The sequence below is a fragment of the Oryza glaberrima genome, chromosome 7 (assembly GCF_000147395.1).
Source record: "Oryza glaberrima chromosome 7, OglaRS2, whole genome shotgun sequence".
NCBI lineage: Eukaryota > Viridiplantae > Streptophyta > Magnoliopsida > Poales > Poaceae > Oryza > Oryza glaberrima.
In genome coordinates, this window is record NC_068332.1 from 25,885,288 (window position 1) to 25,955,102 (window position 69,815).

At 45.9% G+C, this 69,815-nt stretch overlaps 6 protein-coding genes, 1 long non-coding RNA gene and 1 pseudogene across 7 annotated transcripts; 5 read left to right on the forward strand and 3 right to left on the reverse strand.

Moving 5' to 3' along the window:
- Positions 1-932: 932 nt before the first annotated feature.
- Positions 933-4,911, reverse strand: LOC127779807 (uncharacterized protein At5g39570-like). The gene is made up of 6 exons (XM_052306709.1): positions 4,080-4,911; positions 3,802-3,981; positions 3,305-3,448; positions 2,974-3,159; positions 2,503-2,667; positions 933-1,195 (listed from the first exon to the last, which is right to left on the reverse strand). Exons 1-6 carry the CDS (start codon positions 4,734-4,736, stop codon positions 1,136-1,138), a joined length of 1,392 nt encoding a protein of 463 aa, XP_052162669.1. The 5' UTR covers positions 4,737-4,911; the 3' UTR covers positions 933-1,135.
- A 2,050-nt stretch (positions 4,912-6,961) lies between these two features.
- LOC127779871 (probable apyrase 2) lies at positions 6,962-11,254 on the forward strand. The gene is made up of 9 exons (XM_052306793.1): positions 6,962-7,727; positions 7,829-7,957; positions 8,040-8,096; positions 8,197-8,289; positions 8,825-9,030; positions 9,510-9,604; positions 10,233-10,447; positions 10,530-10,719; positions 10,812-11,254. The coding sequence occupies exons 1-9, from the start codon at positions 7,416-7,418 to the stop codon at positions 10,916-10,918; spliced, it is 1,404 nt and encodes a 467-aa protein (XP_052162753.1). The 5' UTR covers positions 6,962-7,415; the 3' UTR covers positions 10,919-11,254.
- Positions 11,255-25,305: 14,051 nt separating this feature from the next.
- Positions 25,306-27,400, forward strand: LOC127778510 (NAC domain-containing protein 58-like). The gene is made up of 3 exons (XM_052305130.1): positions 25,306-25,542; positions 25,623-25,942; positions 26,445-27,400. Exons 1-3 carry the CDS (start codon positions 25,368-25,370, stop codon positions 26,988-26,990), a joined length of 1,041 nt encoding a protein of 346 aa, XP_052161090.1. The 5' UTR covers positions 25,306-25,367; the 3' UTR covers positions 26,991-27,400.
- A 5,890-nt stretch (positions 27,401-33,290) lies between these two features.
- Positions 33,291-35,468, forward strand: LOC127779047 (ricin B-like lectin R40C1). The gene is made up of 6 exons (XM_052305724.1): positions 33,291-33,517; positions 33,617-33,739; positions 33,839-34,396; positions 34,503-34,625; positions 34,815-35,043; positions 35,126-35,468. Coding segments are annotated over exons 1-6 (1,203 nt in total). The 5' UTR covers positions 33,291-33,349; the 3' UTR covers positions 35,128-35,468.
- Positions 35,469-44,505: 9,037 nt separating this feature from the next.
- Positions 44,506-50,239, forward strand: LOC127780349 (ricin B-like lectin R40G2). Its single transcript, XM_052307246.1, has 8 exons — positions 44,506-44,753; positions 44,846-44,968; positions 45,076-45,471; positions 45,550-45,672; positions 45,763-45,991; positions 49,138-49,211; positions 49,290-49,691; positions 49,774-50,239. The coding sequence occupies exons 1-8, from the start codon at positions 44,595-44,597 to the stop codon at positions 50,005-50,007; spliced, it is 1,740 nt and encodes a 579-aa protein (XP_052163206.1). The 5' UTR covers positions 44,506-44,594; the 3' UTR covers positions 50,008-50,239.
- A 2,044-nt stretch (positions 50,240-52,283) lies between these two features.
- Positions 52,284-53,875, reverse strand: LOC127778473 (thioredoxin-like 1-1, chloroplastic). The gene is made up of 4 exons (XM_052305077.1): positions 53,501-53,875; positions 53,130-53,306; positions 52,864-53,028; positions 52,284-52,767 (listed from the first exon to the last, which is right to left on the reverse strand). The coding sequence occupies exons 1-4, from the start codon at positions 53,723-53,725 to the stop codon at positions 52,522-52,524; spliced, it is 813 nt and encodes a 270-aa protein (XP_052161037.1). The 5' UTR covers positions 53,726-53,875; the 3' UTR covers positions 52,284-52,521.
- Positions 53,876-58,219: 4,344 nt separating this feature from the next.
- LOC127778236 (uncharacterized) lies at positions 58,220-59,942 on the reverse strand. The gene is made up of 3 exons (XR_008018477.1): positions 59,798-59,942; positions 59,246-59,319; positions 58,220-58,668 (listed from the first exon to the last, which is right to left on the reverse strand). It is a non-coding gene; the product is annotated as an uncharacterized LOC127778236 (long non-coding RNA).
- A 1,512-nt stretch (positions 59,943-61,454) lies between these two features.
- LOC127779801 (vegetative cell wall protein gp1-like) lies at positions 61,455-64,545 on the forward strand (annotated as a pseudogene).
- The last annotated feature ends 5,270 nt before the right edge of the window (positions 64,546-69,815 follow it).

Sequence of the window (69,815 nt, forward strand, 5' to 3'; positions counted from 1 at the left end):
CAGGTTCCCGTTGAAGGCCCTGACAGGAGGACCTAATTGGGCCAGGTCCAGGAGAGTTGCAAAGATTTGACCTGAAAATAGCAACCAACGAACACTAGAGTTAACGACAATAGATCTCCTATTTGACAGCAGCAACCTATGGGCCTAGCAGATACCAAAAGAGATAGCATAACTATCATTAGATTGTGCTTGGAAAAGGGAAGTCGTCTTCATAAGTTACAGCTTACAACAGGACGTAGCTGTCTACTTCCAAATCCCTTTTTTTGTTGCTTCACGATCAAGCCTTCATGATGGTACAAAACCTTGAAAATAGTACTGTATAGAGTGCTGGTATGATTGATTGACGAGTTAAGAACATACAGTTTCTAGATAGCCAACTTGTACCAGATATCATACCCAGGATTTGTGTTCACACAAATCTGCATAATCTTGAAAACCAAACTAAAGTAGTAAACCAAATATGCTCATCCCGTCCAAATTGGCGACAAAGGAAATAAATTGGGAAAAAAAGTTCTACTGACAAAGGATTATACTGAGTAGGACTTGCTGTAAGGAAGATGGGAAAAAGGCGCTCATCAATCATAATGATTCAACTGACATAAGAAACTAAAACAGGACAGGAATGCCATAATGTACCAATTATCAAATGATACGCAGAGCAAGCTATGTTCTGTGAAGATCCTGAAAAGCTCATTTGGTTCTGAAATGCAATACGCTAATTCCTTCAGCCAGGACTCAAAGAAAACTGAAACAGCATAACAGTAGGTATCAGCTTATATATTCAAGCAAGTCAAACATGTAGTGCCAAATAATTGCGGTGCAGATAAGAGGAACCTGAAATGGGTAAAACAGTCTTAGGCTCAGGAATACAAGAATATGATAATATATTCAGAGGTATGGTTGAATGTAAATAATAGTGGTATGGTCTCAGGTTAAAAAGAAACTGGATATCACTATAAAAAGAAGTAATTATGGTCAACAACAGCGTCAATGATCTTACATTATATGCTGAACCTACATACATTGGTGCATAACCTCTTATATATTTTTTTTCATTTACATTTGGCCGGGTAAATTTAAATGAAATGTACATAAAAAAGATAAGAGTGAAATTACAACAATATAGACTGTGGTATTATGCTGAATGATCTCCAAACGGCCAGAAGGAGCCATTCATATGGTTGGAATCGTAACCCTGCAAATAAAAATGGAGAAATATTTCAGTTCAAAAGACAACATGGAGACATCGCATGCACAGTTGCACACTCATGTTTCAACCATAAAAATGTGATGCGGGCACCACACAAGATTGTTTCAGTTGAAATCTAGCAACAATACCAGCAAAGCACAAACAACCAAACTATTAACACTCATTAAAATCGTCTAGCAAGGGTACTGAGATTGCTGATTTGTTAAGAAAACTATACCATAAAGACAGAGTTAACCTCACTTATCTGCTGGAGTCTGAGAATTATTCTTTTGGCAAGTAAATCCCAATTACTACTAACACTGGCAAGTGTGGTAGATCATGAATGTGGATAAAAGTTACACTAACATCAGAATATATGGAACAAAGAGCAACCAAGTATTAACTAAATCTGAAAGAGATATATTGGGCTTGTTTGGCTGTCATTTTTGTGGCTGCGTCTGCTGCTAGTAGCCACGGCTGTGCACCACAGCCACAGACATTATGCACAGCTGCAGCCACAAAAAATCGCAGCCAAGCAGTGCCATTTTGAACTTCAGCAAATGAGTTCATGTGATGGCCATTCTTGAGCAACAAAACAAATTGTGTCATGGATTGCATATTAAATAGCAAAAATAAATATTTCAGAAGAATGTGAAAGGATACACGGGACATACTATAAAGGTCCAGACATTTTAAATTTACAGCATCCAAAACGAAAACAGATACTAATTCATAATTCTATCATTTGCAAGGGGAAAAAAGCATCACTCACAGACATGTCTGAAGTTTTCATTGATCGTCATCAGCCACCCATGAGGCCAAGAACAATATAATATATTCGGGCGTTAGGGAGTGATCTAATAAGATAGGAGTGGGAAGTAGCTAGATAGGTTAACAGTCTTACTACCCATGGTTGAATGAGATGGCACCAGGCAGCACCAAAAAAGGGGAGAGGCAGAGAGAACAGGGGATGAGAGAGTAGACTTGTAATTTGCTCTTAATTTCAAAGATAATGCCAAGCTCTCTTAAATAAAGCCAGCCCCTAACAAACCTAAAAAGTTTAACAAATCTCAACCTAAACAAATTGAATCAAACAACTAAGGAGGTACGATAGGTGCGGCAAATGCATTGATGGTCTATCTGCTGCCGCTTGGTTCTGCCCCCTGTGCGCCATCCTTAGCACTTCAACTATATGTGTACCGACCATGACACACATTCAACAGTATACAAATAGGAGTAAAATGGAGCGATAAAAATAAGAGTATAGGGTATTAAAAAAGCACGTTCACAGACATAGACACCGTTACGCTTACCGATTGGAAATCATTTTCAGAAACCACATTCCAGTTGCACTGCCAATTTTGCTGCAAGGAAACATTCTCATCTCCATGACACTCATAAATTTGTGTTTGTTGAGGGTAGAAGGAAGTTGCAAATAAGCTTGCAATACCACCGAATTCACTGGAGCTTAAAGTATGCTGCAAGTCAAAGTAACGAATTAGTAAAGGAAAACATAAGTAGCTATAGTCCAATAAAAAAGTTCATGGTCCGATAAAATGTAGCACTCAAGGAGTTTAAAGAAAAAATAATATTGCCTCAGGAAGGTATCAGTAGCACAACATATGTGATAACGATAGCTTCCACTGAAAATTTCAATAATACAATTACTTTGATCTTGAAGCAGCAAGGTATCACCATATCGGTATAACATCAAATGTGAAAAAGATAGTCTCAGTTGGATTTTTTTTTTACAACATAATTCCTGAAATAACTACCTAACTTACATTTTCGAATTCAGCAGATGCCCCATCTGTGCAGGACTGATAGTATCCCGAATGCATAGCCCAAGAAGGCTTAATTGGTTCAAATGGTTCATCTGGCACATGTTCATCGGGCAGCTGTATGTCATATGAATGTCCCAACATATCTGAATCATCGTTGCTGTTATGGTGGTTGTATGTTGAGAAGCTCTGCACAAATTATTTAATTGACAATCACAAGACTACATAAAAAAAAAGTGTTCTCCCTTGAGATTGATGAACTCAACCTGAACAAGCAAATGCATAATTACCAAATGAAGACACTGTAAACAGCATTTGTAGATGACAGACAAACCTCATAGTACTCCAACTTCTGAGAATAAACTGTTTCTGGGGGCTCAACAAGAACATGTAGTGGTTGTTCACTAAACTGCTGGTTGTAACAATAAATAGGCTGAGCTGAAATCTTACTTTCTGCACAAGAGCTGGACAAGATTTCCTGCACGCAAATTTAATATTAAGCAGGGATTAGAAGCGAAGATAGCAGGCAGGATCTGTTGAATGCTACACAAGAGTAATGTGTCATTGATTTTTTTCGCGAATGCTAATGTGTCATTGATTAAACTGTCTAGTCACAGAAAGCGACTCCCTCAAAATAAACAATCCTTTTCGTTCCATTTTGTGTCATTTTACATGTCAAATATGTCCACTGACAAGATTAGCTAGCACATTCTCAGAAAAATGAATCAAACATAACTAAATTACAGTAAGATTGCATGCAATTGAGCTAAATACTCAGGCTGACGACTAATTGACCTCATTCTTCTTGATCAGTGATAAGTTAATTAGTACCTGATACTGAGATTCCTCCTCTTTGTACACGTGCTGGTAGTTCTGATTAGGAAACCAAGTAGTTTCATCGGAAACGGCATCAAGACTGTAAGACTGATCATAAGAGCGATCATACGAACTGTAATTGTGCTGCACATATGCATATGTTTCATCTTTGGCATTGTCATCCCAAGATATGCGCTGGCTCAACATGCAAGACAGCAGACGTAGCAAGTGAACAACAATAGCAAGTCAGAAGTGAAGTGAAAAATCCCGAGTGGTATGGTGCATTCGCTCACATTGCCGTTGTTGTAGTTGTACTCCGGGTCGTCGGCGGCGTGGTGCCACTCTACAGTCCCGGTGGCCGGCGGCTCCACTTGTATGACGACGGCTTCCTCGACGCCTCCCTTCCTGTTGGCATAGACGGGGACGCCGTGGTAGTCCACCCCAATACGGCGCTCCCCGTAGCCATCGGCGTGGCCGAAGAGGTAATCCAGCCCCCGCATGAACTGCCTCCAGTAGTCGCGGCCGCCGCACCGCGAGTGGCAGCGCGCCCCCGCGAAGAAGGGCCAGCCCCGGAAGACCTCCGGCGTGGCGTACGCCGGCTGCTCGCGCGGCGCATCCCCGTAGTCGTAGGGCTTGGGCCAGTAGTACGGCTCCGCCACGGGCGGCGGCGAAACCGGCCGAGGCTGCTGCTGCTGCGGCGGCGGAGAAGGCGGCCGCGTTTGCGGGGGAGTGGGCGCAGGCGGTGGAGAAGCCGGAGGCGGAGTAGGCGACGGCTTAGGCGGCGGGGCCGTAGGAGCAGCGGAGGAGACGGGGTAGCAGGTGGTGGGGGAGGGCGGAATCGGGGAGCCGTAGGTGGCGAAGATGTCGTAGCCGCCGCCGTAGGGGTGGGGGTTGTAGTCGTCGTACTCGTCGTCGTCGTCGCCGTAGTAGTCGTCCGCCGGGGCCGCCATGGCGAGGAATGGTGGTTAGGGAACGGAGTAGTGATGAGGCGAAGTGGGAGAGGGAGAGGATATGGCTGCGATGGTGAGATGCGACGACGGCTGCACGCGCGCGGCTGGTGGTATGTTGATTTCGAGTTGACCGCGACGGGCGCCGATGTGATGGAGGCGTCGGTGGGAAGCGACCGCATGCATAGGAGGTTGGCAAGGAGACGCAACGCTATTAATGCAGATCGCACTTTGCATCGATCGACGAGGTGCGTTCAAAGCTGTACTAGTACGTATCACGTCACGTTTGTATACAGCGGCGCCAGCGAAGCGGCCCATATTACTAAGCACTCGATATTGATGGGCCTTAAGGCCCAACCCAAGCGAGCCGTTTCATACAGTCCTCGCATCACGTACGTTGCAGCTCTTTTTTTTTCTTTTCGCATCACGTTGCAGACTTGCAGTTCAATAGATGGCTGATACGCAAAGAAAAGGTATAGCACCGCAATATACTATTCATACTTGTACGAGTCAAAAAGGGAACACATGCGTGGATTATATGAAACGTTGCACGTGCGTGCCACGTGAATACATGGTGCATACAGCGAAGAGACGAGAAAATGGCACGAGACAAGTCAACGAGAAGAGAATCGAGTGAGATCGCGGTCAAAAGCAAGCCCAGCGTGTTGTTCAAGCATGGGCCTGTGATGGCGTCGCGACAACACGGCCCAGCCTTCCTCCCAGACCCGGCGCTTGCAGGCTTCCAGCCCACAGACTCCCAGAGCGCGCTTTACGTCGCAGTCCAAGCCTCCTTTACTTCTTGCGCGGCTGGCCGATTACGGCCCAACTTTTGCCCTCGGCCTAGTAACTCCTTTGACTCGGTGGGCTATGGAATTTTGTCAAATCTCTTTTTTGTTTTTTTTTCTTTCAGGAGGTTTTATCTTGTTTTTTTTTCCCATTTTGCAAACAAAACGTATTTCAAACTTTTCTATCACGATACCTGGGCTATGGAATTTTGTCAAATCTCTTTTTTGTTTTTTTCTTTCAGGAGGTTTTATCTTATTTTTTTCCCATTTTGCAAACAAAGTCATTGTCGACATCTACTCATCTGCCCGGGAATATAGGGGATTATTTCTCCTTCATTTGTCCAAGAATATAGACGATTTTTGTTATACTGAGGCAACAAGGGCAGCAACAAACTGATTTCAGCATATAAGGCTCTCACAAACTCATTAATACTAATATATAGTGCATTTTAAAATTCATTCACTCCTACCAAACTTTAGTAGTTTTTTTTTTAAAGATGTACTCTATGCACATCATTCAACGTGTTAACTATATATGTCTTTTCACACAATCAGATTTGGTGTATACTTTCTTCCTTAATTTGTACCCAATTGGGAATAATCCCATATATTTCTGGATGGAGGTATTATTAAAAAGGGAAGGAGTACTATAACTTGAATACAATACATAGGAACGCATAAATGTCAATAGCGATGATACTACACTAGCCACTGGAGTTGTTCGTCGTATAATCATCTACTATCTATACGCCTAAAATAGACAAACAACATAATGTCCGCCTATAAATGGTACCTCATGCATTAGAGGAGAGAATATGCTCTTCGGTAGACATGTTAGGTTACATATGTTATCTTATATGTAGATGGGACAAGAAAAAATCATGAGAAAAGCGTTTGTTATTCATGATAGATAAGCAAGATATCCCTCAAGAGAAGCTAACCTCGTGCATAAGAGGAGAGGACAAAGAATACAACAAGAGTGTACTGCTTATATGCTCAATTATAGCAAGCGAATTATTGAATATTCCAATAATTGCGTGTCGAAAGATTATATATTCAGGGTCGTTTGTCTCTTACATTAACCCCTCTTAAAGAAAAAGCAGTAAAAATCAAATTATATAATTCTGGAATAAATAATATTCATCAACACTTTAATTTTGTAAAAGAGAAAAAAAGCATAAGCCGTAGAGGCAAGCCTTGTAAAGGAATGAAAATAAAAGCATTCTGGATATATAAACAAACCACAAAAGATCGATCGCATTCGCATCTTGATGTATACACATGGTCAAATCCAATGAACATGTCGTGCCCGATCGTACCAAACCAAGTCACGGTACACGCGTGGACCGCGCACAGATTAGCCAAACTCTGAAAGCAACACGCACGGCAAACGGGCAAAGCCGGTGGACCGGGGGACGCGCGATCGATCGATCGAGCCGGCGCGCGCACGAAGCAAACCGCACCGCATCCGCATCGTCGTCGGCAAGAGCAAACCTGTCGCGTCCCCATTCCAAGCCCGCCACTTTGTCCTCCTCCTCTGGCGCTCGGCTCGCCGGGGAGCAGAGCAGCAGCAGCGAACCCCTCTCTCGCCGCAGATCCCAACGCCGCACACACACGCACACGCACCCGCACGCGCACGCATTTCCAGCTCGCGACGACGCCCATCTCGACGCGACGCGATCCCCGCCAAGTCAAACCCCACCCGTTATACTCTCCACTGCGATCTCAGAGGCAGAGGCAGAGCCCACGCCGCGCAGATCCATCTCTCTCCGCCCTGGATCCCGCGGAGCAGGAGGCGGTCAAGCCGTCGCCGCCGCCGCCGGGCCGCATCCGCTACCGCACGCCCTCCTCCCCGGACCTCCTCCTAGCCCCGCCCTCCGACGCCGACGCCAAGAACATGCGCCGCTACTCCGCGCTGCCCGGCGGCGGCGCCCGCCCCGACACGCTCGCCGACCGCCTCCACCGCTACCGCGGCGTCCTCCTCGTCATCCTCGCCCCGCTCGCCCTCGTCTCCCTCGTCCTCCTCCTCATGCCGCGCTCTCCCGCCTCCTCCTCCGCCGCCGCCGGCAGGAGGTGGGGCCCCCTCGACGCCAACAAGTACGCCGTCATTTTCGACGCCGGGAGCTCCGGGAGTCGCGTCCACGTCTTCCGCTTCGACGCCAACCTCGATCTACTCCACATTGGCGACCAGATCGAGCTCTTCGTCCAGGTGATCCATCCACCCAATTGGATTTGGATCTGGATCTGCTAGGGATCCTTTCATCTCTCAATCCATTTTTACTTAATTTCCCCCCACTTCCCCTTTTGCAGAAAAAGCCGGGGCTTAGCAAGTATGCCAATAACCCGCAGGAGGCTGCCAAATCGCTCGTCTCTCTCCTTGAGGATGCCAAACGAGTGGTTCCCGCGGAATTGCGCGGCCAGACTCCTGTTAGAGTTGGGGTGAGTTCTTGTACGATACCAGTAGAGCTTCCTATCGCTGCTTGGTCATCTTCTAATAATAAGCTTTATAATTCACACACAGGCCACCGCCGGGCTAAGAGCGTTGGGAGCAGAAAAATCAGAGGAGATTTTGCAAGCGGTAAATTTTGCTTTTATTCACCTTTGATTAATTGTTGTTTGATCGATCACTGAATTATATTGGTTGTCCCTAATATTGAATACACTCACAATTTTTGCAGGTCAGGGATCTTCTTCGCGAAAAGAGTTCGTTCAAGACCCAACCGGATTGGGTTACAGTTCTTGATGGACCTCAGGAAGGCGCATATGAATGGGTACAAAACTGGCCTGATTTATTCATATGGTTCAGAACATTACTTTGTGCTCCTGATTATTAGAAATGCCTCACATTTGTCAGATTGACAATATAAGTTCTTTTTGTTTAGAAAAAACTATTTTGTTCAGCAACAAATCTGCCAATTCTCTTAGAGCTGACATCTGCCAGCTTCAAAGATATAAGTTTTAAAGGACATGATAAAAAAAGAGAAATTTTCGCTTTCACAAGTGAATTAGGCAAAATAACTATTTTCATTTTTGAAAAACAAAATTTGGGCACCAGAAACAAATGCCGAAACAAAATCCAAATGACGAAACAAAATCCAAATGACGAAAGCTAAACATTGAAAGTAAGGGCACCAGAAACAACATTTTCCCTGAAAATAGATGCAGATCATCTGAATCCATGTGGTGCACTGTTCTGACAGTTAATTCACCTTTTGAGTGTTTAGGATCTGTTCACAACTAGTGATTCTATGTCTAGCTTTTAGTCCATTAACTGATAACAAGTGTTGCTCTTCTCTATCCTTATAGGTTACCATCAATTATCTGCTGGGGAAATTGGGAAAGACTTACGCAGACACAGTTGGAGTGGTTGATCTTGGAGGTGGATCTGTGCAGATGGCATATGCAATTGCAGAGAAGGATGCAGTGAAGGCTCCTAAACCATCAGAGGATGAAGATTCATATGTGAAGAAACTGTTTCTTAAAGGAACAACATATTATCTTTATGTTCACAGGTTAGTATGAAATACCGTTGAGCTTTTGGCTGCTGCTACATTGTCAAGAAAAAAGTTATTCAGTTGTGATACGGTAACAATCTTCAAAATCCATTTAAGCATCTGATGGCATATTGTCATGCCTATTTCTGATGTCTGCCTATGCCAATTCATAGGTTATATTCTTTGCAAAGCAGACAGCTGTTGTAATCCTCTAAGATACTATCTCGTATTGATAAAAATGCAAGAATAGCGTATTAATGCAAATTTGAGAAACTTAAGTCCAAACCAAACATAAGGGTACTTTTATGTGTAAAGATTCTACCTAAATATCACGTGGTATTCTATGTAATGTTCTACAGCAAACACTTAATCTGACATAGCCACAATCTTAATACTCCTTACTTTTTTATTATCTGCTGTATAAGATGACATCACATGACCTGTTTTTAGTCTGGAGTCTTTGAACCACATATATAACTGTACACATTTCTTCACAGCTATTTGCATTATGGGTTGCTGGCTGCTAGAGCAGAGATCTTAAAAGCCGGCAATGGCAAAGGTTACAGCTACTGTACATTGGAGGGGCATCAAGGTACTAGTAACATACTTCTACCATATTCTTCTGCTATCATTTAACTCCCTGCCAAGTAGCTTATGTTTGTTCCTAAAATTTCAATTGTTGTTACCCTTATGCATATTTTGGTCAAGGGAGGAATGTAATGCTTAGGCTGCATTCCGAGGTGGAGGTTGGGAACTTCACCTCGCCACACGCAAAACAAAGCGACCCATTAGCGCATGATTAATTAAGCATGAGCTAAAATAAACTTGAAAAAAATGGATTGATATAATTTTGTAAAACAACTTACATATAGAATTTTTTTTGCAAAAAAAAAAAAAACACCATTTAGCAGTTTGGCAAACGTGTGCGTGGAAAACGAGAAATAGAAGTTGGGAAGAGGTGGTAAGGAACACACCCTTATAGTGGATCGTAACCTGGTTTTAATGAGGTTACCCTCAAATTCTCTATGAAACAAATACCTTACTGGTTTCCTTGATATTCTTTCCAACCATCAGTCTGCAGTTAGAAGTATTTATAGTGATGTGTATAAATCTAAATCCTCATCAACACAAATGACCAATCTGTGACAATAGTTGGAGATGCAATTTTATCTTTTCTATGTTAGTAAGATAGTTTTGTTCTAATTGCATTGTGATTGTAGGGCAATACAAATATGGCAATGGCAAATTTGAAGCGTCGGCTTCACCATCTGGTGCTAGTTATTCAAAATGCAGGGATGATGTAGTGAAAGCTCTTAAAGTTGACCAAGCATGCACTCACATGAAATGTTCTTTTGGTGGCATTTGGAATGGTGGTGGTGGCGCTGGACAGAAGAATTTGTTTGTGGCATCATTTTTCTTCGACAGGGCAGCTGAGGTAAGGTGGTTGAACTACTGAAGATGTTTGCTTTTGTTGCCATGATGATACACCAGTAAACAATTTTCCGGTCTCTGCTCAGGCTGGATTTGTGAATCCCAAGGCACCTGTGGCTAAGGTTAAACCTTCAGATTTTGAAAAGGCTGCCAAGCGTGCATGTAAGTTAAACTTGAAGGACGCCGAAGCTGCCTACCCTGGTGTCCAAAAGGATAACATTCCATATATCTGCATGGATCTCGTTTACCAGTACACCTTACTTGTGGATGGATTTGGTATGTCTCGTTAAAACTAAATATAATCAAGACCGCATTACAGATTTTGCACAAATTTATCACTAATTTGTTTTGCTCTTGCACTCTCGCAGGTGTTGGTTCTCACCAAGAGATGACCTTGGTAAAGAAAGTCCCTTACAGCAACGCGTTTGTGGAAGCAGCATGGCCACTGGGAAGTGCCATTGAGGTTGCATCTTGATAGACAGACAGCAGAAAGTTCAGCAAGGGAGCTACGATCAGAGGGCGTCATCGCCGTAAAGTTTTGGATCTGGAGGGTGTTCGCTTGCTCGGCGCTGCGCACGCCCCAAGTGACCATTTTGTTACTGAAATCGATTGATTTAACCTGCTTCTATACAGTAGCCTGATAATGAGTGATACACAAGGACCCGCCAGCTTGCATAGTTGCATACTTGCATGCAAGGGGTATATACATTTTTTTTTGTACCATTGAAAGTAAGACGAGCCTGTCATTCTTTTCTTGATCTATACTACTCCAGTTCTGTACCTCTGTTAGGGGCAGTACAGTAGAGAAGAAGATTGACCATGTGTCCATGTGGTGATCCCACATGCCAGCATGACTCAGCTGATATGTGGGTCCCACACTTTGTCTCTGCTGCCATGTCAGCTCCTTTTGTTGTTCTCCGGATTAAATTGTCATGTAAGCGTCACGTCAATTCCACGTAGCATGAAGCAGCCCAGTCAAAAGAGCTATGTAGGAACCTTATTTGTATAGGTTTTGTAAGTTGAGGGATTGTATTTTTGGTTAAGGACGAAAATCTGGCGACAAATTGAGACTTTGAGGGAATAAGTTCATCCAAGGTCCCTTAATTTGTCAACGAATCCAATTTTCATCCCTTAACAACAAAACCAGATACAACGGGTCCCTCAACTATCAAAACTGGTGCAATATAGGTCCAATGGTGGTTTGGACGGTGGTTTTGGCTTACGTGGCGCCTATGTGTCTAAATTGACCTGGTCTTCATCTGACGTGGCAATTTGATTTGGAAATTAATAAAAAGAGTAACCCCACATGTCAGCTACACCAAAAGAATTAATTAAAAATGGTGTGGTCCACATGGGCCCCACTTGTCATTCACTCTCCTCATCTTCTTCCTTCTCTCTCCCCTCTCCTCTCTCCAGGAGCTGGCGGTTCAGTGACGCGGCAGGCCGGCCGGCGGCGGCGGAGCCAGGGATGACCTCGGAGACGAGGACGCCGGGGAGCTACGCCTGGACGGGGACGCCGACGGTGAGCGCCTGGGTGTAGACGATGAGGAAGGCGAAGAGGAGGTTGGCGGCGACGCCGGCGGAGACGACGAGGAGCCGGTCGGGGACGGGGCGGTTGCGCAGGAGGTTCGGGTCGTCGGGCGAGAAGCCGGAGTCCGGTTCGTCGTCGGGGAAAGCCGACGGAGAACTTGGAGACGTGGATGCCGCGGGAGGTGGCGGAGGCGACCGACTCGACGCTGGCGAGGAGGTCAGACGGGGGGTCGCCGCGGCGTCGCCGGCCGCCGAACCTCCCTTGACGCCGCATCGCCGAAAGGGAAAAAGAAGAGATAAATAAAAACAACATATTTTGATCTGATCTGATATGATCAAATGCACCTCAAGCTTGATCCCATCAGCAGCAATGGCGATATCGTTGATTTTCACGACCTGCTCGCTGAGGAATGGAGGTCCAGTTGCCGGTGCCATGGGTGGAGGTGTACGCTAGCAGTTTGGCGCGCGTCCTCCTCCGCCGTCCATGGCCCCTTCTTCACGTTTGCCTTGTCGCAGCACGGCGGCCGCCCCATCTCTCCCTCTCCCCCTCTCAGCTCCTACCACGGTGAGCTCAACAACAACAACACCAACTCTAAGTCCAGTAACAACAATCACCGCCGGCGTCCCCGTCCAGGCGCAGCTCCCCGGCGTCCTCGTCTCTGAGGTCATCCCTGGCTCCGCCGCCACCGGCCGGCCGCGTCGCCGAACCGCCAGCTCCTGGAGAGAGGAGAGGGGAGATGGGGAGAGAGAGAGGAGGAAGAAGATTAGGGGAGTGAATGACAAGTGGAGCCCACGTGGGCTCCACCATTTTTAATTAATTCTTTCGGTGTAGCTGACATGTGGGGTCACTCTTTTTATTAATTTCCAAATCAAATTGCCACGTCAGATGAAGACCGGGTCAATTTAGCCACATAGACGCCACGTAAGCCAATACCGCCTTCCAAATCACCATGGGACTTATATTGCACCGGTTTTGATAATTGAGGGATCCGTTGTATCTGGTTTTGTGGTTGAAGGATGAAAATCGAATTCGTTGACAAGTTAAGAGACCTTGGATGCACTTATTCTGACTTTGAGCGCAAGTTGCTATGGTGTATCGGCCCATCAAGGCCCAAGCTAGTGTCGTATGGGCTTGAGATACACCTGGGCCATCAAACAGTCTGAACGGGAGTGAGACCCAAGTGTTTACGGCCCAATGGGCTGTATATCTGACTGAGTGAAGTATGCCCTTGTCAGTTGTCACTGCAGCTATGCTAATTAGTGGTTTAGCTTTATCAACAATTTATCATTGGAAGGTCCTTTTCCACAAAAAAGAAAGCACGTTTTTACGTAGACATAGACACACGCACACACGGGTGAAAGAAACATCAATCGAATAATAGGCAGTAGCTAAGCTAGCTAGCTGGGTACGTACGAAAGGAATACGTAGATCTTTAGTACTCACCGTATTGGACTCGGAAGAGGGGCGTATCTTACGGTTTTTAACCGTCTCTTCCACAACCAGCCTACACGTGTCCCGTCGGCAGTAACTAGTGTGATCTGCTCCACGCCAATGTCGACACCTGTTAGATCCCAAATCTAGAAACTCACCAAATTAATCTTCATCTCTCTCTCTCTTTTTTACCAGCTGTGATCAACACGATTTATTACATCGATCACGTTGGTAATTACCGGAGCCAACCATTCAAAACCATGTGTCTGGCTGGCCATCTTTTTCTTAGGAAGCCAGGTTGTACTACACTACTGCTAGCTCGTGATGCTTAACTGACCTTGCTTCCTGCTAGCTTAGTGCTTAGCCTTAGTATCTCAAGATGGATGCACTTACAGAACTTCCCTATCTAACTTGGACCCTCTAGTTAGGTTCAAAAGATAGTTATCTTTAAAAGAAAAGTTAGGTTCAGAACATGCGTTCGTTATCAGCTGTTAATTCGTAGAAAAGTTCAGTTTAATTTGTTTACCGTTTCCAGAACAAGTTAATTTGTCAGATCCGTGTAAACATGCAAACACTCATCGATCATGCTCGTAAATTAAATCAAATTGTTCCATATGAAAAGCTTGCAAAATGAATGACTTTCAAGCATGCCCTAGCTAGTAAACTAAATTACACAACACCTGCCCTTATATGAAGGTATTTTTCTTGATTGAAAATAAGAACAGTAAATGGGAGAGTTGGCTCAAGTTGGTTTAAGGATCTTTACAGGTACATTGAAGCTTCCTCTACACGACATTATATATATTATGCGCATATATATATGCAGGCCTTGAATTCTTCATGTCACAATCTAAACTGGACGCAGCAAACAGTAAGGGAATGGCTGTATTCATCATTGAGCACAATTAATCTAACCGTACGTCCTTTTACCTTGGAAGACCATAACTGTACTAATCGACATTAGCGATGCTTCAACGGAACGTCGGACTCTGGTGTCCAGCTGATCTATCTATCTCAGCACTATTATTACCAAATCAATTATCAGCTAGAGATTAATCCGAACACGTACGTGGCGCCCGATCTAGAGCCGTATATATACGTACGCTAATAATTAGCTGGCCAATGAGAGAAAATAATATATATGGTCAATATATAGGAGAGGATAAACATCACGTTGTTATCTCCCATGAAAGTTTTCTTCTTATTCTCGTCTATCTTCTTGAGATGAACTACTTATTCAGAGTGTACAGCTAGTTCACTACTTTGTCTGCAGCTAGCTTTCCTAAGAGATCAAAAGGGTTTCCAAGTGCATGTCACGATAATTAAAAGGTGGCCACCATGCATGGTTCATCTTTCGATCGAGATCGAGTTCTATAAATTGACCTGTCAATGGTATGTCTGCCAGTAGCTAGCTCGAGGTTAATCTATTCGATACATACTCCATCCGTCCCTAAATATTTGACACAGTTGATTTTTTAAACATATTTGACCGTTCATCTTATTTAAAAATTTAAATATTTATTAATTCTTTTCCTATTTGATTCATTGTTAAATAATATACCTTTTATGTATACATATAGTTTTACATATTTCACAAAAGTTTTTGAATAAGATGAACAGTTAAATATGTTTAAAAAAGTCAACGGCGTCAAATATTTAGGAAAGGGGAGTATATATTTTATTTGAAACACATGTTAATTGTTTTGTCGTACGTCCTCTCTCAACGTATTACTACTGGTCAGTTGGTTTGTTCTTATCGTCTAATTTTAGATCGAACCGGCCGGGTAGTCTGTCCTTTAACGGCAGTCATTTGGTCAAGTCATCCGTGTACATGCATATATGTCGTCGCAGCCGATCAAAGCTAGAACGCCACATAATAAAATCATAATCAACTATATATATGGTGGTTAATCATATATACACGTGGATTTTCCTTGTTTAATTGTCGTCTTGTGCAAAGTGCAATGGGCTATCAGCAAGTTGCTTTTTTTTTATGGGCAGATGATTGCAATATGGCAGCACATATACATAAATGATAAGCAAAACCTGCAGGGTGTGGAAGACAATCATTTGGAGCATAAACAATAAGTACGTATATAATTATAAATATTTAAATACATGCATATTATTGCTGGAGAAGAGAAACGGTCTTTATATCAACGTCTACTTTGATGAAGAGACTCTAGGATTGTTTAATTATTCCATGGAAAAAATAAAGGGGGAAAAAGAAATGGCTAGCTAGACCGGTCGTTCCATGCATGTAGAGCTGCATGAATTGTGAGATGGATGATCATGATCGTGGTGACGACGACAAATTAAGCCATCAAAATCTTCTCTTTCCGTTGAGTGCAACAGCACTTCACTTGGGAGTATATAGCTAGCGTGCCGTGGTCGCAAGCTACGATCGAGTCGAGTATATATGAAGCTACCAGAGCTGCACTGCTGGTGGTCAAAGGCACCCGGCCGCCTCGTTCCTTAACTCTTGCATGCATCTATATATGCATGACTGCATACAGAAATATGGTGGATTAATTCCTGAAATTCTCCATAGAAAAGAGAGGCAGATCGATGTTAATAAGATAATTAATCAACACGTACAAACTTAGCTTGTCTCGTAACTTAATTTGTTCTCTTGTATATTAATTTCTCTCATCAGCTGATTGATCGATGGTTCTGAATTTCCTTTTTGATCGATCAATATTGTTAATATTTTCTCTCAAAGTTTTTCATAACTATTCAAGTGACACACAAACAATGAGAGAGGACATTTCTTCGAAAGTTTAAAATATTTTCCCTATTTCTTCAGACAACCAAACAGGTCGATCGTCCTACATAAACTCTCGATCGCTAGTCGCTATGCATTTCTTCAGAGTATATTCGATCGAGCAGGGAGGAGCCGTACGATAAGGGGCAAGGAGAGATCGATAGGAGGGTAGGAAGCATGCATGTACCGGACTTGCTTGCACGTGGGGAGAAGAAGGCCACGTACGTACCACACGCGCGTACGCACGTACGCACGAATATAATTAATGTAGTAATGTATAATCACACATACAATTAATTAAGCAGGGGCCCGTACGTACGTGTGCTCCTCCTTAATCTGCATCTCCTATATATGCATGTCTCCTTCTTCTTCGATCGAATTAGCTACGTACTGCTGGTAGCTTAATTAGCTAACTGCTTAATTGTCCTGATCAATCGAATTGCAGTCGTTATGCAGCTTCTCTCTTTCTCCAAGCTAGCTTACACCATTGGCCGGCTCCAACCTTACTTACTTCCTTTGACCCAATGCAAGTCGATTTCTGCATGCACGGGCGCGTGTGTACAGATGCTGCGTACTACAGCTTCAATATTCAGTGGCCGAAAAGAAGAAATATGTACATGGAGAGTGAAAGTATGCGTATTCATGCGTGGTCACTTATTCCTTCCAAACTCAACGACCCAATTAAGGACGACGCATGGCCGATTGAGAAAATCGATTCGTTGGTGTTAAAGTGTGTCTATCTTTGTCATAGTATGCTAATTATATTTAGATCATGGTGTTATAATATATGGATAAACAATTTTGCTATAGATTTTATCAGGGGCGGAGGCAGGCCTAGGGCAGCTAGGGCTTGAGCCCTAGGCCTGCCTCCAAAAACTTGCTTAAATTTTGTTGATTCACCATGTAATTTTTTCAAAAAACTAATACTCCATTAATTGAGCCCTACCTTATCCCTATTCTTATATAATTTCTGGCTCCGCCACTAGATTTTATCGAAAGTCATCAGTCCTTATACTATAGATCCGCTCCACGCATGCAAGACAAACTGGCCGAAGTACGTAGGTACTTCTCATCATTAGTACTAATGGCTAGTGTACTTGTGATTCAGTTTTGCAGTATCTGTTATCTGTATACTGTAGATCTCGATCCGGTCCAATCATTTTCAAGCTAGGTTCTAGCTGATACGCCAGGTCATGTTGTTGAATTCAGTAATCAATCGAGACAAATTAATCATCGATAATTATATTTTTATTTCACCAATTCGTGTGGCTGCTAGCTGATGAAACCAGCAAATTAAAGAAAATCGGAATTAATGGTCAAGAGATGCTAGCACTAGGTTAGCTAGCTAATCAGCTACCAGTATGCAGGAGATTGTGTGGTCGTCGTCGTCACATTAAGTCATTAATTCGACCGGTTTTCTAGATCATGTAATATTCGGAGTAATATATACATCTGCGCCGCCATATATCCACATCGAATGACCCCTTTAATTTATTCTCATCCATCTCAGCAGTAGCAGCTAGCATCGATTATATATATATATATATATATATATATTTATATTTATATATGTATCTATGTATCCATTTTCTTTTGCCTAGCTAGCTCTCTCGTCCCATCATATATATGTATGGCGCGGCAATCAGCAGCATGGGCTTCTACCTAATTGACTGAAAAAGTGAAGTTATTTTTGTTATCCTCTTCTCATTATTATTCCGATCGATATATGCACAGCATCTCTGTATACAAATACATATATACATGCATGACGTTTGAAAGGAATAAAAGGCTAGGAAAAAAAAGGCATGCAACTCACATACTCCAGCACTTGATATATATCAATAATGGATCAGATCAGGCCACAATTGCTGCTTTAATCCACTTGAGCTTGGCTAGCTTTTGCTGATGATCACAATTAGTAATTGCCGTCATCCACATCGGTGTCAGGTTTTGGCAAGCTAGTAGATAGTGGAGTACTTCCCCGTCCCAAAATAAGTGCAGTTTTAGCACTGTTTATGTTCAACGTTTAACCGTTCGTATTATTTGAAAAAAGATTATGATTAGTATTTTTATTATTACTAGATGATAAAACATGAATAGTACTTTATGTGTGACTAATTTTTTTAATATTTTTTATAATTTTTTTAAATAAGATGGATGGTCAAAGCGCTAAATATGGCTGCACTTATTTTAAGATGAGCTTAGCTAGCTTAATTACCTAGAGAGATCGCCGTCTCCGTCGTCGTCGTCGAGAGGAGGCATGACATGAGCGAGAGCTGTACACATGTGTGCCAGTAGTTGCAGGTCGATGTAATTAAGCGATGGATGAGATGCATATGTACAGAGCTACAGCTACAGGTGGCGGCGCGCACACGGCGACGCGTGTGGCGACGAGAGGGACAAGGCGAGGCGTGCGACGACTAATTTAACCACTGCAAGCCGCGCCAAAAGTTTAAAACCCCAGCCAATGCGCGCAAGGCTTCTTCGCGACGGCGACGGCCATTGCGTTCGTGCATGCACCTGGCTGATCCGACGACCTATCAGAGATTGTCGCCGCCCCGGCCGGACGGATCGATGACGAGCTAGCTAGCTATAGCTTAGTGTGTCGCTGTTAACTTGATGCATGCTGAATTAGTTAGTTCAGTTCGCGCCGTTTCTATCTTATCTATGGCCAAAGTACAGGTTGTTCCTCGTTGATGCAATCTACATCATATCGATCCATGGTCTTTTGTTACTTACTTGGATTAATTAATTATGTTTCACTCGTTTTGTGAACACCCGCTATATATATACATACACACACACCAATAATAGTATTGCTATGCCCTTGTTTTCAAATCACCTCCGTGACTTGTTTCATCTTCTTTTAATATTTATCTTTTTTGTCAACTAATTAATTAATGGCTGCATTTCGGGGTTTTGTGTGTTGAATCAAATAGATCTTACTCCCTCCGTCCCAAAATATAAGTATTTTTAGAATAGTGACAAGTCTAACATTTTTTACTAGATTTATTATTAAATAAACTATCATAATATTCAACTCTTTTTATTTAAAATATCTTTTTTGGATATTATTGGTCAAAGTATCATCTTTAGAACGGAGGGAGTACCATATATTGATCGTTAATTGGTTGGCTTATAATCCTACGTTTGAGTCTTTGAAAGATCGATGAATATGAACGAAAGGGTTGCCAATTGTCACGTACGCGTGTTTGGTGTTCTGAAGACGCAGCTGATCTCAAACTGCAGTGCACGTGTCTGCTTGACTTAAATCTCAGCTAATTTTGGTCAGACCACGACCACGTACCGATTAAGTTCACACGTAGTACCGCTTGATGACAATTAATATTCCCTCAATAAAAGAGCCTCACTCCGGTGCTTTCTACTCGTAGTAGAAAACGATCTGAACCATTGATCTAATTTGATTGAATGGTTCAGATATATTTCTACTACCATCTCATCTTATGGTAGTAGAAGCGTGGGTGGGCAAATTTGTTAAAAAAAAAAACTATGTGCGGAGAGTAAACTCGTCTTCTAATAGTTACTAAACCTAACAGCGTACATGATCACGACACCGCCGCTTGCGTGCGCGCGCTCCTCTCTACCTGCAGCCGGACGCCGCTGCCGCATGTGTCTCCCCCCATCAGAGGCTACGCAGCAGGGCCTAGCATCTCAGTGAAGCGGGATACTTTCGCCATAGGCCGTGAAGGCCCCACGGTGCACACATGAAAAACCTGAGTTGGATGGATCATTGTTGCAAACGTCTTCGATCGAATCAAATGCATGTCTATTAAATTTCACTGCTACTAATATATGAGTGTTCGATTGGAATAGTCAAAGGTAGATCTACTGAATATCTGAATCTGACGATGAATGGCTCGGGCCGTGCCTTTCACTCTCCGGGGGTGTTTGTGTTGATGGAGATGGCACTGCTGGCTAGATGGGTTAGCAGCTTGCGTACACTGCTCTCTGTTGCCTTTACAGGATTTTTTAGTGCTCAAGCTGTTTCTAGGACAACTAAATTCAGCAACGAATTCTTTATGTAACTTTCTTGACACACCATTAATCAAATGGTAATAAGGTAGAGTCTCGCGTCAAAAAAAAAATCATCAACAAAGCGCAATCAAGAGTTATATGAAACAAAATTCAAACATGGATGATTTATATTTCTATCATATTGTTTCATTCATGGCACAAATAGATCCACGTAACATTTGAAAAGCAGCAGGCATTAACCTTTAAACACGCAGAACTGCAACGAAAATGGCACAATACCAAGAGCTTAACTGTTACTCTGCAATGGTGTCTCGCTGCGGCACACACTAGTTACATACATCATCACCAACAGCAGAATTCATGAAACATCAAGCACTACAATTTTTCGTCACCAACTACACAAGTAAGCACCAGCAGTGCCAGGATTTTTCGTCACCAACAGTATAATTCAGTAGCAGCAACAGCAGTATTTTCCAGAAGCAAACTCTAGCCGGAATGGATCCAAGCGAGTCTCCGCCGCACGCGGAGGGGCCAGGATCGTCGTCGGAGTGACCTCCGAATTGAACTGCACACCACTGCCCCAATTGGATGCACGCGGAACGGCGGAAGGCCACGCGCAGCCGACGCTGGAATGGATCGGTTCCATCGCCGCGATAAGTAACATGCGAGATGCAGTGCCTGCGTCGGGCCTGATGCGATCAAGCGACCGAGACACAGAAATCAGCCCCAGCCAAAATTACCCCTAATCTGTATTAGAAGATTACTAATCTACCCTTTAAAATAAATGGTCAGGATTAATTCTACTCGTAGTATAATACTACAAGTAGAAAGCACCGGAGCGTCGCCCTCAATAAAATGGATGGCAACCTAACTTCAAACAGATAGTGGAGTATATACCACTCCGTTCCAAACCAGAGCTGTTTTGAAATGAGTGCATGCACACTTATTTCACACACTTCCATATGAATGTTTACATTTAGACGAAGAAAAAAAAATCATATTTATTTTCTCGGTGTCATGGCGATGAGAGAGGTTCAAATTCGTACAAGTTTTCTTCAAATTTTGATATATAATTATTCGAACTTAACAAATTAACCCTTCTCAATTTCAACCAAGCTCAATAAAGTCTATAATTGTCCTAGGTCCAAACCCAAAACATGGGTAAGTAGTAACTAACATGTAGGCCTAACCTACTAGGGGAACAAAATAGTAGAGTAAGGAGGGACATCGAAAAAGATGATCTAAATAGGATGTTTCGCCTTTTATTTTGACTAGTAACATATCTTGCATACCAATAAGCACGCACAATTGGTTTGGGCGTGTTGTATGGGCTCATATGTGGCTGATGATAGGTTGGGAGTTCGAATCAAGATCCAACCGCTCATGGATGGTGGGAGAACAGGAAGGAGAACAACTTCATTATTTAAGTAATAGAGGAAAGTCAGTTATGGATGACAGTTTTTCCATAAAGTTATATGACAACCTCAACAACCATTGTGGCCATGGCCGCTTCCCTAAAGCCTCTTCTCCTGCCACTGGTGCCACAAGAGCATCAGCATTTTCACTATTGTCTTAGTGGATGATGTGCTCTGTTCCCACACGAAACTATGAGCTAAGCAATCCTAAGAACTAACAACAAATCATTGGTAGGACGAACATCGACAACAATAGTTGGATAGGTGAAGTGAAGGATAAGTTGTGATGACCCGGCGGTGGTTGTTGGTGGTAAAAAAAAAATGATATAGTGAGATGCCACGGATTTAAAGTCTTGTATATGACTTAGATGTTTGTCTTTGACTTCTACGTTCTTCCATGTTAAGAACTTTATGGGAGGAGGAAGAAGAACAACAAGCTTATACTTTGGTAACTTTGTAATATCGGAATAATTTATTAGTCTATAACCCAAGTTAATAAGAAACAGGGCGATTCTCATTTTTGTCAGGTCTCATGAAGGTCAAAGATAACTTCTTAGATATGGGTTCTTGGATTGTAAATAATGGGAAACAATAAGGTTCTGGAAAGATAAATGGCTAGGAAACCTGGCTTTTAAAGACAAATATCCATCTTTATACTCTATTGTCCGAAGGAAAAGTTCTACTATTGCTAATGTTATGAGATCTGTTCCACTCAATGTTTCCTTTAGGAGATCATTAGTTGGTCAGAATCTTGCATATTGGCATGAATTGTGTGCTTATATTGTACATATTCAATTGAATCAATCCTCTGATAGCTTTAGATAGAATTATCATCAGAATGGAATATTTTTTGTTAGGTCGATGTATCTAGCTTTAATTAATAATGGTTATATTGAGATAAACAAGATTATTTGGAAGCTTAAGATGCCACTTAAGATTAAGATTTTTATGTGGTACTTGTTTAAAGGGGTTGTGCTAACCAAGGATAATTTGGCAAGATGAAATTGGAATGACAGTTTAAGATTTTGTTTTTGTATGAAAAATGAGACTATGCAACATCTTTTTATAGAGTGTCATTATGCAAAATTTGTTCGGAGAGCAGTACATTTCTCTCTTGGTTTATACCTTCCTACTACCATATCTAATATGTTTGATGGTTGGCTCTTGGGGGTAGACAAGAAGAAGAGTAAACTCATACTTGTAGGAGCTTCTGCCATATGTTGGTCTCTGCGGTTGACTATGAATGATATGGTTTTTGACAAATCACCATCTATCTCATATATGCAACTAATTTTCAGGGCAACATATTGGCTCCGATTTTGGGCACAGCTGCAAATGTGTGAAGATGATCGAGAGCTTATGAAAGTTGCATGTCGTAGGCTTGAGACAACGGTCATGCAACTCCTTGCAAACTATGGATGGAGATTCACAGATAGACTTGAATAAATGTGCTCTCCTTATCTTAGTTTGATTTTTTATTTTGTTGGGTGTGTTTAATTCATTTGAACTACACTCAGTGTTTGGGTGTTACTTTTGTAATAATTGGCTCTAACTCTGATGAGCAAAGGCCGAGATGTTTTATTCTATTATCTTAAAAAAAGGAATTCGTTTCTCATCATATTTTTTTCCTTCTACAGTGGCTCTCCTATGACTTGGGTAGCTAATAGTATCCTTTGCGGTGATTTACAACTCACACATATTAGCGATGGTATTAATTAAATTTTCTCCGATCGAAAAAGTATGCTCCAAACATGTGCATTGGTGGCCATTCCAGTTAAACAGGTGAAGTGGAAATCATCCCAATTAACACACTTACTGTAGTGTCATTTCTGAGTTTTTCCAAGGCATAATTGAGCGAGGATAATCCTGATTTTATATATATAGCTAGCTTGCTTCGGTGTACCGCCGAGGCAAACCTCTTGAAGAGACAAAGATTGCAGTTTCGGTGCATGAATAATGGATGTTAATCTGTTAGATATGATGATCCAATAATAACGTACAACGAAACTGTGTATGGTTCAATTATAGTTGAAATGGAGCCCCACACACAATATAGTACTCCTTCCGTTTCTAAATATTTGACGCCGTTGACTTTTTAAAATATGTTTACTCATTCATCTTATTCAAAAATTTAAGTAATTATTAATTCTTTTCCTATCATTTGATTCATTGTTAAATATACTTATATATATACATATAGTTTTACATATTTCACAAAAGATTTTAAATAAGATAAACGATCGAACATGTGTTAAAAAGTCAATGACGTTAAATATTTAGAAAACGGAGAGAGTATTGTAGCAAAGAGCCAAACAGTTGTAATTTCTCTGGGAATAATCAATGGATGTGTGAATGTCTACTTCAGTACTATTCAGAGATTTCTGGCCTTTCGATCGATAATGACTAGCCATGTGAGCCGACTGATCCAATTCATCGTCTACAACTAGCTAGCGCCGGCCACTGCAGCTAAATAGCTCCACGTACAGGATGTGACGTACTCCACAAATAATTGGTCTTCTCATGCTCCTATTTAAATAAACAATATGTTTCTTTAGAGAGCACCCAAGAATATGCTTTAATTGGCACTGATATTTATTGAAATGATGAATTATTTACCGAAAAGTACGGTGGTACAATTAAATCTCATATTGTGGATTCATGATTTATCAATATCCGTGTGCAATTCACCTATGAGATTTAAATTGTAATGCACACGGATATTATATACTTACACACGAATAATGTTTTCCTTTTTTTTTCCAAAAAAAAGAGCAGATTAGTAAAATTCTGTTTCTTACCTTTGACATAATCACGCGTATCATCTACTACATCATTTTTTAATATATGACACCGATCACCTTTTGATAAGCGTTTGTCTATTCATCTTATTCATTTTTTTGCAAATATATAAAAAAATAAGTTATGCTTAACGAACATTTAACGATAAATCAAGTCACGATAAAATAAATAAATAATAAGTACATAATTTTTTAAAACAAATAAAATGAATGATTGAATGTATCTTTAAAAAGTCAACGCTATTATATATTAAAAAGCTACATAGGAGTATCTATCTACATATTCCCCCAGTCTTATAAAAGACCAATCTAGTATTGGATGTAGTATATGTAATACGTTCTAGTCATATGAATCTAGATATACTTATGTTCAGATTTCGTTGTATTAGGATGTGTCACGTTTAGTTTTAGTTTGTATTTTATGGGACGGATAGAGTATATGATATGATAGTAGTGTGTATCTGCCCTATATTTATGGGACAGATAAAGTATATGATATGGTAGTAGTGTATATCTGCCCTATATATATGATCGATCGATTTCCTGTAGCTGATAACGATCGATGAAACTGTATGCGAGATATCACATGAGATTGATGAGCAGTGAGGACGGCTAGAGATAGCTTAGCTTAGCTTAACTAGTTAGATATAGATAGATAGATATAGTTAGTTGCAGCTGGAGACGGATGAGCATGAGCATATGCGTTGCAACATTGCTGACGCCATAGACGACCACGCACGAGCCCATGCCGAGTCATGCCGGACGCGAGGAATAACGAATCACCCGATTGGCCTTCCGATTCTACCCCTGGTGACCCCGAAGAATTACAAACATTTGCCACTCCGTGCCACGTCACGCTAACTGACAAGGTCGCTCGTGCATATAAGCGGCCCTTCCCTCCGCTGCTCCGGAGGATCGATCAATCGATTGATCGAGCTATAGGTAGCCAATTACAAGCTAATTAAAGCAGTAACCGTATTAGATCGTCGATGGAGATGACGATGTCGTCGGCGGCGACGTCGCTGCCGCCGGGGTTCCGGTTCCACCCGACGGACGAGGAGCTGATCCTGCACTACCTCCGCAGCCGCGCCACCGCCGGGCAGTGCCCCGTCCCCATCATCGCCGACGTCGACATCTACAAGTTCGATCCATGGGACCTGCCATGTAAGCCTTCTTCCTCGACCATATCGATGGATCGATTGAGTTGGTCGTTCGTTCAATTGCTACTGGTTAATTAATTGCAGCGAAGGCGGTGTACGGGGAGAGCGAGTGGTATTTCTTCAGCCCGCGAGACCGCAAGTACCCCAACGGAATCCGGCCGAACCGCGCCGCCGGGTCGGGGTACTGGAAGGCGACGGGAACCGACAAGCCCATCCACGACAGCGCCACCGGCGAGAGCGTCGGCGTCAAGAAGGCCCTCGTCTTCTACCGCGGCCGCCCTCCCAAGGGCACCAAGACCAGCTGGATCATGCACGAGTACCGCCTCGCCGCCGACCCTCTCGCCGCCGCCGCAAACACCTACAAGCCCTCCTCCTCCTCCCGATTCCGCAACGTCTCCATGAGGGTATGTACCTACTCATACGCCATCGCCAATTCGCCATGACCACCATCTCTGAGCTTAACTACTAACTGCATATCCATCCATCTCCTCATGCCACTTGCGTGCTCTCATCCTGTTGCACCACTACTAATTGAACTACTGTACTCTTCTTCTAGGATATTGTAATTTAATCAGATGATTGGACTGACGTACGCTTATTAACTTTTTTTTAATGAACTACTAGCATCACTCAATCATTAATTCACTCGCTACTGTTAGTATCACATCATGAAACCGTGGATGGTACGTAACAAGAGAGATACTCCTTTCTCTTTTCACTTGCTGTTAATTTAATTTAATTTCAGAGTATAATAATTATACCGAGAGAAGAATAGAGATATCCATTAGCCTTGTCCTGGCGCCATGCATGCATGTGTGGTTATTATCGATTTAAAGTATGTAGCTTTTGACAATGATGGGCATGACATTTTTGTGCTCATCGATCCATCTGCTTAATTACGTGCAGCTGGACGACTGGGTGCTCTGCCGGATCTACAAGAAGTCCGGCCAGGCGTCGCCGATGATGCCGCCGCTCGCCGCCGACTACGACCACGACGAGCCGTCCGGAGTCCTTGACGACGCCTACAGCTTCTACGCGCCGCCGATGATCAGCACCACGCTCATCCCCAAGCTCCCCAAGATCCCCTCCATCTCCGAGCTCTTCGACGAGCACGCGCTCGCCCAGATCTTCGACGCCGCCGCCGACCCGCCGGCCGACCACCATCAGCATGCCCTCGCCGTCCACCCCTCCCTGAACCAGCTCCTCGGCGTCGGCGACAACTTCCTCGCGGAGTGCTACCCGTCGACGGCGTCCACGGCCACCGTTGCCGGCGGCAAGCGCAAGGCGAGCCCGGCCGGAGACTACGCCGGCGGCGGCCACACGCCGGCGAAGAGGCTCAACGGCTCATGCTTCGACGTGGCGCCGCAGTCCGTGGTGGGCGGCTTGCAAGCGACGCCGTCGTCAGTCCTCGCCGGACTCAACCACCAGATGCTTCCTCCTCAGCTATTCTGAATATATTCTTAACTAGCTTAATTAATGGCCATGGAAATCGATCAAACGCAGTCGATCGAATTTACGGATGCTACGTACTGGCATGAACAATCTTGCCGACGATATTAAGATCGGATGGAAGCATGGACGACGATGATGATTGGGGTACGGTATAGAATTATTGTAGTATTGAACAATTAGGCATTTGTATGCGATTTTTTCTCCTACGTATTCATTTCAGGCACAGTGCAAAAGCAAGCTGGAGCCTTGATAGTACTTTACACCGTAGAGAGGGAATGTTGTACAATTAAAGATTACTAGATATACAGAACAATAATACTTTACTGTAGCCAATTGATATACTACTAGTATACAGGATTGTAGAAGATATCAAATGCAATAGATTCTGGCTCTGATCTGGGAAATGGAAATTGCATGGATGTGTTACTTCTTGGCTGAAGTAGGTGTAATATCAATGGAGCATGCATGCAGTCTAACGGCAAACTTTCATCTTCTGTTCTTAAATTAGCAAAGAAGTTGTTTGCAAGTACTACAATCTAGTATAATATAGGCTAGGCGGCTGTAGATTGAAAAGGACGGATTGGATGGATTATGGATAGAGCACATATAAAGGAGGAATAGATTTACTGGAAACATACTTTTTCAGGAAGAGGCAAAGATGCAGTCTGAAAGACTGAAACTCAAGTCTGAAGATTTTCAACTTATTAACAGTCAGCGTTTTTGTTAAGCTTGCTTATTTACTGTACTCATCATACTTATCAAAAGTAAAAGCTTTCGTCAGCAGCAACCACCACGTCACCGATGACGAAAATACTAAAAGTTGATTGTCGATCACCAATGTTACGGGTGACTTCTGAAGATAGGACCCCGTTGGCATGGTCAAAGACCAACCATTTCACTGCAGGTTCAGGCTTTCAGGACAGTATATTCGGGTCCAGGTCGGTTAAATTCGCACGGCACTTTACCTCTCAATGTACTTATCATACCCAGGCAGTAGAGTTTTACCTCACGTATCTCTCTCTAGTTTTTACCATTGGACGGACAGAAGAGTTAAACTGTCCCTGTCAATTCAGCAAAGGCAAAGTAGCACTGTTAGTTACTGCAATCTCGATGGCTACGGGGCTCTGCGCTGGAGGTGTTCACTCCTGGGCCGTGCTTCGACAGTAATCAAAAGAGCAATACGAGAATTATACTGCGAAAGTAATTTAGATTCCCGTATTGTTGCTGAGGATGAGAGGAGTTTATTCCGTACAAGTGTTGGTGCTGCTAAACTTGTGTTCAATTCAAGTCTGGGCCTCCTAGGGAGAGGAGGGCCCAAACCAAGAGGGAAATTGTCACGGGAATAAGTTCACTTAGTGACCCTCGAAAGTGATCGAAATCTAATCCGTGACCCTAAACCACAAAACTGGATATCTCGACCCCCAAACTCTTAAAACCGGTGTAATTTGACTCCCTTAGCTGTTTTGGAGGGCGGTTTTGCTGACGTGGCGCCTACGTGGCGATATTGACCGGGTCTCCTTTACACGTGGCGTTGAGGTGGTATTTACGATTAAAAAATATGTGTGGGACCCATTTGTAATTGACAGAAAAGAAATTGTGGGAGCCACGTGTCCCATCTCTCTCTCCCCTCCCTCCTCGCCGCTCCCTCTCTCTCCCACGGCGGGCGGAGACGGCAACGAGCGGCGGATGCGCGGGCGTGGCGCGGCGGCCTGCGAGCGGCGGAGACGCGGGAGTGGCGGCGCCAGGCACTGGAACGACAACGGCGGTGGCGCCCGGGCTGAGCTCCACCGCCTCCTCGCCGACGGCGACTAGGCGTTCGAGCCGGAGTACGGCGGGCGGCGGCGGCGAGAGGCACACGCGGCGAGGTCGACGACGACGACGTCCTCCACCATCACCCACCCAACCCGATCGCGCATCACCGCCGATCCACGTGCGGCGGCTTACAGCCGGATCGGGGGCCCGCCCTCGCAGAAGACGTGATGGATATGGAGGAGAGGGGACCAATGCAAGCGGACCGTGTACCAGGCTCCGTTTCGCTGCGACTTGAGACACAAGGGATCAGATCGATCAAAAAGATCACACGTCAGCACGCACGCAGCGCAGGTGTCTCTAACCAGCTGGTCCGGTCCGCCTCGAACAAACTCGTCCTAGATCGCGGCCGGTCGCCGCCTCGCTGGTGCAGCTAGCACCTCTATCTACATCTATATCAGGAGACCATCGAGAATGAGTTGCATGTGTCTCTCTCCTCTCGTCCTGTGAGTTGCCCGAGACGAATCAAGAATGAGTTGCTTTGCCCACAATGGCTGGAGCTCGGTTGTCTCTCGTGTTCCTGTGCCTGGTGGTGGTGGTGACCTCCGCGCATGCCGGCGGCGCCGATGCGAGGAAGACGGTCGGCGAGTACGTCGTCGCCCCTCCGCGTGTGCCTCCCGCCGCCGCTGCCCGCCCGTTCTCCTGCTCGAACGCCTTGTCGCCGTCGGCGAGGAGGCGGTGGAGCTCAGCCCGGGCGCCACCGCCGTTGTCGTTCCAGTGCCTGGCGCCGCCACTCCCGCGTCTCCGCCGCTCGCAGGCCGCCGCGCCACGCCCGCGCATCCGCCGCTCGTTGCCGTCTCCGCCAGCCGCGGGAGAGAGAGGGAGCGGCGAGGAGGGAGGGGAGAGAGAGATGGGACACGTGGCTCCCACAATTTCTTTTCTGTCAATTACAAATGGGTCCCACACATATTTTTTAATCGTAAATACCACCTCAACGCCACGTGTAAAGGAGACCCGGTCAATATCGCCACGTAGGCGCCACGTCAGCAAAACCGCCCTTCAAAACAGCTAAGGGAGTCAAATTACACCGGTTTTAAGAGTTTGGGGGTCGAGATATCCGGTTTGTGGTTTAGGGTAACAGATTAGATTTCGATCACTTTTGAGGGTCACTAAGTGAACTTATTCCATTGTCACGTCCGATGCTTGTGTTGGGCTCTAAAAGTCTAAATGAGGCCTTAGATGGGCTCGGTTATGCGTAGGAGGGCCTAATAGGGAGTTGTCAAGCATAGGCCCAATACGGAGTTGTAGGTTCTAGGCCCAATAGACGATCAGGCTTCCTACGGGCAGGCGTCGCCGCGTCGGCATGCGGTAGACGAAGTAGTCGCGCGGTCGTCGGAGCGACAGTAGGGTTCGGACCGCACGTTGACAGAGGGGAGGAGGGCGTCGCCGGCCTCGCAGACGATGGTCGGGGACAGGGCGGGGTTCATGTCGGAGCTGTGCACGAAGACGATGGAGGGATTTGGTGGTGGGTGGGCGAGAGATCTAGAGGGATACATACCTCGATCGATGGTGTTTCCGTTCCTGGTGGTGCCAATTAATGGCGGTGCTACCATTATTGCTGTGGCGGCGGCCGGCGACGGCGATGGTGCTGAGGATGAACCCAACCGGAGTCGGGAGTGGAAGGGCGTTCCATCGTAGCTATAGCTAGCTTGGCGTGAGGATTGATGGCAATGGACGGGGAAGTGGGAGATGGAATGGCGGCAGCCGCCGGAAGCAGCGGGGATGGAGGATGAGAGGAATAAGTTCACTTTAGGTCCGTCCACAAAACCAGATACATCGTATCCTCCAACTTACCAAAACCGTGCAGACGAGGTTTTACATCGCATCCTTTAATTCTGTCTGGCAGTATTGTGCCTGGTTTTAGATGACGTGGCGCCTACGTGGTTGGTTTGACTAGGTCTCGTCCCAGGTGGCGCTTACGTGGCAATTGGATAAAAAAAATTTAAAAAACTGTGGGACCCACATATCAATTACACACAAAATAATAAAAAAGGGTGGGCCATCGCCCATCCGGCCATGTCGCTGAGCGGTCGCCTCCAGCAGCCGGCTAGAGCGAGAGCAGCCACCCCCGTCGCCTCCTCGAGGTGGCCGGAGGAGGAGCTCGAGCGGTCGCCGGCGAGCACCATCCATTTTCCGGCGTCGTCGAAGGAGACCACTCCACGCGTTGCTCCGGCAGCGACGTGGGAGCACGGGGTGGGAAGGTGGCGCTGCTGGAGTAGGCGGAGCGGCAGTGGGCGACGGCGGTGGTGCTGCACGAGCAGGGCTGTAACCGCTCATGTCCCAGGTGCACTGAACTGGTCGCCTTCCCAGCCACGAACTCGTCCTTAAATACAGCTACCCGCAATCAACCACCAAGCAGAAGCAGAGCAAGTTTGATTTGCTGTGGCCAATTTTTTATGCCATCTCGACATAGCTGCTGCTCGATTGATTCATATATGGCACTAGCCATTTTCGTCAGCATCGCCGCCGTCGCCAGAGGGAAGAAGGCGCGCGAAGGAGGAGGGGGAGGTGAAGGTCCTGTAGTGGCGGAGCGCCGAGCTAGAGCGGAGGTGGTGGTGTTGTGGTCGGAGCTAGAGTCCGAGCGGTGGCGCGCCGAGCTGAAGCGGCTGTGGCGCTGTGCGTGCAAATCGGGGAGGCGGAGGTGGAGGCCGTGGAGCTCGTGCGAGGGTACCAGTGTTGTGTCCACGAGCTCGCCCGGGAGCTCGTCGCCGCCAAATTAGTCGTCTCCACGTCCTCATGAGATGGGATTTTTTCATCTCTTGCGGAGACATTGAAATGTCATCCTAGAGGAGCAGGATGATGCCGCTGGCGTCGGTGTGGGCACATTGGTAGGCCAGTTACATGACGACGACGATCCGCTCCACTCCGCTGTTCGCTGCCGCTTCTCCCGCCCTGCTCTGCCCCGCCGCTCCACCCGCGGCCCCTTTGCCCTCTGCTCCACCCGCCCCGCTTTGCCCCTTTGCTCCGTCCGTCGCCGCTCCGCCCCACCAATCACCCGTTCCGGCCGCTGCCCGCCCCGCTCTACCAGCTTGCTCCGGGAGTCGCCGCTCCGGTCGCCGCCGGCTGGAGAGAGAGACGATAGAGAGAAGAGGGAGTAGTGAGGATGACATGTGGGGCCACATGGGCCCCACCATTTTTTATTTGTTTGTGTGTGAAACTGACAGGTGGACCCTACATATTTTATTATTTTTCTAGATGAATTGCCACGTAAGCGCACGTCAATGTCATGTGGGATGAAGACCTAGTCAAAGAAGCCACGTAGGCCAAAGCCGAGGACAATACTGCTGAGGGATCTTGTTTGCACGGTTTTATAGGTTGAGGGATGCGTTGTATCCGGTTTTGTGTTTCAGGGATGAATTTTAGACACGACAACAAATTGAGGGACCTAAAGTGAACTTATTCCAGGATGAGACACCACCACGGGTAATGGCCCAAATACCACCTGCCTGGGCCCCGTCTCTCTCAACTTGTGTGCGTGCAGGCCCAAACCCAAAGAATTCCTTGATGCCGGAGCGAATGAATTTGTGGTCAGGGAAACTATCTTTGATCACTGCATGGGATATCCTATTTGCATGTCACTTAACTGTTATGAAAAAATTTAAGAAGATATATCAATATGTGATATAACACTCCACAAGCTTACAAGTTCAAATTTAACTTCTATATCTCATAACGAAAAAACAAATTAAACCGCAGCTTGTTAACGTATATTTACAATTAAATTTGTTTTTTCCGTTGTAAGATATAGAAGTTAAATTTGAACTTGCGGAGTGATATATCACATATTAATAGACCTTTTCAAATTTTTTAGGACAACGAGGGTTATCCCCTCACGAATCAAAATCAACATCCTTTATGGTCATGTAATTAGTTGAAAGTTGAAAGGTGTGACGCCAGGTGTCTGTCGTGGATCATTTAACCGGTGCCTTGACAGAGAAGAGACTACCCACCCGGTGACCGCGTGGGGCAACGGGGACTTGGCTGCGGAAACGACAATATGGCCCCGTTTAGTTACCCAAAATTTCTTTCCTAAAAAACATCACATTGAATATTTGGACATATGTATGAAGTATTAAATATAGATAAATAAAAAAACTAATTGCACAGTTAGAGAGAAATCGCGAGACAAATCTTTTAAGTCTAATTAGTCCATGATTAGCCATAAGTGCTACAGTAACCCACATATGCTAATGACGGGTTAATTAAACTCAAAAGATTCGTCTCGCGGTTTTCCAGGCGAGTTATGAAATTAGTTTTTTTATTCGTATCCGGAAAACCCTTCCGCTATCCGGTCAAACATCCGATGTGACACTAAAAAAATTTCTTTTCGTGAACTAAACAGGCCCTATGTACTCTAGAAGATGACATGACACGACACGGTGGGTGTGGTCTCATCGATCGGCACCACGTACGCGGCCTCGGTCTCAACGAACGAACGTCTCGCCGGCCGGCCTCCAGCTTAATTTGTTCTATATAACCCGGGAGGTGCCATTTGCAACGATCGAATACCAGCGAGACAACCAGACGCCGGCCCTTGGAAGCTAGCTAGCATGTTCAGCCACCATGGGCACGGCCACGGCCAATACCAGCCTCCGGCGACCGGTCCCCAGCACGAGCCGACGTTCAAGATCTTCTGCCGCGCCGACGAGGGGTACTGCCTTACCGTCCGCCACGACGCCGTCGTCCTCGCGCCAACCAACCCCCGCGACGACTGCCAGGCACCACCACCATAATATTTTCTTCTTCTGCTAGGCTATGTGGCTCTGTGCTCATCTCTTAATTACTAGCTTCTCTCTAATCCGGACCATGGCATGCAGCACTGGTACAAGGACATGCGGCACAGCACGAGGGTGAAGGACGAGGAGGGCCACCCGGCGTTCGCGCTCGTCAACCGCGCCACCGGCCTCGCCGTCAAGCACTCGCTCGGCCAATCCCACCCCGTATGTCGATCACCATTAGTTCATCCACGCATGCAGTCTTCGCGCGCCATCTTAACTGTTTTACATGCATGATCGATCGACGCTCCTGTCCTGATGCAGGTGAAGCTGGTGCCGTACAACCCAGAGTACCAGGACGAGTCGGTGCTGTGGACCGAGAGCAAGGACGTCGGCCATGGCTTCCGCTGCATCCGCATGGTCAACAACATCTACCTCAACTTGGACGCCTTCCACGGCGACAAGTCCCACGGCGGCGTGCACGACGGCACCACCGTCGTGCTCTGGGAGTGGTGCAAGGGCGACAACCAGTGCTGGAAGATCCTCCCCTGGGGCCCCGAGGCGTACGCGCCGCCGCCGCCGCCAGCATACGGGCACCAGGCATACCCGCCGCCGCCGCCCAACCGTGAACCTGGCCACGGCTACCACCCCGCACCTGCGTTCTACCCGCCGCAGCCGCCACCGAGCCACGATGAGCCGGGCTACGGCTACCGTCCACCGCCGGGCGGACCACCCGGTGCAGGGTACGGCAACCGGCTGCCCCGCGCGCTGGCGTCGGAGCCCACCGTGCGCATCCTGTGCAGGGCCGACGAGGCGTACAGCCTCACCGTCAGGAACGGCGCCGTCTGCCTTGCACCAACCAATCCCAGGGATGACTTCCAGGTTATTTCCGTTGCATACAATTCCATCTCAAATTCTTAACACCGATAGATCAACTCCATCGTGATCTTGTCTAACTATTCTAATCATGTTCAAATCCGATTTGCAGCACTGGGTGAAGGACATGAGGCACAGCACGAGCATCAAGGACGAGGAAGGCTACCCGGCGTTCGCGCTGGTGAACAAGGCCACCGGGGAAGCCATCAAGCACTCCCTCGGACAGAGCCACCCTGTATGTACATACATACATCTTCTTCATTAGATAATTAATTCAGTCTGTTTCATATATGTCAAAAAATCTGCGTCGTAGTAGTAGCAATCAACGCTTACGATTTCTGGAATGGCGTCACATGATGTGAATTTGTCGCAAAACCACTACTACACTAGTAGTTGATGATCTGACACGTTCGTCTGCACGCAGGTTAGGCTGGTGCCATACAACCCGGAGTACCTGGACGAGTCGGTGCTGTGGACGGAGAGCAAGGACGTCGGCCATGGCTTCCGCTGCGTCCGCATGGTGAACAACATCTACCTCAACTTTGACGCCTTCCATGGCGACAAGGACCACGGCGGCGTCCACGACGGCACCACCGTCGTGCTCTGGGAGTGGTGTAAGGGCGACAACCAGCGCTGGAAGATCCTCCCCTGGTGTAAGTAATTATCACCGATATATAGCTTAATTAGTCAAAATCTTTCAACTGACATTGTTTGGTTTTGTTCCTTCTGACGCAGAAATCGAGAGACCGTCAACAAAAGCATCGATCGATCCGTCACCTGTGCTTGCATTTGGCACTGTTCGAGTTCGACCATGCATGCATGTCGTGTTACTGTTGCGTGTCCTGTGTTTATGTCACTGCAGAATAAATCAGGGTCTCGCTGTCAGCAGAGATCAGATGACCCCCTCCCTGCTGTTTGGTGTGGATCCATGCGTATATGCGCATCTTTTGTACGAAGTTCTACTAGTTCATGTCATGAGATGCCTGTCTACTCTGCCCAGTTTGCTTCTGGCGAGATGAGTACTGCTCCGGTTTGATACTCTACTACAGTACTATGCGGTTGATCTATATGTTTGGTACATCTGCTTCGACGACTCAATTATGACAAATGGTTAATCCCGATGACACCACACCTAATACCCGCGATTAATTCCGCTAGCTATAAAAGGCCGTGAGTAATTAAGTCAACACTGAAGATTATTGTCATATTATTGCACAGAGCAGGTTTGTTAAGATCGTTGTGGTCATAAAATTAAATCAAAATTTCCGTGTAACAACGCCGCTCTTCGCGCCTTCCTCACCAGCTGCTCCAGGCCTCTCCGTCCTGCGCTCCTCCCGCCGCCTTTGCCGCTGCCGCCTCTCGCCGCCAAGGCGGTGGAGGTTGTGCCGAAGCGCAGTGAGCGTATCGCTGCTAAGATGGCACTTGAGGCGCTTGAGGGGCCGATCCACGCAGTGTCGCGCGCCCAGCGCAACCTGATGCGGAAGCTCGGCCTAGTTCTGGAGAGGGGCCCGGTCACGGCCGAGGCGGTCGCGGCTTACAACGCCCTCTTCTCCAAGCCACTTTCCCAGGAGCACATCATCGCGCTCTCCTCGCTCTTCTCCATCTCCTTGCCCTCGGCCAAGGCTGCGGAGGCGTTGGTCGTGTGCGGCTAATCGGTTTCTTCTCTTCTGCTCTCGGTGTGGTCCCCCTCAATGGGATCATGCAACGAGAACGTTTTGGTGTGGAACGTGCGAGGTCTGAACTCGCGCGCCCACTGGGATGCTGTGCATGATGTAGTCCGTAATGAGCATGTCTCTCTTCTCTGTCTTCAGGAGACTATTATGGATGTAATCCCCTCTCGTACTATTCTGGAAATGCTAGGCCTCGACTTTGATTATTCCTTCTTGCCTGTGGTCGGTCGGAGTGGGGGAGGGGTGTTGCTTGCCTGGCGGACGACCGTTTGGTATGTCTCAGATGTTCACCTTGCGGATTTCTCTCTTACCGCGTTGGTTCGACACTCTTCTGATGTCGCCCCCTGGTGGCTCTCCATCGTCTATGAGCCACAGGAGGAGCCTTACAAGCTTCGTTTCTTAGATGAGCTTCGTTCGCTGCGCTCCTCTCGCACGGGGCCGTGGGCCGTCGTAGGCGATTTCAACCTCATTTTCGAAGCTCGGGATAAAAACAACCTTAATCTCAATCGTCGTATGATGGGTCGTTTTCGTCGACTCGTCGACGAGTTGGAACTCCGGGAGTTGCCGCTTCACTTGGAGCAATGAGCGCGAGTCGCCCACGCTTGTTAAGCTCGACCGCGTCCTCTTCTCTGCGGATTGGGAGGAGCTTTTCCCCTCTTGCCTCCTCCAAGCGGCCTCTTCTATCGCCTCTGATCACTGTGCTCTTCTCCTTCATACCTGCGTCACCTCCCCGAAAGCGCATCGTTTTCGTTTTGAGGCCTTTTGGCCCAAGTTCGACGGCTTTCTTCAAGTCGTGCAGGACGCCTGGCATCCCCCTGCCAACCTACCCCCTCTTGCCGCTCTTGCCTGGTGCTTCTCTACCACGGCCAAGCGCTTACAGAGCTGGAGTGACCATCACATTGGCAGTGTTTGTCTACAGCTTCAGATGGCGAAGGAACTTGTCTTCCGGCTTGATGTTGCGTAGGAGAGTCGGTCTCTTTCCCCCTTGGAGACCTGGCTACGGCGAGATTTAAAGTTGAAGTGTCTTGGTCTTGCCTCGCTTGAGCATACTATCGCGCGTCAGCATTCGCGTTTGGTCTGGCTTAAGGAGGGTGACGCCAATACCAAGTTCTTCCACCAGCACGCCAGAGCTCGTAGGCGGAAGAACTTCATCACGCGCCTTCGTGATGGTGACCAGCTTGCCGTCTCCCATGATGCGCTGCAAGAGCTTGCCTCCTCTCACTTTTGCGCCATCTTGGGGACGAGCGTCGAGCGTGAACTCGCCCTAGACCTCCACTCTCTTGGCCTCCGCCCTGCGCAGCTTGAGGGGCTGGACTGTCCCTTCACAGAGGATGAGGTCTGGGCGGTGATCAAGTCCTTGCCCTCTGATAAGGCGCCCGGTCCTGACGGTTTTACGGGCTGTTTCTACAAGTCTTGCTGACCAGTGATCAAGGTCGAAATTCTGGTGGCCATTAACTCCTTGTTCCTGACCAACGGCCAAGGTTTTGCTTCCCTCAACGATGCCCTAATCTCCCTCTTGCCGAAGAAGGACGAGGCTGTTGACGTTAAGGATTTCAGGCCGATTAGCCTTATTCACAGCTTTGGGAAGCTGTTCTCCAAGATCTTGGCCTCTCGTCTCTCCCCTTGCCTGGACGAGCTTGTGGCGCCTAACCAGAGCGCTTTCATCAAGGGCCGTTCTCTCCATGACAACTTCCGCTATGTCCAGCTTGCGGCAAGGGCGCTCCACACCAAATGCGTTCCCCGACTTCTTCTCAAGGTGGATATCGCGAAGGCCTTTGACACGGTCAGTTGGCCTTTCTTGCTTGAGGTGCTAGCCCAGCTTGGCTTCAGTCAACGTTGGCGAGATTGGATCTCCCTCATTCTCAGTGCCTCCTCTTCCCGGGTGTTGGTTAATGGGGTGCCAGGTCCACGGTTCCCCCATCGGAGAGGTCTTCGCCAAGGAGATCCTCTTTCCCCCATGCTTTTCATTCTAGTCATGGATGTGCTCAATGCGATGCTCCGCAAAGCCTCTGACTCGGGTGGTTTTCTTCCCCTCAATGATCGTGCTATTCGACATCGTGCATCCCTCTACGCCGATGATCTAGTTCTCTTCCTTTCCCCCGTTCGGCAAGGCCTTGAGTTCATCCAAGGCATCCTCTCTGTCTTCGGTGCCGCTTCCAGGCTTCGGACCAACTTCACCAAGTGCTTGATTACTCCGATCCGCTGCTCAGTTCTTGACCTGGAGCTGGTTCAGTCCTCTTTTACTTGCTCGATCTCGGAGTTTCCCTGCACCTACCTCGGCATTCCACTGTCAGTTCGCAAGCTGCCAAAAGCGGCCCTGCAACCGCTTGTGGATAAAGTCTCCCATCAGCTCCCCCCCTGGAAGGGCCGTCTAACCACTCTGGCGGGTCGCTCGGTTCTAGTCCAGTCGGTTCTCTATTTCTATGGCGATCGGCTTGCCAAGCTGGGTTATCAAAGCCATTGACAAGAAGCGTCGCGCCTTCTTGTGGACGGGTACGGACTCGGCCAATGGGGGATAGTGCCGGGTGTCCTGCACGAGGGTTTGTCGTCCTAGGGATCTCGGTGGACTGGGCATTCCGGATCTCAGGGTGGCTGGCTTTGCCTTGAGAGTTCGTTGGCTCTGGCTTCAGCGCTCGGGACACCCCTACTGGTCTGATCTGAAGGCCCCTGTTGAGCGGAGCGTCTCCGACATGTTCGTAGCATCCACCTTCTCTATCCTGGGAGATGGTCAGTCCACGCTCTTCTGGACTGATCGGTGGATCGATGGTCGCTCGATAGCTTCTATAGCTCCTGACCTCCTCCACGCCGTGCCTCCACGCTTTCGGGGATCGCGCACAGTTGCTGCTGGGTTAGCGAACAACTCCTGGGTTGGTGACATACGTGGCGCCCTCACTGTCCCGGTCATCTCTCAGTTCCTGTTAGTCTAGGACGCGGTGCTTCCTACCCAGCTCTCGCCGGGTGTTGAGGATCACCTCGTCTGGCGTTGGACGGGTGACCAGTGCTACTCAGCACGATCGGCATATCAGGCGTTCTTCCTTGGCCAGCACTCTTTTGCCTGTGCCGACTTACTCTTGCACGCGAAGGGCCCTGCTAAATGCAAGTTCTTCCTTTGGTTTGCATTTCAGCAGCGCTGCTGGACTGCTGATCTTCTCCAAAAGCGTGGTATCGATAGCCACTCTGCTTGCCCCTTTTGTGCTCAGGAGCTTGAGACAGCGAACCACATCTTCATCGATTGCGTGTTCGCTCGGCAGGTCTGGCTCCGTGTGTTGTCCCCTCCTGGTTGGGCTGCCCTCTCTCCCCCTCGTGACAGCTGGCTCCAGGATTGGTGGTCATCCTCCAGGGTATGTTTACCTGAGCACCTCCGCAGCGGTTTTGACTCCTTGGTACTCCTAGTCTCCTGGCAGCTGTGGAAGGAACGAAACCCCAGGGTTTTCGACTCTGCGCTCACTTCGGTTGCAGTGGTTCTGGAGTCCATCCGCTCGGAGGGCCAGCTGTGGTCTTTAGCCGGTGTTACTTTTTTTGGGGTTTTCTTGGGAGTGTAGCGTGGCTCTGCCCCCTCCCGCTGTTTGGAGTTGCGTTTTTAACCGTCGTAGTAGTTCCTAGCTTCAAGACCCCCCCTTTTAGGCATAAGCCAGTCTGGCTGATTGCTTTGTGTAAAAAAAATTCTTTTTCTACTAATATATTGATGTGCAATTCTTTTGCGCGTTCGCAAAAAAATTTCCGTGTAAGGCCATAATCATAAAATTGTATATATACATAAAAATTGTAAAAATCGTAAAATCAGCTAACTAAAATTTTATAACAGAATCGAGATTTCAGATCAAGGGCTTGCAAAAGTCCGAGTCTAATGTTGTTGTTAAGAACTACTACTCCTAAGGACTAGAGACTTCTAGGTTGCCATCAAGTCAGCCCATCGTCAGTACTCTGCAGGTACACTACCGTTTGCTTGCATGCCGATGGGTCCAATTCAATTCTTATCTTGGAAAAATGCAGATTGGTCTAACTCTTAACTCCCAAGCGTCCAAGTCTTACATCACGGACGAAATTAACAATGTAGTGCTGTTCTTTCAACAAGGCCGAACAGCTAAACATGAAGAAAAAAAATGATGAACTGCTCGTCCTCTTATATATAGGATTGGCAATGCACTTTTGGGTGTGAGATGCACACGCAACACAATCAGATTTAGTCAGAGAGCAGTTGAGCAAACCTACGTTAATTATCTCCATATGTGCACCAAAAACCGTCCAAACTAAGCAAACAGTTTGGATTGAGAAGCTGATGTATCAAGTACAGACGAACAATCTGCATCTTCTCTTTGGAAGAGTAGACTAGTACTAGAGTATAGACGGAGACAAGAAGCAAGGTTCCAAACGGGCCAAAATTAGCGAAAAGTGTAATAGGGCCCATATGTATCAAGGGGTGGGCATTTGGTCAGATTGAAAATTTTGATCTTGATATCCTGTCTTTTTTCGGTTAGTTCGGTTATTGAAAAGAGACTGCACAATAGTAGAAATTTATCAAGACCACCAAATTTGGTCTCGATCTTGATCATGATTGAAATAATCAGGAGATAAATTAAGAAAATCACAAGAAAATTATCCAAAATAAAAAAAATCAGTGTGGATGGGGGCTGGGGAGGCTAGGTCGCAATCTTCGTCAATAGCCCCTCAACCAACCACCGATTATTGCATGTGCCCTCCTGCTCCGCCGCCATCTCCACCTTGTGCCCAAATCAAGAAAACTGCTAGAGGGAAGGGGATGACGGCTTGATGTATCGTCATTGTTGGAGTCGAGGAGTAGCCGCCGGTACATGCAGGAGTGGACGGAGAGGTCGAGGGGAGGCCAGCTGTATGTCGCCATCGTTGGAGTCGAGGCGCCACTACCAGCATGAGCAAGAAAGGAGGTCTGAGTGGAGGACTGGAGGGGAGTCGGAGGTAGGCTATACAATGGCGGTGTGGTGCGAGGAGGAGGCGCGAGCACAACACGATGGTGCTGAGGCGATTCTTGTTGGGCGGAGGGGGAGGGGGGCGCTGGCTTGGTCAACACGCGAAGGCAAGAAGAAGCGGGTGACGGCGACGCAACAACCAAAAGGCTGGGGTGGCAGGGTGGGTGGTGTGGATGTGGGGTTTGTTGGGACTTGGAGGGGTGAAAAATTAGAGTTTCTCTATCGGGCTTGGTGGGCTTATAGGGCTTAGAAGGTATTTCGGTTGATTCGGTCAACCAAAGCCCATGACCGAACAAAATTATAGAGACCGAAATTCTCGGTCTTGGTATGGTCAGTTCAGCTTGGTCTTTGGTTTCAGTTTTTTCTTGCTCACCCCTAAATTGTACCCATTCTCAATACATCCATTTTTTCCGAACAAATATGGCCCAAGTTTTGTTATTGGACCTCCACTTCGTAATATGAATGGCCCACCTATTAGCTGTACATGACGACGATGATCCAAACATTCAGTACGTGAATTTCACCAGCCCAAAACATCCTTCCTCAAGAGAAAATGAAGGCATCATTGAAGCTGCTTTTTTTTTCTTTGCTAAACACATGCTCACAGCCTCCGTGCACCCACAAACATCCTACCTTTACAGACTCTGCCAATATAAAGCACACCCAAAGATTGTGCCAATATAAAAAAGCACTCACGGTCTCTTTGTTGATGAATATGTCGTCTATCAAAAAAAAAAAGAGTCTACCTGTAGCGCTATCGATCGATTTTAAACCAAAAAAACTATCGATGTAACTCGGGTGTAATTACACCCTAGTTATACTGTGACTACACTATATTCCTCCATTTATAATGTATGACGTTGTTGACTTTTTATTATATTTGATCGTTCATCTTATTCAAAATAATTATATAAATATTATTGTTTATTGTGATTTGTTTTATCATCAAATAAAATATAATCTTACCTTATACTTTTACATATTATTTTTTAATAAGATTAAATGTTATAAAAAAATCAAAGGCGCTATATATTTTGAAAAGAAGGTAGTATGTAATTGAGTTCAAAACTTTAAAACACAAGGCAACACGGTGCCATGCGAATGGAAAGGTCAAGGTATCCATTTCCGTTCTAATTTTAAAAATAATTAACCATAAATAGTACTCCCTTCATCCCAAATAGATTAACCATAAATAGTATGTTTATACACCAAGAACAAGAATAATTTAAATCGCATCAATAAAGACACCATGCGTATATTCTTTCACAATACATGCATCGATTAAAACACCATGCCAATTACACTTTAGCATGCACACATTCTCACTTGCTACATTAGTTGTATTCTGATGAAATCCGTGTCCATGCGCGCGGTTATATGATGATCAATTTAAGAAATTTTAAATTTTATTATATGATAAACAATATGGGAAGGAGGGAGTAATATATATTAGTAACCCTTTGCGAAAACAACATTTTTTCTTAAACCGAACCCCCGCTAAGATGCTTTTGAGCTAGGGATTGTTGATCCACATCCACATGGCACTTCGTGAGATAAGCACCCTTGTTTTCGATTATGACGAGGGAGATATCATAGAGTAATATTCTCTCCGTCTAAAAAACTTAACCTAGAAGAGGTTACATTCTAAGACAACAAATCTGAACTAGTAGGGGTCACATTCTCTTGTAGGTTGGGATTTTTTTAAGGGTGGAGAGAGTATACAAGCAGGGTGGCAAAACGTGTGCCTACCTGAGCTAAACCCACACACCCATGATCCATCCAGTCCAGATAAACCCAGCCAAGCTTAGCTAACAGATTAGATTAGCCTTTTTATTTTCTGTTGAAATCGTCAAGGTTGGTTTGTGGAGTACTATACTAGCTAGACAGGACAAAAGTGTTCACCTAATCACACCAAGACAATAATAAATTCACCATTACCAATTTAGCAAATGCAACATCATCTGCTCCAACGTCCACAAACTCCACAGGACAACCTACACATAGCAATTACTACTCCTAATTGTAAGGTGAGTTTAAGGACAGGCTTCACCTACTCCTCTAAAGTTATCACTAATGGCAGAACGGGTTGAAACGACGGTACTATACTACTCCTACAAACCAGCAACGCGTTGCTATCTGCACAGCACTCCAAATGTTCGCGAAAACTTGACTTGTTTCCGTTTGAGAAAGTTAAAGAGTCGAAACTTTTCATCCTGACAAGTTGAGAGAGTAGTACGTGACAACAAAAATCAAAGGGAGAAGCATGTAGCTAACCCGTTTTCTGCCTGTTGCATTGTTGTTAAGCACAACAACAAAGCTTAAGCCTGTAAAAGCATTGCAAAAGGCAGGCCACGCGTCGATTAATTAGGTGTTGAAATCTGGAACGTTCTTGGCCATACAGGTGCTGCGTGGCCGTGATATAGAGCAGCTTGTCGGGTAAAAAGATTATTCTCTTATCAGTTAACAACTTTTTTACCACCTTTCATGCATCATGCATCATTCAGGTCAGATTAGATGTGCTCATTGGAAACGGACAGGGATGATCGAACCATCCATCCATGGGCGATCCATGGTGATTCAGAAAAGTAAAACTGCCTTTGTTTCTTGTGTAGCACAGGGATGCAAACGTACAAAACGACCGTCACAAGGGTCATCTCTAGCTGGAATCACATCTCTTAGCTTGTTTTATGGATTTGCGTCAGGTGCACGCTTCAATCCTGGGCCACGGCATGCATTTCGATCACCTCGTCCTTCGTGGCGACATACCTTTCGATTTTGGGGAAAACAATGGTCGAAATTCCCGGACAATGGAAAGCGAGCAAGCAGCATCTCTCTTTGTTCTTTTCTTAAGCAAAGATTGTTTTTTCCCCTTAATTTTTATTTCAGGTGAAAGAGTTTATGCTTTTCTGAAAAAGAAAGTGTTGTTTTACAAGTTGGAAGGGATCCACATCCTCTATCATAATGGCAGCACTACCATTACAAACACTGACGTGTGAAACAATAGGAGTATATGACCCATATACCCGTCACGGTAATAGTAGTGATATTATGGTATCCGTTGTAAGAAATCAGGCTGCTCCAAAAATACTCAATGAAGTTGGTGTACTGCTCTAGTCTTCCACTGAGTAAGTAGAGCAATTAACTGTGCACCAGTAATCAAATCTTTGCATTTACTCGCACATTTAGTAATGCAAATCTCAGCACAATGAATTACTGGTACTAGCATCCAAGTCAAGTTCATGGAACCGAATCTGAGAGTACATTAAACACCAAAGATATATCATATCATATCAAATATTCAAATCAAACGGCTAGAATGCAAAACATACACGCACGCATGTCACGCGTTTGAGCCAGTCGAGGACCACCGGTGGGCCCAGCTGTCAGCGAACGTGGGAGTTGGCACAGGAGAGCGCGTCATCGAGCCGAGCCGATCGATCAGTGGGTGAGAGTGAGAGTGGCCGGCCTTGGCCTTCTATAAAACGTGGCACCTCTCGCTCCTCCTCCTCGCATCATAGCTCGCAGTCGCAGCACAAAAACATTTCTCTCGCGAGTCGCGAGTTGCACCGATCGAATTAAGGGTCGAAGATGTTTGGGTTCGGGCACCACCACAACCAGGCACCGGCGGCGCCGTCGGACCCGAACCAGATCTTCAAGATCTTCTGCCGCGCCAACGAGAACTACTGCCTCACCGTCCGCGACGGCGCCGTCGTCCTCGCCCCCGTCAACCCCAAGGACGAGCACCAGGTCAGGTCCCCCTTCTTATATATGCCTTTTCTTTTGTTTCTATATTCGATCGGATTTTGATGTATACTGAAATGGAATGAATTGAAATGCAGCACTGGTTCAAGGACATGAGGTTCAGCACCAAGGTGAAGGACGGGGAGGGCATGCCGGCGTTCGCCCTCGTCAACAAGGCCACCGGACTCGCCGTCAAGCACTCCCTCGGCCAGTCCCACCCCGTAATACTATATTTCTATTTTGCTGCTAGCTTTGTGCGTGCTGCCATGGAAGATCGAAGAACGTTGACTTCGATGTCATGGACTCATGGCGGGTGATGGGTGTGCAGGTGAAGCTTGTGCCGTTCAACCCGGAGTACGAGGACGCGTCGGTGCTGTGGACGGAGAGCAAGGACGTCGGCAAGGGCTTCCGCTGCATCCGCATGGTCAACAACACCCGCCTCAACTTGGACGCCTTCCACGGCGACAAGGACCACGGCGGCGTCCGCGACGGCACCACCGTCGTCCTCTGGGAGTGGTGCAAGGGCGACAACCAGAGCTGGAAGATCCTCCCCTGGGGCCCCGAGGCTCACTCCTCCTCCCCCGGCGCCGCCACCGCCTGCACCATCGGCGGCGTCCCCGTCCACACCGTCCGCGTCTTCTCCGCCGCAGGCGAGGACTACTGCCTCACCGTCCGCAACGGCACCGCCTGCCTCGCCCCCAAGAACCCCAGGGACGACTACCAGGTACGTATTCTCCTCTTAATTATATACTACTATTCAGATAGAGAAAAACCTTGAGAGATTTGTGGTTGTGGTTTGTAGCACTGGATCAAGGACATGAGGCACAGCAACAAGATCAGGGACGAGGAAGGCTACCCGGCGTTCGCGCTGGTCAACAAGGTCACCGGCGAAGCCATCAAGCACTCCACCGGACAGGGCCACCCGGTGAGCAAATCTTTTCTTACAAAATAAATATTTTCTTACATATACAACGAATCTCTGAATCACAACGAACGATTTGCTCTGCGCATGCAGGTGAAGCTGGTTCCCTACAACCCAGAGTACCAGGACGAGTCTGTGCTGTGGACGGAGAGCAAGGATGTGGGCAAGGGCTTCCGCTGCATCCGCATGGTGAACAACATCTACCTCAACTTCGACGCCTTCCATGGCGACAAGGATCACGGCGGCATCCACGATGGCACCGAGATCGTGCTGTGGAAGTGGTGCGAGGGTGACAACCAGCGCTGGAAGATCCTCCCCTGGTGTAAGTTCCACCGCTAACAATGCACAATGCCATCGCTGATCGATTAATTTCCTTCGGATCCTCTGAAGAAATCAGAGATTCTGACACTTGGATTGCTGCTTCTTTGCATCTGCAGAGATTCCGGGGAGGGGGAGCTGCATTGCATTGCCATCGTCGTCGCGTCTGCTCTGCTTCTACTCTAGCTAATAATTTGATCGATCTGCTACCGAAATAAGACCGTGTTCGTTCGTTCGATCGATCGGAGTATGGCAGTCAATGGTGTCCGTCCGTCCTCGAGTTTGTGTCAGTGTGTGTCCTTTTGCGAGCCAGTGATTGCTATGAGATGAAACAGTGGGTGATGTAAGTGGAGGAGGAGGGGCCATATGATTCAGAAATCTGATGCAACTCATCTTGCTTTCCCCTGTACTCTCTACTTTTCGTATGCCTAATGAATGAATTATGAATGGCTCATTTGTCTCGACCCTGTTGTTTCCCCTTCTTCTGTTTGTGACGTGTAATTTTGCTGAAAAAAAAGGCGTGGTACTGGAACACGTTCTCCAAGTCATAATGATGAAACAAACTGCTTTGAATTTGGGTAGGACGAAACCCGATTTCGTCGAACTCGAAAAGCAGAGAGGCGTCCAAGGCGTCGATCTCGTGAAGGGGTTCGGATTTTTATTCACCCGGACGAACCCCTTCTGGCCGTCGCGAACCGTTGGATTGGAACGGGCGGCTAGGGCTAGGCCACGGAGGAGGACAGACGATCGAAGAGCACCAAGCGCAGGAGGCCGGCAAGGCAGTCCTGGTTGGGCTTTAGTGCACTGGGCTGCATCATGGCCCATACGTACAAACAGTGCAGGTAGCCTCAAAAAGAAAAGAGTTCACTTTAGATACCTCAAGTAATGGGTATAGAGCGTCCCCTACTATCAAAACATTGTATATCGAGTCCCGCGGTGGTTTAGACGGCAGTCGTATCATATGTGGCAAAAATATTGACCTAGTCTTCACCTGACAAGTCACTTACATGTAATTACAATCAGCGGAAAAAAACAAAAAAACATATGAAGAATAGGATCCACATGTCTGATTTAAAAAAAATCATTGGTCCCAGATGTTATAATCTCGGGCCTGTTCACTTTAATGTCATACCATTTTTGGTAAAGTTGGCCAAAAAATATGTCTATGTTTAGTTTGTTGCCAAAGTTGATCACAAATCCTGCTAAAATTGTAGCAATATTGTCATCTTGCCAATATTTTGGCATTGCCAAAACTTGGTAACGTTTATTTTGCCTACAATCTGAACATGTCTCTCCTCCTTCCTCATTCCTCACTCTCCACCTTACGCCTCTGGTCGATGGGTCGCGGAGACCCCAACCTAGCCAACGAACCATAGTGTTACGCTAAAGCATGCCCACATGCCCACAAACGAGCCATAGTGCCCGTCCGAGAGAGAGAGAGAGCGGGGGGAGAGGGAGAGGAGAGGAGAGGAGAGGTGGAGGTGTGAAGGGAGAAGATGAGTCCCACCTTTTTTTTCCTTACCGGATGCAACTTAACCATAGTAGAAAAAACCGGACCGGTAGATGACCCGGTCACCCTTCTGGTTCACCGGTCTCGGACGGTTTGACCATGAACCAGCCGATCGAACCGCAGTTTACTAAGTGCATGCATGTAACGTATGTATTTCAATGCTAACACATACTCCATCCGTTTCAAAATGTTTGACACCGTTGACTTTTTAGCACATGTTTGTCCGTTCGTCTTATTCAAAAAAATTGTGAAATATGTAAAACTATATGTGTACATGAGAGTATATTTAACAATGAATCAAATGATATGAAAAGAATAAATAATTACTTAATTTTTTTAAATAAGACGAATGATCAAATACGTACTAAAAAGTCAACGGTGGTCAAACATTTTGAAACGGAGGGAGTACATCTGATTGGTAGGATGGCCACGGGAGTTGCCATGCATCCCATTGACCAAGGATGAACCGGCCATCGTGTGGCCCATTCATTCATTGACTTGCCTTAGTCCGGCTGGACCAAAGGCGGTTTATTGCCCGGTTCATCACAAAACCGGCCGCCAACCTCTGGTTCCGATTTTTTCCGGTTAAACCGTCGGTCCGTTCTAGTTTTTTTCCACTATGCAATTAACGCCATGTTGTAGAAAACCACCGTACAACTTGCCAATAAGGTAGCTTCCTTCTTCTTTTTTTTTTTTTGAGAACTAGGTTAGCTTCCTTCAAGAGCTCCTTGTACGACCTTGTTGGAAAACTCATTGTTGGACCTAATTCATCACTCTTTTTATTTCAAACTAAAGGGTTTCCTTTTTACACTTTTCTAATTGTTCCAAACTAATAGAGGTGGCTTCAATCAAATTTGCTCTTTCTTGTTCTATCTAAGAGTATCTTGATGAAACTCTTATCTTTATCGACTTTCGTAATCGAAATTTTAGTTTTTTCAAGCTGCTCAATGGTCCCTTTACGACATGATTAGTGTTATGCTCGGTATTATTGTAGTTGAGGGAGAATAAGTGTAACTTCCGTTCATGATCGGCCCGTTAAGAATTTAGACCCATTAGTCCCACCCCCAACTCCCTTTTCTTTTCTTCCTTTTTGGCCAAATTTTCAAATTTCTGGTGGATACACTGCACGCCCGGGGAATTTTCTGTCGAAAAATTGTATAGGTAATCCCTAATAAATTTCTAAATGTGCTTGGCTGATTCCTTTTCTTCTCGATCGATCCCGTTATTCCTTTTTAATCTTTTCTTGTGCGGAATTGCAGCACTTTTTCTCTGCTTGATCACAACGCAGCAAGGACATGAGAATACGTGAGATTCTCCGGGCGATGGAGCTGCACCGTGTGCTTTGCTATCGTCTCGCGTCGCGCTCGCCTGCAATAATACGGCAGCCAGATCGAGATGGTTCCCAAAACGACTAGAAACGGAATCACGTAAAGCACCATGGATGGATGGAATCACCTTTTCCCCAGGAAAGCGCAAGTGTGGAATGGCATCATCTATCCTACCAAGTTCCTAAGCCCCTGACCATGCAGTGCACGAATAATGCACATCGATCAGCTATCTAGAGAGAGAGAGAGAGATTGGATTCCAACACCACACACCAAATGGAATCAATGGCCTCATCCTCTCATCTTATTATGCAGATAGCATCTCGATCAGTGCTACTGATCAATCGATCATCCCCTATAAATCCCCCATCCCATTGCCATGCATAGAGGCAGCACATCAACGATCGAACGAACAACGCACTCTGCAGCTAGCTATACAATCTCTGTTTAATTAGCTAGGTAGCTAGCGAGTCATAAATCAAGAAGCCATGGACTTTTACGGGCGGCGCGAGCAGTACGGCGGGTATGGCGGGTACGGTGGCGGCGGCGCCCTGGCGACGCCGGGGTACGCGCCGGCGGCGCCGTACGGGATGTCGCAGGTGAACATCGAGGGGAACGGGTGTGGCAGGACGCTGCCGCCGCAGCCGACGGTGAAGGTGTACTGCCGGGCGAACCCGAACTACGCGATGACGGCGCGGAACGGCGCGGTGGTGCTGGCGCCGGCGAACCCCAAGGACGAGTACCAGCATTGGATCAAGGACATGAGGTGGAGCACCAGCATCAAGGACGAGGAGGGCTACCCTGCCTTCGCCCTCGTCAACAAGGCCACCGGCCAGACCATCAAGCACTCCCTCGGCCAGTCACACCCTGTAAGCTAGTCTCAGCGTTCTTTCTCTGAATCTGAATCCGCCGGCCATTGATGGCGATCGACGACGATGCTCTTGCGTGCAGGTGAGGCTGGTGCCGTACAACCCGGAGGTGATGGACGAGTCGGTGCTGTGGACGGAGAGCCGCGACGTGGGGAACGGGTTCAGGTGCATCCGCATGGTGAACAACATCTACCTCAACTTCGACGCCTTCCACGGCGACAAGTACCACGGCGGCGTCCGCGACGGCACCGACATCGTGCTCTGGAAGTGGTGCGAGGGCGACAACCAGCGCTGGAAGATCCAGCCCTACTACTGAGCTGATCGATACATCGATCCAGCTCTCTATCAAGGCTCAAGTTGATATTAACGAATCTGGTGCAGAATAATTATTCTCTGCTAGCTACCCACCTATATACGTAGCTAAGAGTAACTTATGCTCGTCCGTACCGTATGATTATCGTGTGGTGTGCTTGTATCTTGTATCTGTACAAGTTAATTAATTACCTGGCAATAAGAGCTCCTCTCGCTGGGCGACACATATATAAACACATACAGTTGGGGCTTGATTAAACTTGCATATATGCTGTGCATGTCTTTGATCTGAAGCATATGCGCACGAATTTTTCAGGTCATCGGACTACGCACACTATTTTTAGAAACATTAATTTCAAAAACAGCGCTAGATAGAAATTCCGGATTTCAACTAAAGAAATGTTAATGGATGGCAAGCAGGCTTTAACAGGCCATATGGGCTGTGACGTCGGACCGTTCCATATTGGAATAAGTTCACTTACCGTCCCACATACCTTATTTCTTCTATTTTTTTTCTCTTTTCTTATCTTTCTTCTCTTCTCTTCTCCTTTCCTCTCCAATCTTCTCGATGCACAGCCGGCAGCAGATGGCACGGCTGTCGCCGGCCGCGCGCTCCCCCCCTCCCCCCCCCCCCCCCCCCCACCACCACCCTTCGGCAAAGACAAGAACAAAAAGAGAAGAGAAAAAATTAAAAAAGAAGAAAAGGGTGGAAAGAAGGGATGCTGACCCCACATTATTTTTTCTCTTACATGTGGGCCTAGATTGCTGACTAGGATTTCACGTCATCAGAACTACCCCATATATACTGCCATAGGACCTTGATTGCACGGTTTCGAACATTTGAGGGGTGAAGATTTCTGGTATTGAGGATTAGGGATGTCATTCAGACTCGACATAAAGTTGAGAAACTGTAGGTGAACTTATTCCTTCCGAATTACTCGTGTTGTGTTAACGGGCTATTCTTGGAGGATGTGTGGTCCAAGACCAGCCCGGGGTTGCTGATTGTTAATGGGCCCGCCAAGCTCTACGATAGAACATTCATGGTCCTCTGTTGGGCCATCACCTAGTAACAGGCCCCACTTTGGGCCGTCAGTTGTTATCTCTGTTCGATATTGGGCTGTAACTGGGACAGATCGCATCCGAGGAAAGAAGCGGAGTGTCCTTCTGTTCAGCGTCTCTCCTCTCCTCAGGACACGATCGCCGCCGCCCGCCGGAGAGAAGGCCGGCCGGTTCGACTTCGACGCGGCACAAGTTCGCCACCAGTTCCGTCCATCCCAATTGAAATTCAGGCCCTTCCTCCTCTCATCTTGTCCTTCCATCTTTTCATCATTCCAACCGTGTGAGGTTAGTGGTAACTGGTAAGATCCATGAAAATCTGCAAATTTTGTGCTTCCCACCCAATTTATCGATCTTATTTTTTGTGTTATGTACTTGTGATTTATCCATTCTTCCGGTAGTTATCACACCTCAGATATTTTTCAAGTCAGTTCATGGATGATCCAGACACTGAGGAAAAAAACGACGACGATTGTGCCACAAGTTAAAGACGGCCAAAAGCGTCAGCTGCATGACTGCATCAGAATTGACAATGCCCTTGCGAATTGGATAGCTCTTCTTCATCTTCATCCAGGTTGCTCCCCTTCTGTTGTGTCTAGATATTTTTTTCGATGCTGAACTACTCTTTTCAATCGCTGTTCTTTCCCAACCTGACGTGTCAAGTTCTGTAGTTGTGTTTCCAAACTCTCTGTCAAGACATGGCTTTTCTTTACCAATCCGAATTGTCCAGTTCTGCAATTCACTTCCAAATTCAACCCTATCAGGATTTTACCGTTTTGTTCTGATGGTAGACAAGTGTATAGCTGATTCCTGCGTAACAATATCCGTAACGACTCTATCCGTCTGTACAAGACAAAGATGACACCCTCATGTGAGTGCAGTGACAAGGACCTACTACAGCCATGCGTTACCTTCCAACTCGCAATATTGAGCCCACTACGCCGTTGCCTACTCTTCCATGACAAAAGAATCATGCTCTACCTTACCCATGATCTCTCAATAATACTACAAATTGGCACCGCTGTACCCAATTGATGGAACAGAACAATCAACAATGCAATTCGTATTGCTCTCATTTTGATTAGGCAGCAGTAACCTTCTTCCTGAATCATGACATGGTGTAAAGCAGCATCCAGATCCAAGTACCGACATTTTCGACACAACCAAGTACACTCATTCAGAACTCAAAGCTTTCAAGACCTGAATACTACAGGGATTACGGGATTCAATCATGAATGAATCTAGCATGTTCAATTTTCGATGCAGACGTGCATCACGCATACAGGTCCGTCAGGCAAGGAATTTCATGCCTCCAGCACTCAGCAGGCTCATAAACAAAAATCATGAGCCTGCGCATCAGCATGTCATAACATCAGGCTAGAACAAGCGAAAAAATATGTACAAATTGAAGCCAATCTTGCCGTCGAACCACCGGCTATCTTCCAGATGACAACAGCGAATTCTAGGATCCCTGAATGAACAGCTGCGTCGCCGTTGCGGGCAATGGCAGCCATGGACCTCCAGGTGCAGCAGCTTCCTTCAGGAGGGCGTCTGCAATTGGGACAAGGTCTTGGTTTGGTGTGTAGGTGAAGTTCAGGTCCCTGTTTGCGGCCAACGCCATGAGCTCCGACTCCTCGAGCCCCTTCGCCGGACCGAGGCCACACCTGTCCGGACCATGCTTGGCAAGTGCATCCTTGAACTTCTTGATCTGCAAACACATTTGCAGCAATGCATGTTAGCACATTAACCCACTACTATGGATTGGTGTTTTGGTATCAGAAACATAATTTGGGGAGGAGCTTACAGTTGCGTTTGTGCAGCTGAAGCTGCTGACACGGCCCTGAGCTCCCCTGTAGAACCTGAAGAATGGCAGGACATGAACATGGAGGCTGTAGCACATTGACTTGTGCTTCTCGTAGTTCACTTGCAAGAACAGCACCTCCGGGTTCTTCTCGGCTAGTTGAGCAATCTGCACGGCACAATCAAACAGATTCTCATCAGCAACCAAAAAAAGGAAAAAGAACACTTGCAGTTATTGGAAACTGAAGAGGATTTGGGCGTGGATTCTACCTTGGGGTGTAGGGCGCGGCAGCCACCGCAGCCGGGGGAGAAGAAGTCGACGACGACGAGCTTGTCGCCGGCGTTGAGGAGGGAGTCGGCGAGGTCTTGCGCCGACTCGATCTCCCTCATGTTGGGCTGCAGGCACTTCTCCCACCACCTCATGGCCTTCCCAATCGTCAGGTTCATCTGTAAAAAGCAACAAAACTTGAAAACGTTAGCATGCATCCCACGCGAACTCAGCTAACTTCTCCAACTGCTCGAACTAAATCCCAATCCCAAAAAGAGTTAAAAATAGCATGCTTGCAGTATTATCCAAAAGCCTAGAACTAAAAATATGAAATTATGTGCTGAAAAATCTCCTGAAGAACTGACGAACAGACCTGCCCATGCGCCGCTTCGAGATTCCGTGGCAGGGGCCTCGCCTTCCTCTCCGTGAGCGCCACCCTCCCACTCGGGAACGTGCTCTTGCTGCTGTACCCACCAATCGGCACAGACTCCGCGAGCGCCGCCGCCGCCGCGGCGCCCCTCACACGGCCGGCGGCGAACGCCACACCCACCTCCCCGCACGGGGACGCGACGCTGCCGCTGCACAGTGCCTCAGCCATGGCTACCTCAAATCAATTGAACCCCCTCCTACAGCGACCAAGCACGCGAGAGGGAGAGGAGAGACGTCGGAGAGCACGCACAGAGAGAGAGATTGAAGAAGAGGATGAGAACACAACAATGGCGGATGGGGAGATGCGGCGAAGGAGAAAAGAGGCGCCTTTTTAATGCCCACGAGAGGAGGGAGAAACAGAAAGGAAGAAAAAAGCGCACTCCTTTTACCCCTTTCACCTTTTCACCGCAACGGCTTTCACATGGGGTAAATCCTGGAGACCGTCCGATGCTCACTGGACGTTGCGGATGGGGGACACGTGGAGGAAAGCGGTTGCCGCGCGTCGGTTTTTTTGGCGTGGGTAAAAAGGGTTGGGGGGGTGAGTGGATATATATTTTGGATAAGATTAAAAGCTGGGGGCCTCACGAGCGGTGGTTGGGTATATAGGTATAGGTGGGTTGAGATGCCACGTGTATTGGTGCACGCTCGGGGGACGTGTGGCAAATGTGCTTTTTGGTCAAGTCTCGGTGGGGACCACGTTACAGCGAAAGGGAGCGTTGATGGGTGACCCACCACCCCCTATCTGCCTTCGTAATAAATGTACTTTACCACTGTAAAAGACTTGATAGTGACATCGAGTATTAAACGGGTTGTACGACAGTACGAGTTATCATACCACATTAACAGTCAAGCTGCATTAAGCTTTATGTCATGTTCACTTTGATGCCAAAATAATATTACTAAATTTTAGAATTGCCAAAATTTTGGTATAGTTATCAAAATTTTGGCAAGTATAGTTACTAAAAATTGGCAGCAAACTAAATATAGCCACTTTTTTGGCAACTTTACCAAAACTTGATAAGGTTGAAAATAGAATTAAAGTGAACATGCCCTTAATAAACTACTCCTACATACTTCATCCTATAATATAATCCATCCGTCTTGATTATAAGTTTAATTAAATCTGTAGAAAAAAAAGGATATTTTTATCTCAAGTCAAATATATTATGAAAATGTATTTAATTATAGATTTAATGAAATTAATTTAGTGTTGTGAATATTACTATATTCATCTATAAACTTAATTAAACTTGAAGTAGTTTGATTTTGATAAAAGCTAAAACAACTTATAATTTAAAACTGATTGACTATTCGCACAATTTTCAGTGGGTTTGTTTGGAATAGGTGCAGTCGGTGCTTTGATTTTCTGTTCGAGAACCTAGCTGTAGGGTCTTTTTAATGTACAATTAGCTCCACGGATTTTCGTGTGCTTTGGAAATTGCTGGGACAGATCAATTAGCCTGGGAAACATGGTGTAGCTGCGCATTTTACTATTCGGGTTATCTATCTGGGGACGATTTCGGAGTATGGAGTAACAAACAAGATCACTTTGTGTTTTGTATCCAGCTTAAGCGCGGCGAGCCTATTGTTGGACAAAATAAGTGGATATGTACGACTGATTTTTCCCTATTGATAGCAATTTTATCTGCAGAAAAAGGGTGTACAGTACACCAGTTGCTATTGATAGCACGGTTTTGTCAGCCATAAGCTGTCCTGTCTGGGAAGGTGATCGCGGTGATGGTGCTGGTGAAGCAGATTTCACAGGAACAGCGTACAGTATTGTTTATATCGCTCTCTTTCTACTGGAGTACTGTATTTTTTTTCTTTTTTTGCTTGATTAAGAGCAGGCCACAGTTGTGCTTCTATAAGAGCAATATAAGGGCAAGTGCTATGGTAGATGTGACTACTGCCTCTAAATTTATCTATTTTATTCACTCATAAAGCAAGAGGCAATCCATACAATCTATCACCTTATTTCACAAATACCAATATATCTAATACTCTCACATCCTTTTTAAAATTTGTGTGAAGGTTGTTTCTTGATTTAGGGGTGGCTCATCATCTCTCTTCACTTTTCTCCTCCACCTCGTCACTCAATCCAATGTAGGATTTGTAGGGGGCAACATATGAATACTTGCCCTAATGTATTGAATCATCCGAGACATGTGTATAGGAAGACGTTTGGTATGTTGGTCAGTTGCGGGATGTCTGAGACGAGCGTGATGCAAGTTGGAAGACGAGAGAGCAGAATCACCTAGGGAAGAGGAGGATTAATTACTCATTCAGTTGGGCGGCACGCAGAATGAGATTAGAGTAGCTACAGTAGGAGTAACAGAAAATGGAACGGAGCGGAAGAGATACCTATGTTTTGTTTAATAAAGGGAAAAATGCAAGCGCTGCTTACGGAGCAGGAGCCGGCAGCACCGGCCATCGCGTAGGGCGAATCAGAGAATCAGCAGGGTGCACATGGGCAACTCATCTCATCTCATGTGAGTGACGCAAAGCCAAGAAACCGATTTCGCAAAACCGCGCGCGGCACCCAGAGACCGCACCGCGCGACGAGATGGACCGCCGCGCAAGGGACAAAACTCTTGTACAGGCATGCTGCTTCTCCCGTCCTTGTGCACAGTACTACCAGTATTGCGTCTGCGTGTGGATTAGATTGGATAGGCTGCTGCGCAGATGCAGCCTGGCTCTGACTCGGAGCCTAGTCAGCACCATTCATCCCTTCTCTTCGCTGGCTCCTGTACCTCATTTTCATCTCTACCGGACATCTGGCTGGACTAGCAGTAGTAGTTCTACTATTTCATTTGCTGGTAAAAATGGATGCAGCGCTGTAAAACATCAATCAACTGTTTCTCTGTTTGCCCCGGCTGATTCACAGCACAATCACAGCGCTGTACTGTACAGTATGATGGGTAGGGGGTTGCGTCTTGCGCCGGTGCCCAACAACCCTGCGACAACCACAGCGCAGAGCGACCGCCGGTTCAGCGTCTTTGGCCCCCAAACTGGGCTCCTCCTCATGCAGAAAAGTGACAACGTGCCACTCCATTCATCGGGTTTACGGAAAATACCACCCACTAAAATACAAAGGATAAAATATCACTCAATATGTTATCTTCATAATTATTTATCACTTTGAAAGAATTTAAGATCAAAATATCCTTGACTGGGGAGAGAAATGAAAAAAAGAGGGGAGAGAGCAGCACCGAAGAAGGTCAAGCTGAACGGCGTCCGTGCTCGCCGGCGTGCGGGTGACGCCGGAGGCGGCGAGCAGTGAGTGCCAGGTACGGGTGGCGCCGGAGGAGGCAAGCCGCGAGCGCGCGAAGCCATCCCGTCAACACCACCGTCCCCCTCCCTCCCGTCAGCGCTATCATCCTTCTCCCCCCCATCGCCACCATCCTGTGTCCCCCTCCATCTTGTCAGCGTCACCACCGTCCTCCCCCATCGTAGCGCGTCCCCCGCGCGCTCGTGTGCTCGCCTCCGTCACCGGCAAGTAGAGCCGTTCCCTTTCTTCCTCCGTTTCTTTCCACAGTCGAGGGTATTTTTGTCTTAAAATCAAATCCTTTAATGTGGCAAAATATCCTGAAGGTAACATATTCAGTGGCATTTTATCCTTTGCATTTTAGTGGGTGACATTTTATCTAAACCCAACGAATGGAGTAGCATATTATTCTTTTTCTCTCTCATGATGGATGCTTGGGCTTCGCCTTCGCCTGCTGTCGTCTGTCATGCCTGCAGGGCCACCTTTGCCTTTCTTGCTCTATTGGGCTTCACCTTAGTTTAATCGGACCGTCTAATTCTTATAGGATGGACAAAGTACACCGGAGGTTCCTTATCTTTTCACCGAATTACAAAAAACGTCCCTAAACCAAAATACCAGATATAACACATCCCTCAATTTACAGAAACGATGCAAACGAGGTCCCTCAGTGGTATTTGTCCGCTATTTTGGTTGACGTGACACCTACGTGACTCCTTTGACTAGGTCTTCATTCCACGTGGCACTTACATGACAGTTTGATCTGGAAAAAAAATGGTGGACCCACTTGAAGATCCCCTTCTTCCTTTTCTCTCTTTCTTAGGAGGAAGGGCAGAGGGGGTGTATGACTCCGGTGGCTGTGGGTAACCTCAATAGCGGCGCGAGGTGGCCAAGGCTGCGGTGGTGCTGTAGGTTCAGCGGCAGGGAGCCTTCGCCGCACTCCTTCCCCGTCGGCCACTGGCTGCACCCGCCGCGCCGGCCCTCCTCCCCTCGACCCCACCACGTCAGCTGCAGCCTGGCTCTGACTCGGAGCCTAGTCAGCACCATTTAGCTCTCATTTGCTTCGCTTGCTCTTGTACCTGCAGTACTACTCCATCGGCCGGTAAAATTGGATGCAGCACTGTAAATCAATCAACTGTTTGCCTTGCCCCAGCTGATTCACAGCACAGGCACAGACACTACTAGAGATGGCAGCGGTGAATTCACCGTCGGAGGTCATGTTCGCGTCCCCGTCACCGCAGTGAAAATATTTCACCGTCCTCGCCCCCGTCAACCACGACGGGGCTATAATTCCTTCAGCCCCGATCACCACACAGTGAAATTTTCCTCGTGGTGAACCCGTCCCCGGTTAAACAACATATTCACAGTCACATTATATCATATATATCCAAAATGCTCCATTCAACAAATTAGCAAATTATAGATCACAATGCTCCAAAAATGCTCCTTGCATCGTCGTTGTCGTAGCTTATGGGGGAGGGGGAGGCCGAAGCCATGGTCGGCAGATGGCGGCTCCCGGTGAAGACGGCTGCAGGCGCCGCGCCGGCCCGGCGGCGCGTTGATGAAAGGCGGCCGGCGACGGCGGCTTCAGTCCATGGCGACGGCCGGCGATGACAGCTTTAGTATCCCGGCGAGAGAAGGCAGTGAGTGGCGGCGCGCGTGGTGGCTGGCAGACTGGTGAACGCCGCCGGTGGTGGCTGGCGAAAGGCGGCGCGCGCGGCTCCCAGGCTCCCGGTGGACTGGCGAACGGCGGCGCGCGTGGCTCCCGGGCTCCCGGCGCCGGTGGACTGACTCGGGTGGTGGTTGGTGGCTGGTGCGGATCTGAATGGGTAGAGGATTTGGAGTTTGACCTGTTGACTTAGGGTTAGATTATATACTAGTAATCGTGCACGTGCAAGGCACGTGTTGGAAAGATAAAACGTTGGCATAAAATCTTTTATAATATAAGCTTACACAAAGATGAACTCTTTGATGATTCTTTCAGATCAAATCACATATGTTGCTGAATTTCATAACCCTATTTCTAAGTGATTAAGAACTGTCGGGAATAAACATAGTGTCCACCCTAGATAAGCATGCACTGAAGATGTGCAATATTAGTCACAACATCTGCAGTTGGCCTTAGTATATTATCATCATCCAAAAATTATTTTTCCTGGTACAAAAGGAGTAGATGAAGACAAGAAACTAATTACCAGAGATAACCACCTTAGTAAATTATCCTTTAAACTCTTAAATCCAAACGATTGTAGATAAAGGAACATAGTAATAATGTTATAGGCTTTTCAACCATGTACATCCTCAGTTTTCCTATGCAGCTGGTCGTTAATAATTAATAAAACATGTGAATCGACACAAAGCATCATACCAAAAGATTCTATAAATGTGCAAAAAGTCAACATGGTGAAAGAAAGAGTATAAACTCACATGCCACATTTCATACATGGTGAAAGCAAGACTATAAACTCACCATGCCACATTCCTTGCTAGGAGCATATGCTCTGTTCATATATCATGAGAGAATGGTCAGTACTCAGTAGTACAAATAACAACCAATCCCATAGAATAATTATGTGATCATGCATCAGTGTAACTTCGGTTTTACATTCAATAAGGAATACTGATCTAAAATGAGGACTAAAATGAGAGGATTAGGGTTATACTCATCATTTACTTTCTGATAAACAAAAAATTGTAAATATCCAGGTGAATACATATGTTTTTCTTAGGGGAACAACTAATGATGCCATGAAAACTTTTTCCTCACACTTTCCTCCCTCTGAAGATAACACCCCCCGGCCCGATCTGAGCAGTTAATATTGCTAATAAAAGGATGCATGGGGGCATGGTTCCAATGTTATACGGAAACATTAACATAAACTATTGAAACTGAATGGTGAGCTATTTTTGCAGTATAAAATTCACATTTATATGTTCATAGATGAATGAACAGTATAGATTTGAAAGCATGAATGTTACCTGTGAAGCAATTGCAGAGCAGTAAATTGAGTGCTTTGCAAATAAATTTCCTGCAAAAAGAAGAAAAGTAGCAACTGAACACCCATATCAAAATTAAAGAGTTATGGGTTGAACCATATCACTCTTACATAATTATGTGGAGAAAACATACCTTTTGACCCAAAATTCTTAGTATTTGTTTTAGGTAACTTATTAATGCCCATACAAACTAAATTGAAGGAAGTTTTCTTTACATGGTTTCTACTACCTCCGTTTCATATTATAAGACTTTTTAGCATTGCCCGCATTCATATAGATGTCAATGAATCTAGACATATATAGTATGAAGTACCTTTTTACCTGGTGAGCCTATCAACCACCCCAAATATCATTTTTCAGAGTTCTTACCCCAACAGAGAGAAACAATATGAAATTATATTTACAATGACTACTGTTACATATTGGAAAAGGAATCGAATGGCAATGCACATGCATATAGCTATATCAAAATCCTTTTTTCACGGAGATATATCAAAATATTCATACTAAAACCAGCAATGAAAATAATTTGTGTGAATTAAAATAAAAAGAAGTGGTTTAGATAGTTAATTGTGGATTGAAGAAATAAATATAAGGATGCAATGGCAACACATATTCATTTTATATCTTCTATTATTCAGTATAGGAATGGTGTCAGATTTTTCAGGTTTTACAGATAGAAGCAATAACAATATTCCAATATAAACACGAGAGGAACACTTTTACTTGTTGGTGACATCTATAAACGGGAGGCACCAGGGTGTCAATTTAGCTTTCTAGCGTTCATGTCCTGCTTATAAAAATCATCCCAACATTGTTGTTTGCCTGAATTAGTTGTAGAAAAAAATATATTATTGAATGGATACACAAATTATCTCTAGAAAAAGTTTGCACTACAAAACATAGAAACATGATGTAGTATATCAATTTTAACATATAGAATCAATAAATCACACTAATCTGCTCTGCTTGCTGGGCCTCACAGCTCATAACAACAACAACCGCACATTTCTTCGGAAGTTTGATCATTGCAAGCATGCATATGCTCTCTGTAAATGTAATGTGCATGGGTGTCATATCTGGTTGCTATTCAAAATTCATATAAAAAAATTTATACTGCACCACTGGGAGTTTATGACTTACATATTTATGCTAACTGTATCCAAATGAGATTATAAATTATTTTCAGCTTACCTCTAATAGTAGTAGAGGCAGACCAATTTATTGCTCCTTATGCTTCCTTTCTTCCGCTAGGACCGCTACCTGTACTCTCAATTCTTTTGAAGCCCTCATTCCTTTTGTCAGCAGTGAGGGAGGGATACTTCTTTCTAGCATGTTTTCTACTTCATTCGAGTCAACTTAAATTTTAGTTTTTACATGATGATGTTCCATACTTTTTTTTTGTGGGTGGAGGAGAGGTGTGGTAAGCAGAACAGAACATGACCGAAGAGGGAAAAGATCAGCTATAGGAAAGTATATTACCAGTGACATCTATACTAATATAAAAAAGGAGTTCACCTCTAGCAATCCTACAGGACAAATCATCCATCTCATCTCATTCGTCCATCCGCCATCTCATCTAATCTCATCCGTCCATCGCTATCCCCTATCCTCCTCGCTGTAGGAAATCATCACCACCAATCCCACCTGATTCCTCTCCACCGCGCTTTCCGCCCGCGCGATGACTCCGCCGCTCGAATCCCTCCGCCTCCTCACTCCTCCTCGCTCGGCGGCTCCGCCCAAATCCCCGCTACCGCCGCCGGTACGCCCTTGCCCCTCGCTCATCGCCACGATCTGCTCCGCCGATGCCGCCACACTCACGCGCCCCTTCTCTTGCGAATATTCTCACGCACCCCCTCGCCCATCGCCCATCGCCGCGGTCCCCAATCCCCCGATGCTGCCTCTGCCCTCCTCTGTCTCGAACTCACCCGACGCTGCCGATCAGCTAATGCTCCACCGCCGATGCCCGACGCCGTCGCCGCACTCCACTGCCGGACCAGCGCCCTCGCTGCCGCGCCTTGCCTCGCCAAACCTTTTCCCCGACGCCCCCTCAATCCCTCATACCGCACCCCCAGCTTCGCCGCGGTCCAAACCGCCGGTTCACCCACGCCACCGGCCGCACTCCACCCCACGTTCTACCCGCCCCTCGCCTCACCCACTGCCGTCGGTCGCACTCCAATCCGCCGAGTGCACTCAACCTCGCATCCATGCCTCCCCACCTAGCCTCATGTTCGCACGCCATCACCGCTGCCGGGCGCCAGCCCTCAATCCCCCTGCATCCGCCGGAGACCGAGACTTCTACGACTGCACGAGGTGGGGCTTCGATCTGTGGGAGGGTCCTCGCGCTGTCGTTGTCCTTCTCTACTCCGCCCTCGTCCTCCTCTCCGCTACTGCGGCCTAACCCCTAGAATTTAGCTCACGACCCTGCCTCTGTTGCCGTCATCTGCAGCCTCCAAGCCGCCACCACTAAAAGCAGGAAGCCAGCGCCGGAGTCACCACCACTAAAAGCATGAAGATGAGGCCGGAGCACGTGGCAGCATTGAGGAAGACAGCTGTTAGGTACATTGCTTTGTGCCCATGCTCCCCTACTGCTCGATGAAATGATTCAATGGGTAGGTAACCGTGTGCAATGCTTTACCTAATTTAGTATTCTACGTAGTTGTATTGCGAAATGATTGAATGGAAGCCTAAATGCTTATATGTTTTCAATTTCTGTTGATGATTCTGTATGAATGCACGACTTTCAGTTCATCTCTTGTCACTCAAAACAATTATTATTGAAGGGAAAGTGTATGTTCATGCTTGTGAAGCAATCATGAAATTCACAAAATGAGCACCGATCATTTGAAAGGACTTCATGACCACCTTCAGATGGTTTCAGCTAAAGCACTACACAAACAGTAAGGTTCACCAACAGAAATTGATGATTGATTCACCCTAGCCACCAGTTCGTTGCCGCCACCTCTGTGTCAATTCTAGAAAGACTTGGGGAAGCTGATCTGCGCTGTAATGGTCTGCAGGTCTCGATGGTCCCATGCCATGGATAAGGATGATGCAGACCGCCCGCGGCACAGCGAAGGGGCTTGACTTCCTCCACTACACTCACCCGCTGGTCATCTAGCAACTTCAAGGCATCTAACATCCTCCTCGACTCGGTGAGCAGCAGCCCGTTCTTCATTTCACTTTGTTCTTTTAGCTGTCATTTCTCTCGACTACAGTAGAAATTTCATTAGTTCAACCAAAAAACTCTCATTGATTAATCAGTACAGTCAAGCATATGTGTTAGTTACAACCATGGTCTGCTAGCTGTGCCTCCATGATCAGCACCATCAAGATCCAAAGATTGATTGAAACAATTGAAAACTCGAATTGCTGAAATCAATTAGAGTTTTTATGATTTGAATGCTGAAAGTCAATGAGAGTTTTTGCGATTTGTAGCCTGAGATCAAATTGAATTTAGCAACTTAGTTAAAATTCAGAGTCTGCTTCACCTAGGCAATGTAAAACTATAAAGGCCTTCACTTAGACAATACTATGCGCCCATGGGCAATCAGTTCTTCAATATAGATTCATGTCAACCCAACTTTCAAAAAGAGTTACTGCTTTGTCTTTGAATCAGTTATCCTTTTCATTTGCGACAATTTTTGGGTTTTATAGAATGTGTTTTGCTTCCTGTATGTTCAGTCCATGATCAACGATATTTTTTGTAATTGAAAGCATTAGGACTTCTTATGCTTTTCATTGTCTCTGCTTAACATGTTTAGCTTTAAAACAATGCAGCTTCGGAATGATTATTCGCTACTGAAGACAACCTACAACAAGGTTGTTAAGGAAAGAACAATCATCTCTACTTTGTCAAATAATCTAGATCTTCTATTTATTTTATTTTTATTCTCACATTGTCATTAAAATGATATTGCTTTCGATTTACATATATGCACATGATTCCTCACTTCCATGCCCCTAGGTCTCTAACACCTGACACCACTGCTGCCAGTCCGGGCACCCCAATGAGGCCGGTGCCCTCGAATGACACCATAGCAAGTGATAGAGTCGGCCAAGATAACTCCTCTGTCAATTCACGAGTATATTGGCGTGCTTTGGATTAGGAAGGCAGTCTCATCCTATTGGACAGTCAAGGAGAATCTAATTGGCAGTATAAATATAAGAGAATTATGTGATGATCAAGTTCAACATCACAGATTTAGAGATTCTCCCACTTACTTTCTGTGTTCTTTAACTGGTGGCACAATGAGTGCTATCAGTATAATTAAAATATAGATTTTTTTATATGCATTACTCTTTGGTCAACGAGTTCTTAATAGACCCTTTTTTTAAAAAAAATTCTTTGCATGCAAGAGGAGGCAACCTACTTGGGATGGCAGCACCTCTAGCCACAAGATTTGGAGGGCAACAAGCAGATGCACCAAAGGGAGCTCTGAGGAATGATGTGGCAAAATGAGCTTGCTGGTAAGATATGACATGAGTTCATAGAGTTAATCGCTACTGCAACCATCTCTGGTGAGTTTTTCTTCTTTTTTTTTTTGAGAAAGACCACATAAGAAAGGGATGAGATGAGCACTTCTAGCTGCAAATGCTTAGGCGAAGTTGGGATTCCATACAAAAGAAATGGTATTTAACTTCTCAAGAATACATTGATAAATATAGTGGTGTTTAACTTCTGATGTATGAATTGTACATGCACTAAAAAGCATATTAATCTGCTCTCTTATGTGTGCTTCCCAAGTTTGAGAAATTGCCCAATTTGTTCAATACCTGCAGGATGCCATATGGAATAGCAATAGACACTGACAGTGCAGCACTTTAGCCCCAATTTTATGTTTTGCTATATTTTTTCCAGTTTGCTTTTGTATTGGTTACCTTGTGGTTCATAAGGAATCTGGCAGGCATTTGCGCTTCGGAGATATGATTCATCTAAATCCAGCCTCTATAATTCTTAGCTACTTATTCTCTTACCTACACTCAATGCTTATTTTAAGCATTGAAGCTTGAGCGATTGATCGATTCCATATAGGTATGTTTGTTCCAAATCTTTTTAGCTATACACGTGAGTTTGTTGGGAAATCTTAGCTTGCTGCTTTTGTTGAACTAAACTGGTACAAGACATTTTACTCAAAGTAACCATTTTTTCTGCTCATGAACTGCTCAACAAAATGTTCGTAAGGTTCTATCATATTCTGAGTATATATGTTATAACTTGATTTAGTATCTCCTAATAATAGTTCCTCCGCACCTCAAGTCCGCCATCATCCGCCTCCGCACTGCACCTCTAGATATGTTCATTTACATGTCTGCACTGACTTTTTTTTTCACTGGTCTTGCTTGAAGCAAAAAAAATAGTATAATTTTAGTATGCTCATTGGATCATTTTTAGGCATATTGACCATACTACTCCAGATTAGTACAGGTGTATAACATCCTGTTGTTAAGGTATTCTTGATGCTCATTGATTACCTGGAAAGTTGATGCCTTTAAACTGATATAAGTTTGATTATGTCAATATTACATTCTTAGTGAAGTAATTTATCATTGACTCATAGCACTACTAAGTAGTCTGCGTCTTATGTTTCCTGTGAACTTCTCTCTGCACACTCACTTAATTGAATGTTGGGACTTGGGAATATGTCGAAAGCTCTATTCTAATATGCCTTCTCACCTATACAAAATTTCAACAAACCCCCAACCTATTATTCATCTGGTCCTTAACCTGGACTGAGAATTAGAAAAGTTGCCTCTGGGCTCTGGTTATATATCTTAAATTAAAATTCAAGTCTCTGGTAATTTATTCGAGGGTTCATAAAAGCCAAGTCGATTATTTTCTTAAAAGGGAATGTTTGGTAAGAACTACACTTTCTGATTTTATTTGCTGAGTTACAAAGCTGATGAAGAGATTGAATTTGACAAGGTGCAAACCCATAATTATTTGCTTGTTTAGTAAATCAAGTTGCATATATTTCTGACATTCTCAAGAAATGGAGTGTGCATCAGGATTTGCTAGCAGCAACAATAAGATACTTTTAATGCACACTGCTATTTGACAAGGTGAAAGCCCATAAGGATCAAATCCAATTTTATTTTCCTTGTGATGTTTATGAAAGAAATCCTACATCATCCAGTTTGATCAAATGGTTAATAGATTTAATCTTTGTATGTTCTATTTGTTAGTACTAGAGATTATGTTGCCATGAGAGATACATTCCTGTTTTTACAGTAATGAGGTGTTTTTAGTTCACAAATCTAACTAGGGGTCTCACATGTTGGCAATAGGGTCATGGAGATACTAATTTGCTGCTCGCTGATTGCTAAGGCGATGGCATTGTTCTATAATAACATTTTCTTTAAGAAGGGAAAATTATTTTGTAACTATCATTCAATGGAGAGTGGAAATAAACTGGCAATTTAATATGTTTTTATTTGTAATAATATATATTACGAAAACGTGCCTTGCATGTGCATGTTCACTAGTAATTGCAGGAGGCTGACTTGACCAGCCTCCTTATCCGCCTCCACCAATTGTTATTTATATGCATTCTTTTATCAGCAAGCACCCATTGATCCTGCAATTCATGCATTAGAAAACAAAATTAAGTACTACTCAAATACAGCTGACAATAACAAATTAGCTAGCTGCATATTATATTTTCTAGCTCTTCGGCTCTTGACCATTATGCATGAACCATGCTTGCGCCCTTGCGCAGAATAAAGGCTTACATTTTTGCATAGCAGAAAGGCATGATTCTTTGCCTCAATTATTTTTCACATCATGATTAGTGGCAAGCAATATTAAACAGTAAAGGAAAATATTCACATTGTTCACAGTGACTAATACAGTATTAAGTTTGAAAGAAATACAAAGAAATCACCTAGAGAAAACTCACATAGATTACATAAACAACCTGTACCAGTAATGAAAACATCCAATAACACTTAGAGCAAAACATTGGTTATAATTAGCAGTTATTCAGTCAGATTGTCCCAATATTTCTGGATTGGTCTTCAGATGAAAAATCACCTGTTACTCCTAATGTAGCAGCAAGCAACTTGACTGCAGCTTCTCCATACTTTTCACCATCTCTACAACTTGACTGCCTGGTGCTGTTTGATAGCTTCCAACTCTTGGAGAATCCCTCGTGATTCAGCATCAAACATGACATAACAGGAATCGTATCAGCAGTCACCGCAGCATCGTGGTACCATGGCCACCTGTGGGTGACAGCAATTATGAGCAACATCGTGGCAAATTTGTAGAAGATTTGCAATCAAAATTGACACTAAACCAAGAGATTGTTAGGGTAAATACCTAGGGTTGATGAACGTCTATGTGACGGCAATCAGGCAGAAGTCAAGGGCCACAATATGGTGTTGAAGAAGGTGGTGGTCTGGCAACCTGGGCGTTGGCCTCGGCAGCGAAGCTGCGAAGGGGCACAGTACAGCGACTACACGGTGGAGTGGACTGCGATCTGGCGGTGAGGGGCTCGGGCGGTGAACACAACAATGGAGCCTGCTGCGGACTCATGGCGGAAGGGCTCAGGGTTGAAGGCCTCGGCGGCGGAGCAGCCAGATCCACATGATCTCGGGGTGGTGGCCTTGGCAGCGGAGCGGCCGGATCAGACCATTTGGCAATCAAGCGTTGACCGCTGAAGTCCGATGCTTTGCATCGAGCGAGGGAGATCGCGATTGAGGTCTGAGCGCATAGAAACATATCAAACTTCAACAAAAAAGGAAACTTATGGTCACTTGTTTTCAGATCGTGTTCGTACGGAGAAGATTAGGGATTAGGGAAAGAGACATGATTTAAGGAACTTACTTGATGAGGGGCCGAGGCCTGCTCCGGCGGCGGCTCCGAGTAAGAGTCCGGCGGAGCTCTGGCAAGGATGCGGCGGAGCGGCGGCAGCGGGGAGGAGGAGGCGCGAGCGAAGAGGCCGGCCGCGTCGGTGGGGATGGGGAAGAAGCAGGACCCAGCGGTGGGGACGAAGAAGGACCCGGCGGTGGCTCCGGCGTGGCTGCGGAGGAGCGGCGGCAGCGGGGAGGAGGAGCGAGCGAGGAGGAGTCGAGGAGCGATGTCTTCGCAGCAGCAGGTGGATGAGGACGGAGGAGCGATGTCTTCGGCGAATCGGTGTGCAATCCTCGGGTGCGAAATCGTACGGTGGAAATAAGTTGCGCGCGGATGGATGGTTCAAATTAATCCGAATGATTTGGCCAGTAGCATTGGAGGGGGGCAACTCCTCCTTTTTATATTAGTATAGATATAGATATGCCTGTTAAATGGGCTTCAGTATTATGGGCCAAAACATCTAAAAAGTCTAGAATTCATCCCTAGTACAGTACAGTCAGTCGGGTTAGGGGCCCCGTCATCCCCGATGGTGAGAGATTTTTAACTATTTTATTCCCCTTGGTGAATAGATATTAATTATCCCCGTCACCTAATAGGTGAATTCACCGCGTGGAAACGGTGAATGGGCCCCATTGCCATATCTAGGCACTACGTACTACTGATGAGTTTATACTGCGCCGGTGCCCAACAACCGTATGTCTACTCTCTCATCTGTGGCTCCGGGTCCGTGCGGGACGACCACAGCACAAAGCTCTCGGAGAGCGAGTTCATCGTCTTTGGGCCTGACCTCAATGCCCAAAGTGGCCTCCTCCTGATGCTTGGGCCTCGCCTTCGCCTGCAGGCCCCCGCCTCGCCTCGTCTCTTGCTTTCTTGGGCTTCAGTCCAACGAGATGAGCTGGGCCTCGCACTATTTGGGCTTCCTCAAAATAGGCCTTATTACCCTGTTGCCACTTTCTTCTTTTTATACAGTATTTTCTTTGCAGTCCGTCTGCACGACGACGATGAAGAAATGATTCTTCTTCCATCTAACCTAATCTAATTAGGGTGTATTATTGGTCTGCCCAATTAATATTCCTTGGCCTAATTCCTCCTCTCTCTCTCTCTCTCTCTCTCTCTCTCTCTCTCTCTCTCTCTTTTCTACTTGCGATTTGTTTCTTGCGTCGACTGCTTTTATCAATCAGGCAGGCAGAAATACTTTTGAGCTGCTCACCACCCAACCGAACTGAACATCGATCAAGCTAAGATCGAAAGAGATACATTGATCTCGATTGCTTTCTGCTAGACCAGACACCGGCAGTGATGCATGGCCACCCTTGATCTCTCATGTGGAGTATTTCTCGTTCCATACTTAGCTAGCCTAGCCTCCTTTACAACTACAATATCCAGTATCAGTACATACTTCAACAGAGAGACAAACAGACAGGACGAGCAAATAGCTAATGAATTGAAGCTCACTTTACGCTTACTTAAAATGATTCCATTCAACGCAAATAGCTAGCTAGCTGCCTGCACTGCAATCCGCATGGAGATTGCTCACTCTTTTGACTCCAAATTAATACTAGTACGTCTCCTTTATCCATGATCCATAATATCCATCTATCTGCAAACGGCTGGCATTGGCAATTTGGCATCATCATCATCATCGATCCAATATTCCGGTTCTGGACGCACTGCACGCATCATCTCCGCGTTGCAGCCACCACCAAATCCAAATCCTTGCATATATATCTATCACTGACCCTACTAACCGGCCCATATGTATGCATGCATCACCGTCACTGCATATCGATCATATCCGGTTTCACAAGTGCGAACTGTATTATACAAAGTCTAGCACTACTCCACAGTACTAAACTAATAAAGCAAGATAGATCTATCTCCAAAGGAAAGCCTTCTCTTGTAATCTTCTGTCTGGCCTGCACTTATATATCATGCGTCTTCCTCAACTGCAGCAGCTTTATATATATGCTGCTACTAAAACTGGTGCTGCTTCCACATACAAACTGTTCTTTCGCTGTTGATTGAACTTGCACCTCCAACAATTTTATATCTATCTCCTTAATTACCTAAAAACTAGTACTGCAACTTGATTTAATCACACTACTTATAAATAATCATCAGTTCTTGACTTGTGTCAAAGATATT

Coding starts and splice junctions, on each gene's coding strand:
- LOC127778510 (XM_052305130.1), top strand. CDS start 25,368: ATGGAGATGACGATGTCGTCGGCGGCGACGTCGCTGCCGCCGGGGTTC. Junction 25,543..25,622: donor CGATCCATGGGACCTGCCAT/GTAAGCCTTCTT, acceptor AATTAATTGCAG/CGAAGGCGGTGTACGGGGAG. Junction 25,943..26,444: donor TCCGCAACGTCTCCATGAGG/GTATGTACCTAC, acceptor AATTACGTGCAG/CTGGACGACTGGGTGCTCTG.
- LOC127779807 (XM_052306709.1), bottom strand. CDS start 4,736: ATGGCGGCCCCGGCGGACGACTACTACGGCGACGACGACGACGAGTAC. Junction 3,982..4,079: donor ACAACTACAACAACGGCAAT/GTGAGCGAATGC, acceptor ATGTTGAGCCAG/CGCATATCTTGGGATGACAA. Junction 2,668..2,973: donor CATCTGCTGAATTCGAAAAT/GTAAGTTAGGTA, acceptor TTTGACTTGCAG/CATACTTTAAGCTCCAGTGA.
- LOC127779871 (XM_052306793.1), top strand. CDS start 7,416: ATGCGCCGCTACTCCGCGCTGCCCGGCGGCGGCGCCCGCCCCGACACG. Junction 7,728..7,828: donor AGATCGAGCTCTTCGTCCAG/GTGATCCATCCA, acceptor CCCCTTTTGCAG/AAAAAGCCGGGGCTTAGCAA. Junction 7,958..8,039: donor AGACTCCTGTTAGAGTTGGG/GTGAGTTCTTGT, acceptor ATTCACACACAG/GCCACCGCCGGGCTAAGAGC.
- LOC127779047 (XM_052305724.1), top strand. CDS start 33,350: ATGTTCAGCCACCATGGGCACGGCCACGGCCAATACCAGCCTCCGGCG. Junction 33,740..33,838: donor CGCTCGGCCAATCCCACCCC/GTATGTCGATCA, acceptor GTCCTGATGCAG/GTGAAGCTGGTGCCGTACAA. Junction 34,397..34,502: donor ATCCCAGGGATGACTTCCAG/GTTATTTCCGTT, acceptor TCCGATTTGCAG/CACTGGGTGAAGGACATGAG.
- LOC127780349 (XM_052307246.1), top strand. CDS start 44,595: ATGTTTGGGTTCGGGCACCACCACAACCAGGCACCGGCGGCGCCGTCG. Junction 44,754..44,845: donor ACCCCAAGGACGAGCACCAG/GTCAGGTCCCCC, acceptor ATTGAAATGCAG/CACTGGTTCAAGGACATGAG. Junction 45,472..45,549: donor ACCCCAGGGACGACTACCAG/GTACGTATTCTC, acceptor TGTGGTTTGTAG/CACTGGATCAAGGACATGAG.
- LOC127778473 (XM_052305077.1), bottom strand. CDS start 53,725: ATGGCTGAGGCACTGTGCAGCGGCAGCGTCGCGTCCCCGTGCGGGGAG. Junction 53,029..53,129: donor GCCGCGCCCTACACCCCAAG/GTAGAATCCACG, acceptor TGTGCCGTGCAG/ATTGCTCAACTAGCCGAGAA. Junction 52,768..52,863: donor TCAGCTGCACAAACGCAACT/GTAAGCTCCTCC, acceptor ATGTGTTTGCAG/ATCAAGAAGTTCAAGGATGC.